The sequence below is a fragment of the Oncorhynchus mykiss genome, chromosome 23, assembly GCF_013265735.2.
Source record: "Oncorhynchus mykiss isolate Arlee chromosome 23, USDA_OmykA_1.1, whole genome shotgun sequence".
Classification (NCBI taxonomy): Eukaryota; Metazoa; Chordata; class Actinopteri; order Salmoniformes; family Salmonidae; genus Oncorhynchus; species Oncorhynchus mykiss.
Window position 1 is genome coordinate 11024346 of NC_048587.1, and position 54485 is coordinate 11078830.

The 54485-nt window shown below is 41.7% G+C and overlaps 1 protein-coding gene across 1 annotated transcript; it reads left to right on the forward strand.

Moving 5' to 3' along the window:
- The first annotated feature begins 6416 nt into the window (after nt 1-6416).
- Nucleotides 6417-40007, forward strand: LOC110502248 (peroxisome proliferator-activated receptor gamma coactivator-related protein 1). Its single transcript, XM_021580135.2, has 14 exons — nt 6417-6551; nt 12406-12543; nt 12746-12898; nt 16542-16622; nt 16866-18948; nt 19097-19150; nt 24038-24098; nt 24368-24435; nt 24752-25469; nt 29845-30039; nt 30825-30903; nt 31192-31313; nt 34082-34233; nt 39268-40007. Exons 1-14 carry the CDS (start codon nt 6471-6473, stop codon nt 39369-39371), a joined length of 4089 nt encoding a protein of 1362 aa, XP_021435810.2. The 5' UTR covers nt 6417-6470; the 3' UTR covers nt 39372-40007.
- Nucleotides 40008-54485: the final 14478 nt, after the last annotated feature.

The window sequence follows — 54485 nt, forward strand, 5'->3', positions numbered from 1 at the left end:
AAGATTCTCTGTAATTAGTATTACGTGATTAGACTGATTAATCATGTAACCATAATTAACTAGGAAGTCAGGGCACCAAGGAAAATATTCAGATTACAAAGTTATAATTTCCCAATATAACCTTTCAGATATTTTCATATCTGATCAATAGTCTTCTGATTAATTAATTATTTATTTTTACCTCACGTTAGTCTCATTCCAAACGTCGTAAATTGTTGGTTATCTGCACTAACCCACTCTTCACTATGGGTCATCCATACATCAATTGTCTTAAATAATTTATTTATTAATAACTAAGTAATTCACAGAAATGCATAAACAAAGTAAATATGGTTACAAGAAATGATAGGAGAATGTGCCCTAGTGGGCTAAACCGGCATCGCGGCTTGGTGGACACAATGGGGAGTGGGGGTCAGCTGAGAAGTCACTACAGAGTTGATAATTATAACAATTGAAATGATAATCCTTTGCACATGAACGCTCACTCATTCGGGAACAATTGCATTCAATATATATATATTTACGCTCAGTATGTCATCTTGATCGCTGGTGAAAAGTTTGTTTCTTTTGTAGAATTGAATCTCTCTCTCTCTCTGTTGTGGTTAGAGTGGATTGTTGAGTGACATTCCTTCATTCGTAATAGAATGGATGTTTCGGCGGTTGTCGTTCTTCGCGTTCAATGATACCGAATTCCTAGCTGCAGACTAGTAATTAATATCAAAGACTTGTTCTTATTCTGTTGGTATCGATAGTCTAAGAGTTTAACCACATGTATGGTTAAAAGATTCAGCAATGGTCTACAACCTTTGTACTCCCGTGATTGAGAGAAACATGGTCTACTTGAGAATTTCTCCAAGTTGGGTTTTATTCGGAATTGCAGAAAAGGGGCTGTCCCAGGATGCCTGACCCTAACTGGGCTCATAGGCGGTCCTCTGATTTAGTTCAACTCAAAAGGGAATAGGAATTTCCTTCATTAAACAGTCCAAAATCACATTACACAATTTTACAACCAGTATCAAACTCACTCATTCATTGTATACAACAATTAGATGTAAACCTCATATCTGAGGCTATTATACAAACAGCGTTATGGTAATGTGGCCACACCGTCTCCCATGAGCTTCCCCAAAATGTAACAAATGGACCAGTTCGTAGCTGGATTCTTCAACGATCTTTTATACCTTGTCCAGAACATGAAATTTGTTCGGACCTCAAGTTCTGTGAGGTGGAAGAAATTCCTTTGTTCTCTATGAAAATTCACTCTGTCTCTATACTGTGTGCATGAGGAGATCCTCTCCTCAAGAATTTACGACCTCTCTCTGACCACAGCCAACTAGTTGATGGAGGCAGGGAGAAGGGGATGGGGCTTGCTGTACCCAAAGAGGGCAACGTCATGACAGAAGTTGGGAACAAATATACACAGGCAGTTAGAAAAGCTAAGGCTAGCTTTTTCAAGCAGAAATTTGCATCCTGTAGCACAAACTCAAAAAAAGTTCTGGGACACTGTAAAGTCCATGAAGAATAAGAGCACCTCCTCCCAGCTGCCCACTGCATTGAGGCTAGGAAACACTGTTACCACCGATAAATCCACAATAATTAAGAACTTCAATAAGCATTTTTCTACGGCTGGCCATGCTTTCCACCTGGCTACCCCTACCCCGGGTCAACAGCCGGAAAGCTGCCGCGGTCATCCCCCTCTTCAAAGGGGGAGACACTCTAGACCCAAACTGCTACAGACCTATATCTATTCTACCCTGACTTTCTATGGTCTTTGAAAGCCAAGTTAACAAACAGATTACCGACCATTTTGAATCTCACAGTACCTTCTCCGCTATGCAATCTGGTTTCAGAGCTGGTCATGGGTGCACCTCAGCCACGCTCAAGGTCCTAAACGATATCATAACCACCATCGATAAGAGACATTACTGTGCAGCCCTATTCATCGACCTGGCTAAGGCTTTCGACTCTGTCAATCACAACATTCTTATTGGCAGACTCAACAGAATTGGTTTCTCAAATGATTGCCTCACCTGGTTCACCAACTACCTCTCCAATAGAGTTGAGTCTGTCAAATCGGAGGGCCTGTTGTCCGGACCACTGGCAGTCTCTATGAGGGTGCCACAGGGTTCAATTCTCGGGCCGACTCTCTTCTCTGTATACTTCAATGATGTTGCTCTCACTGCTGGTGATTCTTTGATCCACCTCTACGCAGACAACACCATTCTGTATACCTCTGGCCCTTCTTTGTACACTGTGTTAACAACCCTCCAGACGAGTTTCAATGCCATACAACTCTCCTTCCGTGGCCTCCAACTGCTCTTAAATGCAAGTAAAACTAAATGCATGCTCTTCAACCGATCGTAGCTCGCACCTGCCCGCCCGTCCAGCATCACTTCTCTGAACGGTTCTGACTTAGAAAATGTGGACAACTACAAATACCTAGGTGTCTGTTTAGACTGTAAACTCTCCTTCCAAACTCAGGTTAAACATCTCCAATCCAAAATTAAATCTAGAATCGGCTTCCTATTTCGCAACAAAACATCCTTCACTCATGCTGCCAAACATACCCTCGTAAAACTGACCCTCCTACTGATCCTCGACTTCGGCGATGTCATTTACAAAATAGCCCATCCAGCCCATCTGTAAATAGCCCATCCAACTACCTCATCTCCATACTGTATTTATTTATTTATCTTGCTCCTTTGCACCCCAGAATCTCTACTTGCACATTCATCTTCTGCACAAATTACCATTCCAGTGTTTAATTGCTTTATTGTAATTACTTCACCACCATTTCCTATTTATTGCCTTACCTCTCTTATCCTACCTCATTTGCACATGCTGTATATAGATTTTTCTACTGTATTATTGATTGAATGTTTGTTTATTCCATGTGTAACTCTGTATGTGTCGAACTGCTTTGCTTAATCTTGGCCAGGTCGCAGTTGCAAATGAGAACTTGTTCTCAACTAGCCTACCTGGTTAAATATATGTTTTAATAAACTACAAAGACTTTAGATGCATGGTTTCCAGTTTCTTAACAATCAAACCATTTTGAATGACTACAATCAAGACAGGCCTTTAAAATACAATGATGATATATGTTACCTCATCCCTGGCCATTTGTTACTCTTTTTTTATCCAGACACTTCAATCTGTCACATGCACCATAATATATTCTGACATGTCAGAAAATATTAAAGGACTTTGTGGCTGGGAACAACGAACTTGGACCGGAGGCTGTTCGAGCACAATTTAGGACAATGGGAATCCGGGTGCAGAGACGCAGAGTGAGGGACAGCATGCTTCGTGTTAACCCAAGTGCGGCTGCCCTCAGCCATGTCGCAGAGGCTGCATAGAAGGTCATACCGTACATTGTAACATTGTACATTGTCACGTCTCAAATTGTTCATCAACTGACAGTTCAGTTTAGCAAGCAATGGCCCTTGATACCATATGTCACTCATGGATAATAATTGTTTTATTGTGGTTCTGCTACTTCTGTGATTGATAGAATATCTGCATCATGAAATGAACAAACATGCTTACATTGAGGACATACGGAGGTAAAAACAGTTGTAGAAAAGTATTTGTGCCTAAGTGTGAACAACAGGAAAGTCTGTCCTTTTGACTCAAGATAAACATGGTTATTTTTCCAATTGAAGTAGATATTGTAATCACACATCTACCGCTGCAGGAAACAGTCTTGCACAAACCCTTGTTGTAGCCTTTATAGGGCTAAAATAAGTACTTATAGTTGTGATCCGCGGTTAACATTGTTCCACATTTTGGATGTTCATTTAAAATTCGGTCTGCTGCTTTGTTATATACTGCAGGAACCTTTTGCAGCATCTAAGTGGTAAAGGAGGATGGTGATGTTTGTATATTTAATGTGTCTTCAGGTTTTGTATCAACCAGTGCTGTATTTTCTGATTTAGGTGGAGGATAGTCATACATGGTGGCATTGATGGGTACAGCCACCTCGTTGTGTTTCTCCGTGCTTCCAGCAACAAACACAGCAGTATTGTAATGGATTGCTTCATGAATGCTGTCTCTAGATATGGCATTCCCTCCAGAGTTAGGAGGACCATGGAGGTCATTAACAAGCAGACAACACTGTCTGCTTGTTCATGAACATTTTCAGAGGCTCTGGGAGAGGCAGTGCTCTGAGAGGAAGGAGCATGCACAATCAGCAGATTGAGAGACTATGGGGTGACCTGTGGTTTGGTATGACCAATGTGTACCATGGCCTGTTCAAATTCTTTAAGTGCGAGTGCATTGTGGATTTGGACAATGAAATGCACATCTGGGCTCTGTATTACGTGTGCCTGCCGAGAATCAATAGAGACTTAACAGAATTCTGCAACCAGTGGAACCATCATGGTTTAAGGACTGAGATGCACCAGTCCCCTCTGCAAATTGTTATTAGGGGTTGCCTTGCACAGCAAAGACTACCAAACATTGCAATGCATGACCTGTTTGCTGCCATACCCTCAGCAGTTGAAGGTTGGCAGATTGTTCATTAACAATCTACCAACACCAACAGGAGCTTCCGGGACAGGAGACGGCGGTGCTTCCGGGACAGGAGATGGTGGTGCTTCCGGGGCAGGAGACCGTTCTACAGCAGAAGAGTCTGTTGTAGCCTGGCCAGAGAGGGTGATTTTACCTGAAAACCCATTTGTTTAGGACAATGCTCACATGCAACTACTTGTGGAGCAAATTAATTTCCTCCAGAGGCTCTAGAGCAGGCCTAGGTATGAACATTCTTCAAGTCATATCTTTCCTTGATTCCTCAAATGTTCAATAACTGTTGCGCATGTAAGATTTATTTTGCCTCTTGCTAATGCATACAAAATGCATGTTGAAAATGTCAACGTTGTTTTCTTATTCCATAACTTTTTTAATGTTTTAATTCAGTCTATGCTCAGTGAAGAAAATGAGTTAGTAACAGTAAAGTGAGCAGTGAAGTCCTATCTAGTATAAAGTACACCCATTCATTAAGCTAACATTGTATGACGGTCATTAATAATCACATTTTCATGAATAGCTGTCTAATGCGGTCTGTATTATCTACGTAACTGAAGCTTTTTATTATTTCACTGAGTATCTGTGTATTCTACAGTCAAGTCAGATTGACATCTAGTGGACAAATTAATACCTAAACGTTTATTTTGTTTTTACCTTAATATACAGATCCCTTCTATCCCACCCCCGCTCGAATCCCGTTAACGGAATTGATTTGACAACACCCAGTGAAATAGCAGCGAGCCAAATTCAAAAACAGAAATACTCATAATAGTAATTCATAAATCGTACATGTGTTATACATGGGTTTAAAGATGAACTTCTTGTTAATCCAGTCAGTGTCAGATTTCAAAAAGGCTTTACGGCGAAAGCAAACCATGCTATTATCTGAGGACAGCACCCCAGCAAACATACACATGAATATCACAATTCAACCCGCCAGGCACAACACAAAAGTCAGAAATAACATTTCATGCATGCCTTACCTTTGAAGATCTTCTTCTGTTGGCACTCCAATATGTCCATTAAACATCACAAATCGTCCTTTTGTTCGATAAATTCTGTCGTTATATATATATATATATATCAAAAATGTACATTTATTTGGCACGTATGATTCAGAAAATACACTGGTTCCAACTCGCGCAACATGACTACACATTATCTAATTAGTTACCTGTAAACTTGATCCAAACATTTCAAACAACTTTCCTAATCCAACTTCAGATATTTTTAAACGTAAATAAGTGCGCAGAAGGGCATGAGACAAAGGAATGCGTAGTATTGGGGAAAGTTGTGGAATGTGTTAATTGTAGGGGTGCCCATGGAGCTGGGGATCAGACATGTTCCGTGCGAGAGAGGCAGGTTGAGGTTTCCAGGGTTAGAGTAGTGCAGAAGTTGTCATATGTTGAGGCAGTGAAGAAAGTAGAGGAAGATGGGTTAAGGGGGAGGAGTGGTGAGAGTAGTAGAGATATACCAGTACAGAGGGATGGGCCAAAAAGTGATATAAATTTCAGTAAGATTGGATTTTTAGCATTTATAGCAATGGTTATCAACTGTACTGCAGAGATGGAACGGAAGTCGCAGAAAATTGATGTGGTGGCTGCTGCAGAGAGGTATTTGGGTATGTGAGACTTGACATCAGAAGAGTTACAGGGTGTGTTAAGTGGTGATATTCCATCCTTTCAGGTTGATGTCATGAGGTAGGAATACATACATTGAATTAGTGGAGTAGGGTGGTGTTAATTTTATTTTATAAAATTTGGAAATTAGTGAGTGTAGTGTTAGATGGTAGGGTATTTAAGTACATTTGTATTTTTCAAGAAAAGTGCAAGGGAGTTGTACTCCAGTCTAGTAGGTGGCGGTAATGCAACAAATTGGATGCCAACCACCGTTAAACCTCATAGAAGAATAATTTTCACAGCGCGAGAGTGTTGTAAACTAAAATGGCGGCGCGGTGGGGAGCAGGCGATGAGATTTTAGCTGCCTGCAACATGGAATTTTTCTCTACAAATACACTAGACGAGGTAAAGTACAGTGATACCGTTGTATATTTGGTATCATCCGTGTATCTGTGCTGTATGGGAATGTCTCGTGTGCTGGGAATGATGCGCTGGAAAAGTGACACGTGGATACTGCCACTGTCCAGAACAATCATGGCATGGTTGATTATTAGCAGCCGGGTGGAGAATACCGATTACATCTAATCCCTTGATAAGTAGATCGATATTTGTGTTTTCATGGGTGTTTGTTTTAACTGCTATAGTGACTTGGTAGCATCCAAACCGTATGTGAAGTTGCCGGCTGCATAACTAATGCATTGCTTGCCCGGTTGTGTAGTTAGCTAACAGTTAGACAACGTGCTTTTTGGCTTTAAATGTGTTGAACTCAGTCTTTTGGATTTCATTGTTTACTAACTGCCTCGGTCAAACGAAAATGGATTATTTATATAGTGTAGTTATCCAATGGCCGTTCTTTAATGTACAAATATAGCAAACGTAAAACCACTTGGACGAGTAACGTTCGCTAGCTACTTTAACGTTAGCTTTAAGTTGGGAGATGTCCAGTTTGTTCGTCCGAGATGAGGCCATTGACAGCTAGTTGGAAGTCTGTAAAAAATCGTGAAAGTCAATGTCTTGCAATGACATGATTGAACCAAATGTGCTGATTTTAATGAACCTTTAATATCTATCTATATGCCTCGTTAAAGGATGTTTCTTTAGCCTGTGCCTCTTCAAATTCAGTCTCGAGTCGGAGCCATTTACACGTGGTTCTAAATGCATGCCGTCGTAAAACGCTAAATTAGACTGCGTTCTCGTTATTAGAAGTATTGTTAATAGCTAGTTACAATATGTAATGTACAAAATTGTCACTACCGGTTACGTTATTTTACAGTTGGCTGCAGGTAACTCGAGCTTGATGTGTTGAAATGAACGAAATCCCTAGCTAACTTACACTGAGTTGAAAACATGCAGGAATTTTTGTTTAAATAAATATATGTTGGCACCACCTTGGGTGATTGGCAACACATCTCTTCTTGCCTGAAGTTGTATATGATTATAATCGTTTGTAAAACAAAAACATTCCTCTGCCATGCTTATTTATGAGAAACACGTGGTGGGAAATGCATCACATGTTGACGGATTCAAACAGCTATACATTTACTCATTCAACTCAGAAACCAGCATACCAGTCATTGTGTACGTTTCAGACCACAAAAATATATTTGCGGTATTATGAGCACAAGTGTGTTTACAATACTGCCTGTCTAGATTCCACGAGGTACCTTGCTTCTGCGATAGCGGAGCCCGGTTTGTTGCAGTGCAAAACGTGATGATTAGGAAGGAGATATCTTGGGGCAAGGTGCGTGGTAGCAACATTTCCTTCTGGGCAGGGTCCAGTTCAATGGTGCACATAATGACACGTGGGTTACATATATGTTGGGTACTTGTGTAACGGATGTGAAGTTTCTAGCTAGTTAGCGGTGGTGCGCGCTAAATAGCGTTTCAATCGGTGACGTCACTTGCTCTGAGATCTTGAAGTAGTAGTTCGCGGCTTTTGTGGACCGATGGGTAACGATGCTTCGAGGGGTGACTGTTGATGTGTGCAGAGGGTCCCTGGTTCGCGCCCGGGTATGGGCGAAGGGACGGTCTAAAGTTATACTGTTACACTGGAAACTGTGTTTAGACCATGAGTTTGTTGGTGACACTAACATCGGCGGAAGTTTCAAGTTTCTTGGTGTCCAAAGGGCTATACTAAGCCTACTGTTAATTAATGATATTTATTATGCCACTCTAATTTGTTACCCGACCTGCTAACACTGACTGTTTACCCGTAGCTTCTTTGCTGGTTAGATGGCAGGCTAGCAAGATACATTAATCTGGACTACTTCGATTGTCTTAGAAATGTCGATTAACTACTTCCAGCCTTTGCTTATCCCTGAACGATCTATGTATAAGTTCATTGTTTATCTTGCCCATATGTCATTTCAACAAGTTTGTTGTCACGAGTCAGAATGCGCATCGGCTGGTCATCTCACCCCGCTTGTTAGATATTATGCACTTGGATAGCTTGCTAGGCTATCAAACGTCCTTGCCATTTGATTTATCGTAGTAGCAGACTAACAGGAGGCAACAGCAATCTAACTGATCAGACTGGAACATGAGAGGAAAAGTGATCGGGTGGAATTATGACGCGACAGGAGTGGATGGAGTAATACAGCTTTCCTCCATCCAAATCAGAGCAGCAGGATCAACGTACAGCGAGCGCACTTATCTTTACAGGCGGGCAAGCTATCTATTTAATTTATTTAGATCCAGTAGCACATCGCACTTGATTGAAAGATGTGTGCGGGCACCTGAGAATTATATTTTTTCCGATCGTGGATAATTACGATTAACATCAGTACTTTTTGTATCAGGAATATTGGCCATACCGGTTATGAAACTCGTTGTCCTCGGCGCGCGCACACAGATGTGGAATTAACCTGGCCTCTTCAGAAGGTTGCAGGAAATACGAAACACTGATCCATTCTATTAATGTCTTATGATCAACTTGGGTTAATTATTTGTCAATACATTAAGTTGATTCCCTACGAAGTTAGCATATGATTGTCTGGATTCCCCGGCCGTGTTCTCCGCATTTTATAGCCGCCCCCTCGCACACCATCTGGATTTCGCTGTCATTATTTTGTATACCTTTACTTCACGTTCTGTGGGCAGTTGGTAATTTGCGTTCGAATGCTCCCCTCATGGCTCATTTTCATATTTGTTGAGGGGTGTAGTGTGTTTGTCCTGGCCTGCACCCATCGATTTGATTTGATTCGGCCTAATTTTTGTCAATTTTGCTGCGGAAATTCTAAGGGGTCGACAAGCAGTCACATTTTTGCCATATGGTAAAAAAAAAAAAAAACGTGACCAATTGAAAATACTGTGCAAGTAACTTACATTTTTCATTAAGAGCTTAACCTGTTAGAGCTCTAGGGGCGCTATTTCATTTTTGGATAAAAAACGTTCCCGTTTTAAGCGCAATATTTTGTCACGAAAAGATGCTCGACTATGCATATTCTTGACAGTTTTGGAAAGAAAACACTCTGAAGTTTCAGAATCTGCAAAGATTTTGTCTGTAAGTGCCCCAGAACTCATTCTACAAGCGAAACCAAGATGATGCATCACCCAGGAATTAGCAGAATTTCTGAAGCTCTGTTTTCCATTCTCTCCTTATATGGCTGTGATTGCGCAACGAATGAGCCTACACGTTCTGTCGTTCGCCCAAGGTCTTAGCAGCATTGTGACGTATTTGTAGGCATATCATTGGAAGATTGACCATAAGAGACTACATTTTCCAAGTGTCCGCCTGGTGTCCTGCGTCGAATTCGGTGCGCAATTGCCAGCTGCTTCTACTTTACCATTTGATTCAGGGGAGAAAGCATGTGTCCAAGAACGATGTATCAATGAAGAGATATGTGAAAAACACCTTGATGATTGATTCTAAACAACGTTTGCCATGTTTTCAGTCGATATTATGGAGTTAATTTGGAAAAAAGTTCGCGTTTTGAGGACTGAATTTTCAGATTTTTTTTGGTAGCCAAATGTGATGTATAAAACGGAGCTATTTCTAATACACAAGGAATCTTTTTGGAAAAACTGAGCATCTGCTATCTAACTGAGAGTATCCTCATTGAAAACATCAGAAGTTCTTCAAAGGTAAATGATTTTATTTGAAGGCTTTTATGTTTTTGTTAATGTTGCGTGCTGGATGCTAATGCTAACGCTAAATGCTAACGCGAAATGCTAACGCAAGCTAGCTACTTTTACACAAATGATTGTTTTCCTATGGTTGAGAAGCATATTTTGAAAATCTGAGATGACAGTGTTGTTTACAAAAGGCTAAGCTTGAGAGATGGCATATTTATTTCATTTCATTTGCGATTTTCATAAATAGTTAACGTTGTGTTATGCTAATGAGCTTGCTGATAGATTTACACAATCCTGGATACAGGGGTTTTTTCATAGCTAAACGTGACGCAGAAAACGGAGCGATTTGTCCTAAACAAATAATCTATCACGAAAAACTGAACATTTGCTATCTGAGAGTCTCCTCATTGAAAACATCTGAAGTTCTTCAAAGGTAAATGATTTTATTTGAATGCTTTTCTGTTTTTTTGTGTAAATGTTGCCAGCTGAATGCTAATGCTAAATGCTACGTTAGCCATCAATACTGTTACACAAATGCTTGTTTTGCAATGGTTGAGAAGCATATTTTGAAAATCTGAGATGACAGTGTTGTTAACAAAAGGCTAAGCTTGAGAGCTAGCATATTTATTTCATTTCATTTGCGATTTTCATGAATAGTTAAGGTTGCGTTATGGTAATGAGCTTGAGTCTGTATTCACGATCCCGGATCCAGGATGGGGAGATCAGAAAGGTTGATGAAAACAGGCTTGCTATTGTTGTACAGTCAAACGGCTATAGCCCATTATTGAACATGCAACTGCTCTGATGATGTAGCTTTTTGCAGGAAAACACTTCTAAACAGCGCATCTAATGCCAGCGGTACATACATGTGACCGATATGAAGACCTCCTTTAAACATTTAGAGGGGGGAGTCTTGGTAGAAACAACAAGGATGTGTTGCTAATATGACAAGGATTGTGCCTTTGGGCTTCTGGACAAAGACAGTTTATGAAAACCAATGCAACAGGAGAGAAATGCTGGTTATTCCTCGAGTCAATTTCCACTGCCCCACATAATTTTAATTACTATAATAAAAAAAATCCTAATTTAAAAAAAGTTGTTTTCATTATTTTGTTTTATACATTGGTTGGGTCTGTCTGTCAATATTGGCCTTCTGCAGTGAAATGTGGCAGAGCAACAGCGGTCTTTCAGACCATGAGACATCCCTAAAATCTGTCTTCTCATGAAAATATCTAGCGTCTGAACTGTTTGTCCTACAAACTATTATGAAGGTGAGATTCACAAACATGTACAGTAACAGTCAAAAGTTTGGACGTTTACTCAGTCCAGGTTTTTTTATATATATTTCAATTTTTACTAGATTCTACATTGTAGAATAATAAAGACATCAACACTATGAAATAACACGTGGAATCATGTAGTAACCCAAAAAGGGTTAAACAAATCAATATATTTTAGATTTTTCAAAGTAGCCACCATTTGCCTTGACAGCTTTGCACACGCTTGGCATTCTCTCAACCAGCTTCACCTGGAATGCTTTTCCAACTGCCTTGAAGAAGTTCCCACATATGCTGAGCACTTGTTGGCTGCTTTTCCTTCACTCTGCGTTTCTATGGTCTAATGGCAGTAACAGTAAGGCCCCTATTTTAATGTCTCATCAAATAATTATTTTACCATTACACTCCATTATCAGCTTTTTGAGGAGCTGCTTTCACACTGTCTGACAGGTGATGGGCCATTTTCTTCTGCAAACTAGGCTCTGTATGCTATGCATGTGTGACAACTAACGAAAATACATGGGTCAATTTAAAGTCCACAAAATGATGCAAATTGACCTGTAGACTGATAAGAATGACCGGTAAAATGTATTTTCGGCAGCTAACCAATTTTAAAGGTTACCAGCTAACATCCCTATTTCAGCCCTAACGGACTTCATCATCTGCTAGTGTGTAGGTAGGCCCTCTCTCCATGTGTAGGTTTGAGAGGAATGGAGCATGCTTAAAGTAAAAACTGTGAAAAATAAATACCACCCAGCCTGTCAAATGGCAAGATGAAGCTATCAATAACTACTGGATATACTTCAAATATGACTTAGACACGACTTGCTTAGGTGCTTGGGGGGCGATTTTTGGATCGTTTGACTGTCTCCGGGCTTACTGACCCAATCACCCCCTCCCCCCATCAGGTGGTGGATCTCCATGGGGGCCTGTCCAGTGAAAGCCTGGCCAGACTGGAGCTGGATACAGGAGAGGCCCTGGAGGCCCTCCACTGCTGTTTGGACCCCTCCATTCTGTCCATCTTTGAGGACACACCCTCAGGAGAGGTAAGGCCCCAAGGACAAAGGTCAAACCACGCCCTGTTTCCAATATAGTACACTACTTTACTTCAGACCAGAGACACATTTATGTAGTAATTTTACTTTTTTGGTAATTGTACAATAGTTCTAACTTTTAACAAACTTGTCTACTACTTAGCTGAATTGTGTGAATTTTTTTTCTTTCTGTTAATTAATTTTTCTCTCACAGAATAAATTTGGACTTGATGAGGTGAACCAGGCTACGCTTCTCACAGCTTTGACTGAAATCCTGGATAACGTGGACAATGAGAACATATCACACTTTGACACACTGTCAGACTCAGACCTACTGTCTGGCCAGAAACGTCGGGAACGCTCTCCGGTGAGTCCTAATGCACACCATACACATAGGAACTGTGACCGTAATCCCTCTTTGACATACTGCCCGAATCTGAACTATTATCAGTTTAGGGAACACACCCGTGAGTTCCCAGCTGGTCCTGGCCAATGTGCAAGCACAGCTTGCACTAGGCTTGGGCAGTGTACTGGGGTATATGGAAATGGCCCCATTGTGGTTTTTCAATACCGTTGAAACTATTTCTTTGAACTTTTTCTATATTTTAATATTTGTAGCTACTTAATCTTTCTAGCGTAAGCGTTCCGCTAGCGGAACCCCTCGACAACATTCCGCTGAAAAGGCAGCGCGGGAAATTAAAAAATATTTTGGGGAAATATGTTAATGTGTGAAAGTTGCAAGTTCAATACAGAAAATGAAAGATAAACATCTTGTTAATCTACCCATAGTGTCCGATTTAAAAAAAAAAAAAAAAAAAAAAAAAAAAAAAAATATATGCTTCACAGCGAAAGCACAACATATGTTAGGTCATAGCCAAGTCAAAAAAACACACAGCTGTTTTTCCAGCCAAAGATAGGAGTCACAAAAAGCAGAAATATAGATAAAATTAATCACTAACCTTTGATGATCTTCATCAAATTACACTCATAGGACATCATGTCACCCAATACATGTATGTTTTGTTCGATAATGTGCACATTTATAACCAAATATCTCAGTTTACATTGGCGCGTTACGTGCAGTAACGTTTTGATTCCAAAACATCCAGTGATTTTGCAGAAATACTCATAAAAATTGATAAAAGATACTAGTGTTATTCACAGAATTAGAGATGGACTTCTCCTTAATGCAACCGCTGTGTCAGATTTTTTAAACTTTATGGAAAAGGCATGATCTGAGAACGGCGCTAAGAGCCCAATCCAGCCAGAGAAATATCTGCCATTTTGCAGTCAACAGAAGGTAGAAATAACACTAAATATTCACTTACCTTTGATCTTCATCAGAAGACACTCCCAGGAATTCCAGTTCGACAATAAATGACTGATTTGTTCCATAAAGTTCCATCATTTATGTCCAAATAGCCACTTGTTGTTAGCGTGTTCAGCCCAGTAATCCATCTTCATGAGGCGTGAGCATTTCGTCCTGACAAAAACTCTAAGTTCCGTTACAGGTCGTAGAAACAAGTCAAACGATGTATTGAATCAATCTTTAGGATGTTTTTAACATAAAACATCAATGTCCCAACCGGAGAATTCCTATGAAGAAAAGCACTGGAACGAGAGGTTATTCTGTCGGGAGCCTGAGACACTCTGCCAGACCACTGAATCAAACAGGCCTCATGAGCCCCTCCTTTATAGTAGAATCCTCATTCACGTTTCTAAAGACGGTTGACATCTAGTGGAAGCCGTAGGAAGTGCAACTTTATCCATTGCCCACTGTGTATTGAAAAACTACAAACCTCCTATATCCCACTTCCTGGTTGGATTTTTCTCAGGTTTTCACCTGCCATATGAGTTCTGTTATTCTCACAGACATCATTCAAACAGTTTTAGAAACGTCAGTGTTTTCTATCCAATACTACTACTAATATGCATATATTCGCATCTGGGACAGAGTAGGAGGCAGTTACCTCTGGGCACGCTATTCATCCAAAAGTGAAAATGCTGCCCCCTATCCCAAAAAGGTTTTAACTTCTTGACGCTACCATCCCTTAAGCGGGATAATTGTCATCAGCAACCGCTGAATAGCATAGCGCCTCAGTCAAATAATATTACTAAAAATATTCATGAAATCACAAGTGCAATATTGCAAAACACAGTTTAGCCTTTTGTTAATCCACCTGTCGTCTCAGATTCTGAAATGATGCTTTACAGCGAAAGCAATCCAAGCAGTTGCAAGTTTATCGATCGCACAACAAAACATTAAGTACACTTAGCATCAGGTAACTTGGTCACAAATCAGAAAAGCAATCAAATTAATAGTTTACCTTTGATCTTCAGATGTTTTCACTCACGAGACTCCCAGTTACACAACAAATGTTCCTTTTGTTCCATTAAGATTATTTTTATACCCAAAATATCTCTGTTTGTTTGTCGCATTGTGTTCAGAAATCCACAGGAAAAAGTGGCAACGACAACGCAGACAAATTCCAAATAGTTTCCATAATGTCCACAGAAACATGTCAAATTTTTTTTTGAATCAATCCTCAGGTTGTTTTTAAAATATATAATTGATAATATACCAACCGCAAATGTCTTTCACAGTAGGAGAGGGAAAAGCAATACCTATCCAAACTATGTTGCGCGAGCAAAACTCATGTGACCACTTGACGCGATGTTATCGTTCTGGCTCATTTTTCTAAATAAAAGCCTGAAACTATGTCTGAAGACTGACACCTTGAGGAAGCGATAGGAAATAGGATTATGGTTGATATCCCTTTAAATGGAGCAATGGGAGGCTATGGAACATGGAGTTTTCAAAATAGAAGCCACTTCCTGTTTTGATTTTCCTCTGGGTTTCGCCTCTAATATCAGTTCTGTTATACACACAGACAATATTTTGACAGTTTTTTAAAACTTTTGTGTTTTCTATCCTAATCTGTAAATTTTTTGCATATTCTAGCATCTGGTCCTGAGAAATAAGCCGTTTACTTTGGGAACGTTATTTTTCCAAACATAAAAATAGTGCCCCCTGGCTTCAAAACGTTAAGTAAATACCTGCAGTCAACTTGTGCAATATGTTAGAAGATAACGCAGACTGTGATCTTCATTTAACCTGTCACATTATGAAGCTTTCCAATCTTCCCCTGTAACAGCTGAGACAGTACATGTGTTTTACACGCTTCAGCACTAGGCAGTCCCGTTCTGTGAGCTCGTGTGGCCTACCACTTTTCTGCGGAACCGTTGTTGCTCTTAGTTGTTCCACTTCACAATAACATTTACAGTTGACCAGGGCAGAAATTTGACTAAATTACTTGTTGGGAAGGTGGCATGGTACGGGGTTCAACGTTACTGAGCTCTAAAGTACGGCTGTTCTACTGCCAATGCTTGTCTATGGAGATTGCATGGCTTTTTGCACCAGTCGGCAACGGGTGTGGCTGAAATAGCTGAATCCACTAATTTGATGGCGTGTCCACATACTTTTGTGCATACATAGTGTATTTCTTATGCTTTTATCTTATTTTCCTGCGTGGAAAAATACGTTTAACTTGCTAGTTACCTAAGTGGCTGAATTAATAAGGTGACTGGGCATCATATTGTGTTGGCTTTCTGCCATGTTTGAGAAGTCAAAGCCCATTGGATGAGTTATCTGTACAGCTGCCACTGCTGTTTTTTAAAATTTATTTCTTTGCATTTTTTCTCCTGACATCTTTGCTGCAGTTCTCTTTTTCAAAACAAGATAATTAGCTCACTGAGGACTAGCATTTCTTTAGGATTTATAATTTGGATATGCCATGTAGTAGTGCATATGTCTTAGTCACTTGGTTGCAGAAGGTTGAATGGACACTGAGTATAATCTAGTGGAGGATAAGATTTAAGAAGCAAGGCTGTCTAAACTAATAGGCAACTGGAATTAATGACACCGGTTTATGCTTAAACTGTGCTGTGTTGATTCACTGTTGAGGTTGTCCTATGTGTGATTGTAATGTTTGTTTCTTCTCATATTGCAGCTGAGGAGAATGCTGTGCTTGTCCTGCTCGCCTCCAGAGAGAGAGACACTCTGCAACACACGACAGTTCTCCACAGGAAAGGTAGTTCATCTGCTTTCATTACCTCCCAGTTGTAAATGCATTAGACTGTATCACTTTAGTTATTTTGGTATTTTCATATTGACACATGCATAGGAAGTTCATGCAAATCATAATTATTGCTAGACATAACAAATAGTGTAGCTAGTGAGAAAGTCTGCATATACAGGTGGTCCAGGCATTTTAAACCTCCAAGCTGAACGGAGAAAGCCCCAGACGTTGACCTGATGTTTCCCCTCTATCTAGAGTCTCCCCAGGACACAGAAGTCTGTCCAGAGGAGTGACGGAGAGGAGGAAGAGGATGGAGAGCAAGAGTTCCTGAACTGGGATGGCCTGAACCTGCCTCTCCCACTGGCTCTGGAGCAGCACATGGAGGAAGAAGGCGAGGATGGAGTAAGCATGTCAGTGAGTCTAGGAGAGCTGGTCAGACATATGCACCCTTGCTGCATGGCCATGTGCATGGAGAATGGAGAAGGGGAAGAACAGATGCTGGCAGTGAAAAGGATACTGCTGGAGGTGGTGGACCAGGGAGCACATCGAGAATCTATATTTGCCCTCCCAGATATGGGCCTCTCCCTCTGTCATCCCTCTTTCTCCCTGTCTGGAGTAGAAGACTCGTCTGAAGCGGAGCAGAGGGTTCCAGATGAAGTTTTGGAGGCCGCCATTTTGGAGACGCCAGAGTCTGCGAATGATGATGTCGTAGTTGAGGATGACCCAGCAGAGGTGGCTGGCCCTTCTGACCCCGCAGTGACCCTGAGGTCAGAGGCAAGGGGTGAGAAGGTCATCAACAGGAAACCAAAGGAGGAGACTGCAGAGAGATGTCCGTCTCGTAGGAAAAGGAAACGGAAAAACAAAATGGAGAATTCACCTCCTGAAGTAACACCTGAACCTGACCAGGCAGAGGGGAGGGTCCTGAGGAGAGTATCCCAGGAATCCTCACCCCTCGAGCCTGTCAAGGAGACAACCAAACCAAAGAAAAAGGACAAGAACATGTCATTAACTTCCGCCATTTCTACGGCCGCCCCCGAGGCCCCAAAACACAAGACGAGTGTGACACATGCCGCTGAAACACAACGGCAGAGCCATGTGGAAGTCACCACCCTAGTACTGCCCACACAACCCAGCATTAAGGTCATCCCCGCCTCTGACCTGTTGCCAATGACTATGACCCCCGAGAAGGTCTCCCAACCAACCACAGCCTGCAGGAAGCCTCAATGCCCCCCAGCTTCTACAGCTAACCCAACTGCCCACCAGATGATGGAAGCCCCCCAGGCAATGACAATTAAAGCTCCCAGTGCCAACCCTGTATCAGTGGCCCCTCAGCCAATGATGCAGCTCAACGTTGCCCCCCTAGTGGCCCCCCAGGCGATCCCACAGCCCATTGAGGCCCCTCAGGCTATTGAACCCAAACCCAAGCCCCTGTCCCTCCAGCAGTACCGGCTGCTGCGCCAGCAGAAGAAACTTGCCCCCCTAGAGAGACTGGTGGACCAGAGCGTCAAGTGGCCCATCCTCCTTGAGGCCCCTACAGAGCTGCCCCCCATCCCCTGCCTCCCCACCCCCTCCTCCAGAGGCCCCCACCCCTCCCTGGGGAAGAATGATATGGAGGAAGTGAAAGCAGCCTGGCAGCCCATAGGGCCAGGAGCACCTCCTACACCTGAAGCCCTGCTGGTGCATCCTACTTACATGCAGTCCCCCAAATCATATTCCTCTAGCAAAGTTGCTAGTGCAAACGCGGCCCTTACCACCCCTCCCCAGCAAGCGGCTGTTCCTACTCCACAGTCATCTAAAGCTAGCCAACTCCAGCCCCTAATCTCTGCTATGCCTGCATCCAGTACTGTGAAGGTGATACCACCCCAGACCCTTTCTGTGAAGTGTTGTATACCCCAGGCCCCCCAGCTTGCACTCTCAAACCCCCTGCTCCAGTCTCAGTTACCATACTTGAAGCCCGTGGCCCTTATTAAAGGAGCCTATTCTAAAACCACTACAGCTGCTCACAGGTCCACCTTAATTGCTCCTATACCCCAAAAACACACCCTCGACGCTACTACTGTACCCAAGAGAACTTTAAACCCCAATGCTGCTGCTGTTTGTGTACAGAAACCTACCCCTGTTGCTCCTCTGAAGGTGGCTACTAATCTCCAGAAGGGAGTAGTTGCTCTGCCCCAGCCTAGGGTGCCTGAGCTACCTATCATCACTCCTGTGTCTACCCCAGCCAAGCCCTCCAACGCCCAGGCCTTCAAACCTCCAGTGAGGTGTTCTCCAGCCCAGGAAGCCCCCAAAGCCAAGAGTCCTACTCAGGAGCTGATGGAGGCCTTCACCATTGAAATCGGTGAGAGGATATACTGAATTTACTATTGAGCCTCTGGTTGCTTGGATGCCACATCCGTAGAGCAATTACAAGCATGTAAAGTGTTTTCCCCTGGCTGTAGTTGTTGTGGTTTATTGGTATGGTAGTGAGTGGTTGTTCTCTCTCACAGGTATTGAAGCTGCAGACCTCACCAGCCTGCTGGAGCAGTTTGAAGAGACACAAGGTGAGTGATATGGACTCGGAGCTATTGACACGAGTTCTCTCTGGCTGTAGGGGAAACCGTAAAAAAAAAATTAAGTAGTTTGCCATTTCTTTGCCATTTCCATTTCAAATGTGACAAAGTACCGAAAAATAGCATTTCTGTTAGAAAACAGCCAGGAATTCTGTGCCGATTTTTATTTTTGATATTTTTTTATAGAATAATGACAATTACAACAATACTGAATGAACACTTATTTTAACTTAATACATCAATAAAATCAATTTAGCTTCAAATAAATAATGAAACACGTTCAATGTGGTTTAAATAATGCAAAAACAAAGTTTTGGAGAAAGTAAAAGTGCAATATGTGCTATGTAAGAAAGCAAACGTTTCACTTCCTTGCTCAGAACATGAGAACATATGAAAGCTGGTGGTTCCATTTAACATGAGTCTTCAATATTCCCAGGTAAGAAGTTTTAGGTTGTAGTTATTATAGGAATTATAGGACTATTTGGATGTTCTTATAGGCACTTTAGTATTGCCAGTGTAACAGTATAGCTTCCGTCCCTCTCCTCGCTCCTCCCTGGGCTTGAACCAGCAACACAACGACAACAGCCACCATCGAAGCAGCGTTACCCATGCAGAGCAAGGGAAACAACCACCCCAAGGCTCAGAGCGAGTGAAGTTTAAAATGCAATTAGCGCGCGCTAACTAGCTAGCTATTTCACCTCGGTTACACCAGCCCCATCTCGGGAGTTGATAGACTTGAAGTCATAAACAGCTTGACGCACAACAAAGAGCTGCTGGCAAAACGCACGAAAGTGCTGTTTGAATGAATGTTTACGCGCCTGCTTCTGCCTACCACTGCTCAGTCAGATACTTAGATACTAGTATGCCTGTATGCTCAGTCACATTATATGCAACGCAGGACATGCTAGATAATATCTAGTAATATCATCAACCATGTGTAGTTAACTAGTGATTATGATTGATTGTTTTTTATAAGATAAGTTTAATGCTAGCTAGCAACTTACCTTGGCTTACTGCATTCGCGTAACAGGCAGTGTGGAGTGTAACGAGAGGCAGGTTATTGCATTGGACTAGTAAACTGTAAGGTTGGAAGGTTGGATCCCCCGAGCTGACAAGGTGAAAATCTGTCTTTCTGCCCCTGAACGAGGCAGTTAACCCACCGTTCCTAGGCCGTCATTGAAAATAAGAATGTGTTCTTAACTGACTTGCCTAGTTAAATAAAGGTATACATTTTTTTTTTTATCAGCAAATCGGCGCCCAAAAATACCAATTTCCGATTTTTATGAGAACGTGAAATCGGCCCTAATTAATCGACCATTCCGATTAACCGGTCGACCTCTAGTCTCCAGGATCACTTTCACTGGATTGTGTGATAGAAAAGCGGGGTGAAGGGTTGCAGAGCAGGGCTACCTCTGGCCTTAATTGACTGATGAGATGGTTGGAGGAATTTAGTGCCAAGACTCTTATGGTCCTTAAGAATTTAACCCAAGCATTTGGCTTTGCAGGTCGATCTGGAACGTGCTCACTTAGGTGTTTTGGTGCAGGTTAGGAGCTTGAGAAGCAGCGCTAGACGTTGTCTTTATTATTCATGGGTTATCTAGAGGGGCGTTCATACTTTGGTTTTGAGAACCACATTTTCCTTTGGTTAGTGAGGATGCTGGTTAAGTCTTGTCATGTAGAAACATCCCATTATCAACTGTTCACATGTAAGGAGCATTCTCAGTAGGTTATCAGTATGTCCTTCCTGGAGGCCTTTCTGTGTTTTAGCCTAGTTTTTCCATTCCAACACACTAAGACAAATGAACTCATTGTTGGTTACTTCATATACTGTTTTATGGTGGTGTATATTCTACACATGAACATGGTGGTGACATGATCTAATCTAGCTACGTGCCACCTCTGGCATTTTAGAAAGCATTGGTTTTCAGGTCCAAACATTGAGGTGTCAGTTGGAAACATGGGATATGGCTGTTTCAGGAGATGGATTTTGAGAACACTATGCTTTTTAGTAACCTGTTCCCATGTAATTATCCCCAAGGAGGAAATTGGGTTAACATTTTCTACCATTACTACTTTAATGTGTGAAGGTGCTGCGTAGTGAAATCAAATTGTATTCGTCAACAACAGGTTGTAGAATAACAGTGAAATGCTTCTTTACGGGCCCTTCCCAACAATGCAGAGAATGAAAATAAAGAAATAATAGGGAAATTATAACGCATAATAATAATAATAATAATAATAATAATAATAATAATAATAATAATAATAATAATAATAATAATGAGTAAAAATAACTTGGCTATATACACAGAGTACCAGTACCGAGTCAATGTTCAGGGCTACAAGGTAATTTTGGTAGATACAGTTGATGTCGGAAGTTTACATACTTTCGCCAAATACATTTACTCAGTTTTTCACAATTCCTGACGATTAATCCCAGTAAAGATTCCCTGTCTTAGGTCAGTTAGGATCACCACTTTATTTTAAGAATGTGGAATGTCAGAATAATAGTAGAGGATTATTTATATCAGCTTTTATTTCTGTCATCACATTCCCAGTGGGTCAGAAGTTTACATGCACTCAATTAATACTTCAAACCAAAGTTTATTTGTCACGTGCGCTGAATACAACAGGTGAAATGCTTACTTACAGGCTCTAACCAATAGTGCAAAAAAGGTGTTAGGTAAATAATAGGTAGGTAAAGAAATTAAACAACAGTAAAAAGACAGGCTATATACTGTAGCGAGGCTACATATATGATGAACAGAGAGTAGCAGTAGCGTAAAGGAGTGGGTGGCAGGACGCAATGCAGATAGCCCGCTTAGCCAATGTGCAGGAGCACTGGTTGGTCGGCCCAATTGAGGTAGTATGTACATGAATGTATAGTTAGTGGCTATGCAAATATGATTAACAGAGAGTAGCAGCAGCTTAAAAGGAGGGGTTGGGGGGGGCACACTGCAAATAGTCCGGGTAACCATTTGATTACCTGTTCAGGAGTCATATGGCTTGGGGGTAAAAGCTGTTGAAGCCTTTTTGTCCTAGACTTGGCACTCCGGTTCCGCTTGCCGTGCGGTAGTAGAGAGAACAGTCTATGGCTGGGGTATTTGACCATTTTTAGGGCCCTCCTCTGATACTGCCTGGTGTAGAGGTCCTGGATGGCAGGCAGCTTATCCCCAGTGATGTACTGGGCCGTACGCACTACCCTCTGTAGTGCCTTGAGATCAGATCCCAAGCAGTTGCCGCACCAAGTGGTGATGCAGTCAGGATGCTCTCAATTGTGCAGCTGTAGGACTTTTTGAGGATCTGAGGGCCCATGCCAAGTCTTTTTAGCCTCTTGAGTGGATGAGGCATTGTCATTGCCACGATTGATTCGTGATGTCGACACTGAGGTACTTGAAGATCTCGACCTGCTCCACTACAGACCTGTAATGTGAATGGTGGCGTCCTCGGCCCCTCAATTCTTGGAGTCCACGATCAGCTCATTTTATCTTTCTGGCGTTAAGGGGGAGGTTGTTGTCTTGAGACCACACTGCCAGGTCTCTGACCAACTCCCTATTGGCTGTCTCATCGTTGTCGGTGATCAGGCCTTCCACCGTTGTGTCTTCAGCAAAGACATTGCGCTGCAATGCAGTCGTTGGTGAACTGGAAGTACAGGAGAGGACTAAGCATGCACCCCTGAAAGGCCCCTGTGTTGAGGGTCAGTGTGGCAGATCTGTTGTTGCCTACCCTCACCACCTGATGGTGGCCCGTCAGGAAGTCCAGTATCCAGTTACAGAGGGAGGTGTCCCAGGTTCCTTAGCTTAGTGATGAGCTTGAAGGACACTGGTGTTTAACGCTGAGCTGTAGTCAATGAACAGTTTCTCACTTAGGTGTTCCTCTTGTCCAGGTGGTAGTGCAATTAAGATTGCGTCATCTGTGGATCTGTTGGGGCAGTATACAAATTGGAGTGGATACAGGGTGTCTGGGATGATGGTGTTGTGAGTCATGACCAGACTTTTGAAGCATTTTATGGCTACAGGTAGTCATTTAGACAGGTTACCTTGGTGTTCTTTGGCACATGGACTATGGTGGTCTGCTTGAAACAGGGAGCATTTAAAAATGTCAGTGAAGACAATTGCAAACTGGTCAGCTCATGGTAATCCATCTGGCCCTGTGAATGTTAACCAGTTTGCCTTGCTCGCATAGGCTATGGCGAGCGTGTTCACACAGGTGTCTGGAACAGCTGGTGATTTCATGTATGTTTGTCCTGTATTGAGGCTTTGCCTGTTTGATGGCTTGTCATGGCGGGATTTCTTATAAGCGTCTGGATTAGTGTCCTGCTCCTTGAAAGCGGCAGCTCTAGCCTTTAGCATAGTCCAAATGTTGCCTGTAATCCATTGCTTCTGGTACGTACGTTCACTCTGTGGTCGATGCACTTATTAATGAAGACAGATCTGCTAAACACCTCAATGCAATTGGATGAATCCCGGAACATATTCCAGTCTGTGCTAGCAAAACAGTCCTGTTGCTTAGTCAGGGCAGCTGGTATGTGGTCATGTCGGCTGAGCTGCTGGAGTTCTGCCCTGTCCACAATTCCATTTAACTCGCACACCGCTGCCTTTCTCTGGCTGGAAGTACAGGCCCCCAGCTAGAACAAGGAGCCAGGTGTGTTTGTGTCGGCCCCTACATTGGCGCGTGTGTAATGACTCCACAACTGACTAGTCCAGGCCTAGCAAATTGGCTGAAACCTCCATGTAGATGTCCAGAAATCTAAATTATATAATGGAAACAAGTCCGTATGAATGTTTTGTTGGTGGAGAATGGTTGCTGTGCTCCCCTACCCCCTTCATCCTTTTACTCATCCAGCTTTTACTCATGCTTTCTCTTCCCCCCCTCCAGCAAAAGAGGAGCAGTGTGTTCCGGAGGTCTCTGGTAGAGCAGCCGCTGTAGGAAACTCTAGGTGAGTTACCCTACAGCCCCATGCTGCTTTGGGTCGGTATGTGTGTGTGAATGGAGGGCCTTCGCCAAGACCTACCGCAAACCGAAGACCTTGACTTCTGACCCCACAATGGGCCAAGCGCTCAACCATTTTCTATTTGTTTCTGTTCAGCAGTTCGAAAATGTTCTACTGTCTTCGTCTGTGTGGTTTTTCTGGACTAAGCCATAGGCTCCCTCTTAGAATGTACATGTTCAATAAAGCACTGTGTTGAAGGTTTGTTTCTATCACAGTTTGGCGCCGCCATGTGATAGGACCCCTGTGGAGAGAGTCCGAGCGCACGACCTGACAGGCACTGCAGGTACGAACTGTTGTACACACACTGGTCACCCTGTTAGCTGCTAATGGTAATTTTATAGTGCAAATGCTAATCACAAAACAATCACCCTGTACATTGCTAATAATACACTGCTAACATACTAAAAAACAAGGAAGAAGTTTACACCACTAACCTATATCGCACTGTCACTCAATGGAGTAAATGAAAAGTTACCTGCTTCTCTTGGTAAAATGATTTATATCCATTTGTCTTATGAAATCTACCTTCAAATGGCTGCCAGAGGTATTCTTCTTCAGATGGAACAGTAGCTGACTACTTTGTTCCCATCTCTTACCAGGTCTGACTCCTCCAGCTACCCCTCCTCACCAGATGTGGATGCCCCTGGTCCCAGTTGCCCTCCTTGGTAAGAGTCGAGCCACTGAGGCCCCCAAATCATCGCCCTCCAAGGCAATCCAGATTGACGCACGGCCCCTGCCCTCCAACAAGCTTCAGAGCAAGCCCCCCAGCCCCCCTATAACTCCCACCCCCAATCCAGTGTCTCTCACCCTGGCCTTCTCAGACCACGACTACTCCCTCCTTCAGAAGGAACCCACGGCTATTGCAAGAGAGCCAGGCAGGCGCTGGAATGTCAAACAGCAAGCAGCCATCACCATCGAGCCACTTGGCAGCAACACTAGCTGGGTACCGCAGAGTATCCCTGCCCCCTCCCTCCAAACCCTCACAACTGCCCTCGGTACGAAGAACCATCAGGCCCCCCTAGGTCCCCAGCCCCTGGATGTAAAGACTGACAGGACTAGCTCTGTGCTGGAGACCCCTGATGCCTCTCCCACCAGGCTGATGGACCAGGCTGGTCCCCTGGAGAGGAGTCCCAAGGCAGGGAGGTCTTACCGGGGCTACAATAATACCTTCTCCCCCAGGCCTAGCCCAAGCCCCAGGGAAGGAAAGCGAGGAAGGAGGAGGAAAAGGAGAATCCACCGTTCCTCCAGCCCCGACTCTACTGACTCTGAGTCGGACTCCTCTTCTCAGTCTAGATCTCGCTCTCTACTCAGGAAGAGGTGAGATGCTCATCTCCTCTTTTATTTCTGTCTTTATAGCTATTTGTCCCACCTGTCACTGGGCAAGGCGGTGTCCTCTAATGGCACAGAGTCTTATATCTGGCAGGGGAAAAGAGAATGTCATTATTCATCCCAGTCATCTCTATTCAGTGAGGAAAAAGGCTGGTTCATGGGCACAGATTAGAGGTCGACTGATCATGAATTTTTAACGCCGATACCGATTATTGGTGGACGAAGAAAGCCGATACCGATTTAATCGGGCGTTTTTCAAAAATATATCTTTCTGTAATAATGACAATTACAAATCAAATCAAATTTATTTATATAGCCCTTCGTACATCAGCTGATATCTCAAAGTGCTGTACAGAAACCCAGCCTAAAACCCCAAACAGCAAGCAATGCAGGTGTAGAACAATACTGAATGAACAATGAACCCTTTTATTTTAACTTAATATAATACATAAATAACATCTATTTAGTCTCAAATAAATAATGAAACATGTTCAATTTGGTTTAAATAATGCAAAAACAGTGTTGGAGAAGGAAGTGCAATATATGCCATGTACATTTAAAAAAAAAAAAAAATGTTTAAAAGCTAACGTTTAAGTTCCTTGCTCAGAACATATGAATGCTGGTGGTTCAATATTCCCAGTTAAGAAGTTTTTGGTTGTAATTACTATAGGAATTATGACGTGTCGAATATTTCTCTAAACCATTTTTACACTGCTCAAAAAAATAAAGGAACACTTAAACAACACAATTTAACTCCAAGTCAATCACACTTCTGTGAAATCAAACTGTCCACTTAGGTTGCAACACTGATTGACAATACATTTCACATGCTGTTGTGCAAATGGAATAGACAACAGGTGGAAATTATAGGCAATTAGCAAGACACCCACAATAAAGAGTGGTTCTGCAGGTGGTGACCACAGACCACTTCTCAGTTCTTATGCTTCCTGGCTGATGTTTTGGTCACTTTTGAATGCTGGCGGTGCTTTCACTCTAGTGGTAGCATGAGACGGAGTCTACAACCCACACAAGTGGCTCAGGTAGTGCAGCTCATCCAGGATGGCACATCAATGCGAGCTGTGGCAAGAAGGTTTGCTGTGTCTGTCAGCGTAGTGTCCAGAGCACGGAGGCACTACCAGGAGACAGGCCAGTACATCAGGAGACACATCAGGAGACGTGGAGGACAACAACCCAGCAGCAGGACCGCTACCTCCGCCTTTGTGCAAGGAGGAGCACTGCCAGAGCCCTGCAAAATAACCTCCAGCAGGCCACAAATGTGCATGTGTCTGCTCAAACGGTCAGAAACAGACTCCATGAGGGTGGTATGAGGGCCCGACGTCCACAGGTGGGGGTTGTGCTTACAGCCCAACACCGTGCAGGACGTTTGGCATTTGCCAGAGATCACCAAGATTGGCAAATTCGCCACTGGCGCCCTGTGCTCTTCACAGATGAAAGCAGGTTCACACTGAGCACATGTGACAGAGTCTGGAGACGCCGTGGAGAACGTTCTGCTGCCTGCAACATCCTCCAGCATGACCGGTTTGGCGGTGGGTCAGTCATGGTGTGGGGTGGCATTTCTTTGAGGGGCCGCACAGCCCTCCATGTGCTCGCCAGAGGTAGCCTGACTGCCATTAGGTGCCGAGATGAGATCCTCAGACCCCTTGTGAGACCATATGCTGGTGCGGTTGGCCCTGGGTTCCTCCTAATGCAAGACAATGCTAGACCTTATGTGGCTGGAGTGTGTCAGCAGTTCCTGCAAGAGGAAGGCAATGATGCTATGGACTGGCCCGCCCTTTCCCCAGACCTGAATCCAATTGAGCACATCTGGGACATGTCTCGCTCCATCCACCAATGCCACGTTGCACCACAGACTGTCCAGGAGTTGGCGGATGCTTTAGTCCAGGTCTGGGAGGAGATCCCTCAGGAGACCATCTGCCACCTCATCAGGAGAATGTCCAGGTGTTGTAAGGAGGTCATACAGGCACGTGGAGGCCACACACACTACTGAGCCTCATTTTGACTTGTTTTAAGGACATTACATCAAAGTTGGATCAGCCTGTAGTGTGGTTTTCCACTTTCATTTTGAGTGTGACTCCAAATCCAGACCTCCATGGGTTGATAAATTTGATTTCCATTGATAATTTGTGTGATTTTGTTGTCAGCACATTCAACTATGTAAAGAAAAAAGTATTTAATAAGAATATTTCATTCAAATCTAGGATGTTATTTTAGTGTTCCCTTTTATTTTTTTGAGCAGTGTATTTTATATACCTTTGACTATTGGATGTTCTAATAGGCACTTTAGTATTGCCAGCCTAATCTCGGGAGTTGATAGGCTTGAAGTCATAAACAGCACTGTGCTTCAAGGTTTGCTAAGTGCTGCTCGAATGAATGAATGCTTACGAGCCTGCTGCTGCCTACCACCGCTCAGACTGCTCTATCAAATATCAAATCATAAACTTAATCATAATAAACACACAGAAATACGAGCCTTTGGTCATTAATATGATCAAATCCGGAAAATATCATTTTGAAAACAAAACGATTATTCTTTCAGTGAAATACGGAACCGTTCCGTATTTTGAAGAACGGGTGGCAACCCTAAGTCTAAATATTGCTGTTACATTGCACAACCTTCAATGTTATGTAAAATTCTACCAAATTAATATGGTCTTTGTTAGGAAGAAACACAGTTCGCAATGAGCCAGGCAGCCCAAACTGCTGCATAAACCCTGACTCTGCTTGCACTGAACGCAAGAGAAGTGACACAATTTCACTAGTTAATATTGCCTGCTAACATGAACTCCTTAACTAAATATGCAGGTTTAAAAATATATAACTTCTTTGTATTGATTTTTAAGAAAGGCATTGATGTTTACGGTTAGGTACATATGTGCAGCAAACATGCTTTTTTCACAAAGGTGCTTCTGTTAAATCATCACCCGTTTGGCAAAGTTGAAGTAGGCTGTGATTTGATGATAAATTAATTATTATATGCAATGCAGGACAAGCTAGTTAACTGCAGATGGTTGATATTACTAGGTTATCTGGTGATTATGTGAAGATTGTTTTTTATAAGGTAAGTTTAATGTTAGCTAGCAAATGACCATGGCTCATTGCAGCCACATGGTCCTTTTGACGCTGGACTCACGTGATAGGTGGTCAGCCTGCCACGCAGTTTCCTCATGGATTGTAATGTAATCTGTGTCCAAAAAGGCCGATTACCAATTGTTATGAAAACTTTAAATTGGCCCTAATTAATCGCCATGGCGACTAATCGGTCGACCTCTAGCACAGATGAATTTGTATCTGTTTTGAACAAATACAGTATCAGTCAAAAGGATTTTTCTTTATTTTTTACTATTTTCTACATTGTAGAATAATAGTGAAGACATCAAAACTATGAAATAACACATATGGAATAATGTAGTAACCAAAAACAAAAGTGTTTTAAAAATCTAAATATATTTGAGATTCTTCAAAGTAGCCACCCTTTGCCTTGATGACAGCTTTACAAACTCTTGGTATACTCTCAACCAGCTCAATGAGGTAGTCACCTGGAATGCATTTCAATTAACAGGTGTGCCTTGTTAAGTTCATTTATGGTATTTATTTCCTCAATGCGTTTGAGCCAATCAGTTCTGTTGACAAGATAGGGGTGGTATACAGAAGATAGCCCAATTTGGTATAAGACCAAGTCCATATTATGACAAGAACAGCTCAAATAAGCAAAGAGAAATGACAGTCCATCATTACTTTAAGACAAGGTCAGTCAATTGTCTTCAAGTGCAGTTGCAAAAACCATCAAGTGCTATGATGGAACTGGCTCTCATGAGGACCGCCACAGAAAAAGGAAGACCCAAAGTCCTCTGCAGCAGAGTTAACAAGTTAATTAGTTACCAGCCTCAAATAGCAGCCCAGATAAATGCTTGAGTTCAAGTAACAGACACATCTCAACATCAACAGAGGAGACTGTGGGAACTAGGCATTCATGGTCGAATTGCTGCAAAGAAACCACTACTAAAGAACACAAATAAGAAGAGGAGACTTGCTTGGGGCAAGAAACACAATCAATGGACATTAGACTGGTGGAAATCGGTCCTTTTGGTCTGAGTCCAAATTTGAGATTTTTGGTTACAACCACTGTCTTTCATTTGTTTAACACTTTTTTTTGGGGGGTTACTACATGATTCCATTCTGTTCCCCCCCCCCCCCCCCCCCCCCCCTCCATCTGCTACCAATGTAGCAATCAAAAAGGTGATGTCATTGGCTTAAACCAATATGACTAATGGCGATATCCAGTCCATCCTAATATGACATTACTGACAGATTCCCTTCTCCTTCCCGTTCATCTCTCCTCCAGGTACAGGCCCCGTCACTCTGATAGCAGCTTCAGTGCCTCATCTGGCTCCTCTTCTCGTTCCTCCTCTCCTTCCCTGGACTGCTTTCCAAGGCGGCGGCGATATTCCTACTCCTCTTCCCGATCAAGATCATGGAGTAGGTCCCGTTCCCGCTCTCCCCACAGACGGGCGTGGAGTAGATGCAGCAGACAACGCAGGTAATTTAAGCACTTTCCTCATAAACAACCATGAGTTTCATTTTTTTCTATGGTATTGGTCAGTTCAAATTAACAAAAAATGCATGCAGTGCAGTCAGATCAGTGTATGTTTTCCTGACTACTTGGGATAGGATAACATAATTTACAGTGCATTCGTAAAGTATTCAGCCCCCTTGACTTTTTCCACATTTTGTTACGTTACAGCCTTATTCTAAAATGTATTAAATTGTTTTTTCCCATACCCCATAATGACAAAGCAAAAACTGTTTTTTTAGAAATGTTTGCAAAATTATAAAAAATGAAATATAAAATGTACGTAAGTATTAAGACCTCTTTACTCATTGTTTTGTTGAAGCACCTTTGGCAGCGATTACAGCCTTGAGTCTTCTTGGGTATGAAGCTACAAGCTTGGCACACCTGTATTTGGGGAGTTTCTCCCATTCTTCTTTGCAGATCCTCAAGGTCTGTCAGGTTGGATGGGGAGCGTCACTGCACAGCTATTTTCAGGTCTCTCCAGAGATGTTTGATTGGGTTCAAGTCCTGACTCTGGCTGGTCAACTCAAAGACATTCAGAGACTTGTCCCAAAGCCACTCCTGCATTGTGTTGGCTATGTGTTTAGGGTCATTGACCTGTTGGAAGGTGAACCTTCGTCCCCGTCTGAAGTCCTGAGCACTCTGGAGCATGTTTTCATGCTTTAGAATACACTGTACTTAGCTTCATGGATACAGATTTTTTTTCAATTGTATAACATTGACCACGTCTCCTATTCCATTTCTTTCCACAGCCCGTTTTTCAGACCAGGCTACTGGCCTGAATCTAGAGAAAACAGTGAGGTGGTGAAGAGACTCAAAGATAAAGCCATTGTGAGTACATACTTTTCTATTAAAGTGAAGTTGGCCAGTGATGATACGATGATAAGTCGGAACAGGACAGTCTGTCTCTGGGGGTCACTGGGTCAAGGTCACGTTCTGTCTCTGGGTTCAGTTCCCCAGAGCAGCGTCTCCTTTTCAGTTGAAGACATAGGCATTTGTCTGAGAAGGGCCCCTTCTCAGACATTGAAGTCAATAGTGCCTTGTCTGATACCGTGTGTGTGTGTGCATGGTACAGAGAAATAATTGTCAACTGACTAATGCCGTGCTCTCTCCCCTCAGGAGGAGCGTAGGGTTGTTTACGTAGGGCGAATCCGAGAGACAATGACTCATAAAGAGCTGAAGGAACGCTTCTCTCTGTACGGAGAGATTGAGGAGTGCACTTTACATTTCAGAGGCCATGGGTAAGTACTCTGAAACACCAGTCATGTTTTGTTTCAATAACGAGTAATGCCTGGAACGACACAATATGGATAACATTTTTAAACTAAAAACTAGTTCTATTGAACAGGTCTGAATCCTACCTAGGGTTGTTTACGGTGATCATTTTACCTCCACACCGGCAGTCACGAGTCATGATTGCAGTCAAATTCCACGTGACCGTTGAGTCATGGTAACGAGGCTTCTCCAACCAAAACTGCGCTCTGATGGCAAACTTGCTAACGGCAAGTCGCTAATGGCCTGGTACTCAATGCTCTATTGTCCCTCTAATCACGCTGACATCAATGTAAATGCAATCGAAAATCAAACATTTCATGAGAGCCCTGGCATTGAGATTGAGTGGAATAGGATCACTTGTTGTGTAGCGAGAGCCAGCTCCTCATAGCTGGTTGATGCATGCAATTAAATAAGTGGTCCTAAAAGCCCACCTTGTGCAACATTTCTATAGGCTATGCAATTGTGTAAGAACAGTTTTGATGGCCTCCATCAGCTTTCTATAGACTAGGCCTACTATTTTATTTCTCAATTTTCCTAATGTTGATAATATTAAGCACAACTGGAGTAGCCTACCTAGCTGGAATGAAAATTAACCGCGGGAAAACGTCCTCCATTCGCTATTCAAGTGTGTACGGATGTCTTTGTTATGCCCCTGTTCCGACAGGTGCATAATGGCCCATTTTCTAAATCAAATGTGATTTCACACATAATATTTAGTACATGTAAAGACAAGACTAAATTGAATAGTCTGGAGAGCCCATAGCCTACAGAGCCTAGTGAAATGTGTTCTTATAAGGCTAGTCATTGCGCAATTGCATATGAAGTGTTTTGACTGCTGTTATGAGGGTCCCAGCTTTCTCGTCCTGCTATATTTATTGATAAATACCTTAAATTAAGCACATTCATTCACTTTACAACTGGTAAAGCCTACCTGGCATATTAAAAACATAATCGCACATATTCGCTACTTGAGTGCAGGCAACAGATTACTTTTTTTTGTGGCCCATTCTAAATAAGAAATAATTGCACCTGTGGCGATCAGTGCCGTTTTAAGAGGACGATTTGTTTCTCATGAGTATGGCCTTATTTCTATTAACAACCTATTGGGTGACTGTTACTCAAATTCCATTCACCCAGTTCAATGTAACAGCGATATGTTTAGAGTACTCAAATTTTCCCTATATCCATCAGGTTGCTACAACAAATTTGATGTGACAGACAGTAACACATGGACAGACGGTGTCATTCAATACCGCCTTGCACACTCTTGCCTGCATCTAGCTGATATAGGCTGTATTCATTAGTCCAACAGTTGCAAATGAGCGTTTCTGTTGGACAAATTCAGGTGTTTATCCCTGTTCCGTTTAAGTAACATTTAACAGAATCAGTGGAATGAATACAACCCTGATCACGTGAAAGCACAGTGATATTTTATAGCAGTAGTATTCCTTCTCACATTTATGCGCTTTACCTCTTCCCTTTGCTTGTGGACTTCAATACACAACCCATCAGCTGTGTGTCACAAGCCAAACCGCTACACACAGCCTACATCATTGTCACCATATTTGCTAAAGTAACCTCATAGTCAGCATAGCTAATAGAACTAATGCGTTACTAAACCCGCTACAACCATGCAGAAACGTTAGTAAGCAGTTACACCAGCTGGCCGCAGTGGCAATACATTTGTAAAACCAAAAGCTTACCTTGATTTGGAAGAGTTCCAGTGTTGCGTTGGATAGTCATAGCCAGCTAGCTAACATAACATCCCTCTGTTTCAGCAGGGTGTTTGAGTAGGTGACAATAGCTAGCTAAGTGAAACTGGGGAGGGGACACTTTCTCACTAATCCATTTTTGAAGAAATGTATTTGTTCAAACTGTTCAACTATCATCTTTCTCTCAACTACTCACTACATTTTAATGCACCGTAGTTCTAGCTAGCTATAGCTTATGCTTTATATACTAGATTCATTCTCTGATTCTTTGATTGGGTGGACAACATGTCAGTTCATGCTGCAAGAGCTCTGATAGGTTGGAGGACCTCTCTGGAAGCTGTCATAATTACTATGTAATTCTATGGTCAGCTATCCTAACACAAGGATGGCTCAGAATATGCTATTCTGTTTTGTAAAATGTGCTACATTTTCTTTGTTTTTTTAGACCCGCCTAAAATGGATCTATTGTGATGGTCTAGGCTATATTGAATGGTTTTATTTATTTTTTGAAGTGTAGATGTTTCAAAGGTTTGCATTAGTTGCTTGTTGACTAAGTGTGGAACCCCGAAGATGCTAAACGTGTTTGTTAATTAACGGTAAATGACTGTAAGACCAGCAGATACTTGCATGATGGTTATGACAAAATTTGATGACCGACACATCCATGGTCTTACCACTTCCGTCACTAAACATTTGTGCTTGCTGAACACATCTTGAAGACTAATTTTCTTCCCAGACCCAGAACACCTACCCTTGCTTGACCCTTTCCGTGGTCTCTCAGGCCAAACTACAGCTGCTACAGCAACAACCAGGCTAAACCACCAGTGGCTCTTTTAAGAACTCACACCTCAACACGATCTAGTAGTGTTCATGTCACCAAGCAGCAGAAAACCAACCAACAGGGAGGGACTACCCAACATTGTCCACTAATTAATGCAAATGTTTGTCTTTTGAATTTTAAAATGTCTTCCAACCCTCTGTCTCCTGCATGTTTAATATTTGCTATTCAATCTCTGTGACAGGGATAACTATGGGTTTGTGACCTACTACGATACGAAGGATGCATTCACGGCCATCGAGAACGGCAGCAAGCTCCGTAAGCCTGACGAACTCCCCTTTGACCTTTGCTTCGGAGGAAGGAGACAGTTCTGCAAGACGAGCTATGCTGATCTAGGTAAAACATGGCTTATAGAAATAATTTGTGTGAATATGATGAATGCCATTTTTTTGGTTGTCAACTCTGGTACTAGTTGTCAGTAGTTACGATAAAATTATCATATTGTACTGTCACCTTTCTTGGTATACACCTACATCTGATTGCAGTGATGCAAGGAGAGCTAGCAAAGATTATGTTCCCTCAAAAATCCTGCAGGTGATGCTAATTAGGGTTGGACAGTATCCAGATTTCCATACCTACTGTTCCTGTACGATACCAGGGTATACGGTATTACCGGAAATGCACACAAGGGGTGCTATTTCTTAACCAAAAAATGCAATCAAATGCAATCAAATGCTAACAAAGTACTAGCAAATTCCCATTGGATGCTTGCTAAATGCTAACAAGCTCAAGCGAATTCCATGGACAGACAACCATGCTCCTAGTTGTGTAACTATCTCAAAGGGGTACTCACATTTTGATGCTCTGCTCGAACCAAGATGCTTGATCTTGCAAGCTATATAAGTGGCTAGCTGGCACATTAACAAACCAAATGCATAGTTGCACTTATTTACAAGCTTCCTCAGACCACTCAGCTGCGTCATTTAGGTCTTGTTTTGTTTTGTTCATTACTTTATACATGTTTCTGCTAAACATAAAAACATATTGATTCTGTCTAACGCATTACTTTATTTTTGTATTTTTTTAACCTTTATTAACCTTTAACTAGGCAAGTCAGTTAAGAACAAATTCTTATTTTCAATGATGGCCTAGGAGCAGTGGGTTAACTGCCTGTTCAGGGGCAGAACGACAGATTTGTACCTAGTCAGCTCGGGGGTTTGAACTTGTAACCTTCCGGTTACTAGTCCAACTCTCTAACCACTAGGCTACCCTGCCCCACTTCACAACAAAGTTGCCAATGTCTTTGTAGTTGTTACGAACAAGGAGGGATGGGGGTTTGAAATAATGTCACTATTCGAATAGTATGATTCATTCTTGTCGGATATCTGGATATTCGAAATATAGGGCATTCAAAGTATGTAAACCACTTTACTTTTTACACATTTTGTTGCTACAGCCTAAATGTAAATATTAATTCAATTGAGATTTTGTGTCACTGGCCAACACACAATACCCCATAATGTCAAAGTGGAATTATATTTTCAGAAATGTTTTAATGTTTATCAATTTAAAGCTGACATCTTGAGTCAAGTATTCAACCTCTTATGGCAAGCCTAAATAAGTTCAGGAGTAAATATTTGCTTACGTTACATGGACTCACTCTTTGTTCAATATTTGTGTTTATTATGATTTGTAAGTTGCCTCAGTCGAGCAGTGAATTTCAGACCCAACGACATAGACCGGGGAGGTTTTCCAATGCCTCGCAAAGAAGAGCACCTATTTGTAGATGGGTAAAATGAAGACATTTAATATCCATTTGAGCATTGGGAAGATATTAATTACACTTTGGATTTTTTTTACTTTCTAAGATTTATTTTTAAATTACGTCCAACGCAAGAATGGGGAATAAGTCAAAGGGTATGAATACTTTCTGAAGGAACTTAACAAGTTTAACTTGAGCACTGCTGCGCTGTATTGCTACAGATGGGCCGGTTTGTAACATACAGTTGAAGTCGGAAGTTTACATATACACTCGGTTGGTGAAATTAAAACTAATTTTTAAACCACTCCGCAAATTTCTTGGTAACTTGTTATGGCTGAAATCCCACTAACGGGATAAGTGTCATCAACAACCGCTGAATAGCATGGCGCTACATTCAATAAATATTACTAAAAATATTCATATTCATGAAATCACAAGTGCAATATAGGAAAACACAGTTTAGCCTTTTGTTAATCCACCTGTCGTGTCAGATTTTGAAATTATGCTTTGCTTTCGCTGTAATCTAAGCGTTTGTAAGTTTATCGATCGCACGACAAAACATTAAGTACACTTAGCATCAGGTAGCTTGGTCACAAATCAGAAAAGCAATCAAATTAATTGTTTACCTTTGATCTTCTGATTTTTTTCACTCACGAGACTCCCAGTTAACCAACAAATGTTCCTTTTGTTCCATAAAGATTATTTTTATATCCAAAATACCTCCGTTTGTTTGGTGCGTTATGTTCAGAAATCCACTGGAAAGAGCGGTCACGACAACGCAGACAAATTCCAAATAGTTTCCATAATGTCCACAGAAACATGTCAAACGTTTTTTATAATCAATCCTCAGGTTGTTTTAAATATATATAATCGATAATATATCAACTGCAAATGTCTTTCACAGTAGGAGAGGGAAAAGCAATACCTATCCAAACTCTGTTGCGTGAGCAAAACCCATGTGACCACTTGGCGTGATGTTATCGTTCTGGCTCATTTTTCAAAATAAAGCCTGAAACTATGTCTGAAGACTGACACCTTGAGGAAGCGATAGGAAAAAGAATCTGGTTCATATCCCTTTAAATCCAGCAAAGGGAGGCTATGGAACATGGAGTTTTCAAAATAGAAGCCACTTCCTGTTTTGATTTTCCTCAGGGTTTCACCTCTAATATCAGTTATGTTATACTCACAATATTTTGACAGTTTTTGAAACTTTAGAGTTTTCTATCCAATACTAATAATAATATGCATATATTAGCGACTGAGGAGCTGTCCGTTTACAATGGGTAACTTTACATCCAAGCTACTCAATACTGCCCCTGCAGCCATAAAAAGTTAACAAACTATAGTTTTGACAAGTCAGTTAGGACATCTACTTTGTGCATCACACAAGTAATTTTTCCAACAATTGTTTACGGACAGATTATTTCACTTATAATGCATTGTATCACAATTCCTGCGGGTCAGAAGTTTACATACACTAAGTTGACTGCCTTTACACAGCTTGGAAAATTCCAGAAAATGTCATGTCTTTAGAAGCTTCTGATAGGCTAATTGACATAATTTGAGTCAATTGAAGGTGTACATGTGGATGTATTTCAAGGCCTACCTTCAAACTCAGTGTCTCTTTGCTTGACATGGGAAAATCAAAAGAAATCAGAGAAGACCTCAGAAAATAATTGTAGACCTCCACCAGTCTGGTTCATCCTTGGGAGCAATTTCCAAACGCCTGAAGGTACCACGTTCATCTGTACAAACAATAGTACGCAAGTATAAACAACATGGGACCACGCAGCCATCATACCGCTCAGGAAGGAGAAGCGTTCTGTCTCCCAGAGATGAATGTATTTTGTTGTGAAAAGTGCAAATCAATCCCAGAACAACAGCAAAGGACCTTGTGAAGATGCTGGAGGAAACGGGTACAAAATTATCTATATCCACAGTAAAACGAGTCCTATATCGACAGCAAGGAAGAAGCCACTGCTCCAAAACCGCCATAAAAAAAGACTGTTAAACAAGTTAAACAATTTAAAGGCAATGCTACCAAATACTAATTGTGTATGTAAACTTCTGACCCACTGGGAATGTGATGAAATAAATAAAAACTGAAATATATATCTCTGCTATTATTCTGACATTTCACTTTCTTAAAATAGTGGAATTCCCTAAGACAGGGAATTTTTACTAGGATTAAATGTCAGGAATTGTGATTTGGCTAAGTTGTATGTAAACTTCCGACTTCAATTGTATTTTATTTTTTGTAAAAAAAAAATGTTGCTTTTTTTTACCTTTTATTTAACTAGGCAAGTCAGTTAAGAACAAATTCTTATTTTCAATGACTGCCTAGGAACAGTGGGTTAACTGCCTGTTCAGGGGCAAAACGACCTTGTCAGCTCGGGGGTTTGAACTTACAACCTTTTACTAGTCCAACGCTCTAACCACTAGGCTACCCTGCCGCCCCATGAGATGGGAGTGATCAGATGTCAGATGAGAAAGATGTCGAGGCAACTCGGTTACAGCAAAGACTAGCTAACTTGTAGCGGCCACAATGTTATCACATAACAGTTACTGTCTTTAATGGAGTAGCCGAGACAAGCTGGCTTGCAAGCTAAGCTGGGTAGCTGTAGCTAGCTGGGCTAGTTGAGGCCACATGCTCCCCAAACCCTTTCAGATAAAACTGCATCCCACCTATTGGTTGGTCGTTTTTGCCCATTCATGTATGCAACAATGTGCATACTTTATTTGTATAGTCTTTTCAGTGTTAAAATAGGGCTTTAATTTCTCACAAGTATTCGAATACTAATGTCTGTTCGGATATTAAAATAACAATGCACATCCCTACAAACTAGCAAAGAATAAAAAGATGTTTCAAATTAAAACTGAAATGACTGCATTAAAAGATAAATAGCCTACATTATTGGCCTATATAATTAAATAATAATGAAATGTAATTTTCATTCAGTTAGCCTACAATTCTTTCAAATGGATCTCGTCTAATTTTTGCCCCAGTATGTTGCATGATGTGTAACATTGCCACAATGAGGTGCCTATTATAGGCTAAGCATTAGTATTAGATGACTCAATATTTGCAGCCATAGTTGATATCTTTCTAGGAGCTGATCTGTCGTCAGTGTTGTAGAATAATTATGTTAAGGTAAGATTTGAATGGAGAAAGCTGATCCGAGAGCAGCGCTGCCTGTCGATCCTATCCGTATCGACGTGCGCCTCAGCGACACACTTGGCGAGCGCTCTTTCTACGTGGTGTTTTGAGAAACGCATGTTACGTCTGCGGTCGTTTGTAGGAAAGCTGCATCATTAAAACACCTGTAAGCCCAAGTTCCCCCGCTATCAGGAAATTGGGCCCAGAGCTGGAGAAAATGTATTTGGCACATTTTAGGTAGTTAAGATATTTAGCTGGGTAACATTAGTTGTGGGACTTTCAAGTGTAACTTTATCACTTCTTGCGCTGCTCAACAGTAGATCGTCATGTCAAGAAACTTAGATCGCGCCGTGTGCTCTTTGTTAACAAACATGCCATGTGACTTTCTCAATTGAATACTGACTTAAAATTAAAAAAAATGACAAATTATGGCATTAAATCAAAGTGGGTATTTCAAAATACTCCGGTATACCGCCTAATACTAATCTTCTTTCCCTCTTCACACCTCCAGATTCTAACCGCGAGTATGACCCGTCGGCCCCCGTGACTGGCAAGTTTGATGCCCTTGACTTTGACACTTTACTGAAGCAGGCCCAGAAGAGTCTGAAGAGGTAACAGAGGTCAGCCCACTGGGGGTGCCACACTAAGACTTACCTCAGAGCCGTTGGCAGGCTCCTCCCACTATCATTGTTGGCTTCGCCTTGACTGAGGGGTGGACCACAACGCACGGTCGATACATTAGCCAGCTAACATTAATTTACATGCAGAGAGTGCTCTTTTCTGGTTCATACAAGACAGTTTTACAGCTGCAATCAGAAATTATAGAGTAATAGAACCTTTACATCTTGGTTTAAGGCATTGTACGAAGCTAATAAGGCATAGTTCTATTCAAGAATCAAATGTAATCAATGTCATTGATTGAAGCAATATATCAGAATCATTATTTGGAAACTGTTGAATTGAGGAAGTCTGCCTTTTTAATATGGGTTGTTTAAGTGTGAAATCATTCATGCCATGTTCATTTCAAGCCTGTCTATCTTTGAACTCTGAAATGCTATTTCTGAATGTTTCGACATGTTAGCTGTATAACACATTTTCCTGCTTTGTGATATACAGTGCATTCGGAAAGTATTCAGACCCTTTGACTTTTTCCACATTTTGTTACCTTACAACCTTATTCTAAAATGGGTTAATAAAATGTCCCCCCCTCATCAATCTACACACAATACCCCATAATGACAAAGCAAAAACCGGTTTGAAATTTTTGCAAATGTATTAAAAATAAACGGAAGTATTCAGACCTTTTACTCAGTACTTTGTTTAAGCACATTTGGCAGTGATTACAGCCTCGAGTCTAATTGGGTATGCCTCTGTAAGCTTGGCACACCTGTATTTAGGGAGTTTCTCCCATTCTTCTCTGCAGATCCGGGCTCTGGCTGGGCAACTCAGGGACATTCAGAGACTTGTCCTGAAGCCACTCCTTCATTGTGTGCTTAGGGTCGTTGTCCTTTTGGAAGGTGAGCCTTAGACTGGGACGAAGGTCCTGAGCTCCATGGAGCAGATTTTCATCAAGGATTTCTGTACTTTGTTCCATTCATCTTTCCCTCAATCCTGACTAGTCTCCCAGTCCAAAACATCCTCACAGCATGATGCTGCCACCATTCTTCACCTTAGGGATGGTGCCAGGTTTCCTCCAGACATGACGCTTGTCATTCTGGCCAAAGATCTTAGTTTCATCAGACCAGAGAATCTTGTTTCTCATGGTCTGAGGGTCCCGTAGGTGCCTTTTTGCAAACGCCAAGCGGGCTGTCGTGCCTTTTACTTAGGAGTGGCTTCCGTCTGGCCACTTTACCATAAAGGCCTGATTGGTGAAGTGCTGCGAAAATGGTTGTCCATCTGGAAGGTTTTGCTATCCACAGAGGAACACTTGAGCTCTGGTTCTTGGTCTCCTCCCTGGCCATAGCCCTTACGCCCCGATTGCTCAGTTTGGCCGGGTGACCAGCTCTAGAAATAGTCTTGGTGGTTCCAAACTTCTTCCATTTAACAATGATGGTGGCCACTGTGTTCTTGGGGGCCTTGAATAGTGCAGACTTTTTTTGGTACACTTCCCCAGATCTGTGCCCCAGCTCTACGGACAATTCCTTCGACCTCATGGCTTGGTTTTTGCTCTGACATGCACGGTCAACTGCGGGACCTTATATAGGTGTGTGTGTGTGCGCGCCTTTCCAAATCCTGTCCAATCAATTTAATTTACCACATGTGGACTCCAATCCCAGTTGTAGAAACAGCTCAAGGAATTTCAATGAAAACAGGATGCACCTGAGCTCAATTGAGTCTCATAGCAAAGGGTCTGAATACTTATGTAATTAAGGTATCTGTTAATACTTTGGCAAAAATGTCTAAACCTGTTTTGCTTTGTCATTATGGGGTGTTGATTTGATGAGAAAATAATTTAAACATTTTGGTGGTTTTAAGTGGTCTGAATACTTTCCGAATGCACTGTAGCTACCAGTCTTTGTTTTGGTTGTTTCTTTTGTTTTTGCAAGCTTACACCTTCTATTGAAGTGAAGATTTGTATGAAAAGATTAAAAGCAATAAAAAAAAAAAAGAAATAAAGGAAATGAGAAACTATGATTAACACTAGATCTGTCCTTTTTTAGATAACTACCAAATATTTTTGTCACAATAATTGATATCAAACACTGTTTTAAGGTCTACAGTAGCATCAACAGCACTCAGAAGGGTAGCGCCATGATGGAGCCGAAGGCCAGCTAGTTTCTGTCCTCAGCATATGTTTACTTGGATACAAAACCTAGGAGGCTAATGGTTCTCGCCCCCTTCCATAGACTTAGAGTAATTATGACAACTTCCGGAGGACATCCTCCAACCAATCAGAGCTCTTGCAGCATGATCTGACACCCAATAAAAGTATCAAAGAATGTATCTATACTGAATAAAAATATAAATGCAAATATGTCAAAGATGTTATAGTTCATAAGGAAATCAGTCAATTGAAATCAATTCATTAGGCCCTAATCTATGGATTTTACCTGACTGGGAATACAGATATGAGTCTGTTGGTCACAGATACCTATATATTTTTTTGAAGGTAAGTGTGGATCAGAAACCAAGTCAGTATCTGGTGTGACCACCATTTGCCTCATGCAGCGCGATTATGGTGTCAATTTCACGCAATATGTATTTAATTCAAAATAAAATAAATAGTGAACATGAAAAATAAAGTTGAGAATGTAACATTCTCAAGGACAGGTGAAGTAATGAATGTTGATATCAAAAACCAAACAATTGAAAGCAAAATGTATTTAATTGTAAACGAATAAGACCTCAAAAGAAAAACGTCTAAGCAAGTCATTTTAAAGCTAGAGCAAAATGATAAAAAAATATATTTGAAAATAAATGCAAAAATTGTATTTGGTTAAACTTTCCCAGCGACCAATCCTATTGAATACATTTTGCCTACGTTCTTGCCTGCATGTACTACCGTTTGGTTACGCTACTCATATCTTTTGGTTACGCTACTCATATCTTTTGGTTACGCTACTCATATCTTTTGCTTTCGATGTCTGTTTCTTTGCTTTCACTGCCAGTCTTTTCGAATGCGAGTTTTGGTATTATTTTTCCGTGAAGGGCGAGGTTTAGAGGGAGGCATAGACAATGAGTCTTCATTGGTCCGCTAGTTTTGGAGAGACGGTTCGTCTTAACCCAATCAATGAACATGATTGTACATTATAATCAAGAATTATTCAGACCCCCTTTTCCACATTTTGTTAGGTTAAAGCCTTATTGATCAAACATTTATTAGATCATGTAGATTGAGAGAAATAAACCCCCCTACCCCATAACCACAGAGCAAAAACAGGTTTTTATATATGTTTGCTAATTTATACAAATAAAAAAGCACTTACAAAAGTATTCAGCCCCTTTACTTTGTACTTTGTTGAAGCACCTTTTGCAGCGATTACAGCATTGAGTCTTGGGTATGACGCTACAAGCTTTGCACACCTGTATTTGGGGAATTCTCCCATTTTTTATTTTTTGCAGATCCTCTCAAGCTCTGTCAGGTTGGATGGGGAGCGTTGCTGCACAGCTATTTTCAGGGTCTCTCCAGAGATGTACGATCGGGTTCAAGTCTGAGCTCTGGCTGGGCTACTCAAGGACATTGAGACTTGTCCCGAAGCCACTCCTGCGTTGTCTTGGCTGGGTGCTTAGGGTCGTTGTCCTGTTGGAAGGTACACTTTTCGCCCCAGTCTGAGGTCCTGAGCGATCTGGAGCAGGTTTTCATCAAGAATATCTCTGTACTTTGCTCCGTTCATCTTTCCCTCGATCCTGACTAGTCTCCCAGTCCCTGCCGCTGAATAACATCCCCACAACATGATGCTGCCACCACCATGCTTCACAGTAGGGATGGTGCCAGGTTGTATCCAAATGTGATGCTTGGCATACAGGCTAAAGAGTTCAATCTTGGTTTCATTAGACCAGATAATCTTGTTTCTCATGGTCTGTGAGTCCTTTAGGCAAATTCCAAGTAGTCTGTCATGTGCCTTTTACTGAGGGGCTTCCGTCTGGCCACTCTATCATAAAGCAATGATTGGTGGAGTGCTCCACAGAGGAACTCTGGAGCTCTGTCAGAGTGACCATCGGGTTCTTGGTCACCTCCCTGACCAAGGCCCTCCTCTCCTGATTGCTCAATTTGCCCACGTGGCCAGCTCTAGGAAGAGTCTTGGTGGTTACAAACTTTTTACATTAAACAATGATGGAGGCCCCTGTGTCCTTGGGGACCTTCAATGTTGCAGACATTTTTTGGTACCCTTCCCCAGATCTGTGCCTCAACACAATCCTGTCTCTGAGCTCTACGGACAATTCCTTCGACCTCGTGGCTTGGTTTTTGTCTAACATGCACTGTCAACTGTGGGATCTTATATAGAGAGGTGTGTGCCTTTCCAAATCATGTCCAATTTACCACAGGTAAAACCACATCCAATCAAGGATGCTCAATGGAAACAGGATGCACCTGAGCTCAATTTTGAGTCCCATAGTGAAGGGTCTGAATACTTAAAGGTATGTCGTGACCTTCATTAATGTGATGACTTATTTATTCAATCCACTGTTTAATTGTTACCTGATTAAATTACTGTAACTAACTCATTAGGAATTTGAGGCACAACGGAAGTTGTTTAACGAGATACCATCTCCCGATTTAAACTCTAGAAGAGATAACAATATATTGATAAATCACTTATTAATCATTACCTCATATCAGTTCTCATTCTGAACAGTCATGACCTTGCATCCGCAAGAACCCAAACTTTTGCTGATTATTCAGTACTACACATTGGTTTCATAATTTATTTACTAACTAACTAATAACACAGAATACACGTACACACTTTCATGACACAAGTCCCTAGTGGACTGACAAGATATGACTGCTTGTTACACATATGGAGAGGGTTGGGGAAAGATAGTGAAAGGGGACCTTTATCGTGGATACATTCTAGGACTGTCCTCACATTAAGCACATACCTTGCACATGAACTTCTGCCCGTTTGGGGATAAGAAATTAATTTACGTGTTGAATGTTCCCCTTTCTCTGTCAGAACGAAGCCCTCTCGGAAAGTTGTTTCGGTGAGCCTTTCCTGTGGGCCACTTGTACATGCTCTGATTGTCCACCAGAAGTCACAATGTCCTTCTTAGTTGTCCCATCTCCAATTGTGATGAGCGTAGTAGTATAGTCGTTTAAATTAGCTGTCTTACATTAGATATTGAGAAAAGCTAATCAGCTGTACCAGGGATTGTCTGAGGTGAGATTCTCACCTATTTTCATCCTCGGGTAGATAGTCAAAGTTCCACACCACTTTACACCTTGCAGCTGCAGATTGACAGTGTTTCTGGTATGGTAGGTGAGGTTATTTTCTTCAACTCGTGTTGCTCCACACTTTACTGGTCTTGTGTGAATTTCCTTACCAAGGCTTTTGCCCTCTGGGTAAAAAGGGGCGTTCCATCATGCTGACACAATCTCTGATCTCACTCGGGGCATGGCTAGTCACTGTGCATAGTTTATATGAAAAACAATTGTCATTAGACACTAAAATCATATTCCTATCTTAACAAAAAATAGTTTCATCCATTTTCATATTACATAGACAACGTATTGGAAGGAAACTTGACATAAAATGGGTACACTTTGAGTTACAGTATTTTCTTGATACCATTCTTACTGACATCACAAAATAATAAACTGTGACATGATTATTCCCTAATGACCATTCTTAACATTCTCATCTTAGAAATATTGTTGCAATATTCACTTTTTGGGTGTTACAGTTTTGGCGGCAAAAGTATTCTGGGGGACAAAGGCATTACTTTCATTGATAATGAAAAGCAGGAGGGAGATTCCCCTCCGTAATTTGAGAGGGGTCTGGTCATCGTCTGCCATTTGCCAAGCTGATCTGAGGCCTTGGATCCTCACCCAGGAGAGTTATTTCTGTTTTTCAGCAACAGGGACTGGGAGACTAGTCAGGGTTGAGGGAAAAATTAACAGAGCAAAGTACAGAGAGATCCTTGATGAAAACTTGTTCCAGAGTGCTCAGGACCTCAGACTGGGGCGATGGTTCACCTTCCAACAGGACAACGACCCTAAGCACCCAGCCAAGCAGGAGTGGCTTCGGGACAAGTCTCTGAATGTCCTTGAGTGGCCCAAACATGTCTAGAGACACCTGAAAATAGCTGTGCAGCGATGCTCCCCATCCAACCTGACAGAGCTTGGGAGGATCTGTGAAGAAGACTGGGAGAAACTCCCCAAATACAGGTGTGCCAAGCTTGTAGCTTCATACCCAAGAAGAACCGAGGCTGTAATCGCTGCCAAAGGTGCTTCAACAAAGTATTGAGTAAAGAGTCTGAATACTTATGGAAATGTGATTATTCAGTGTTTTTTATTTGACAAAATTTCTAAAAACCTGTTTTGCTTTGTCATTATGGGGTATTGTGTGTAGATTGATGAGGAAAAGGCTGTAGCTAGTGATGCACCGATATGACAATTTTGGCCGATATCCAATATTTTCCTTGCCCCAAAAAATAATACCGATAACCTTCTAAGCATTCTAGTACAGTTAAATAGTTAACACACACACATGGACGCAGCGGTCTAAGGCATTGCATCTCAGTGCAGGAGGTGTCACTACAGTCCCTGGTTCGAATCCAGGCTATATCACATCCGGCCGTGATTGGAAGTCCCACATTGGGCGGCGCACAATTGGCCCAATGTTGACCGGGGTAGGCAGTCATTGTAAATAACAATTTGTTCTTAACTGACTTCCCTAGTTAAATAAAGGTTACACACACACCACACTGAACAAAAAGTTATTTTGTTGGCATTTACGTATGTCCCCATTACCAGTAAAACAATCTAAACCTATTTCTTTCACTTACTTGCTGTGCTGTTTTGTTCATTTGTTCAGTCGTTTCATTCTCAAACAGGATTTCTATGGAACACCGTTTGGGTCTTTGACGTGTCAAATAACCTTATTGACAAATCAGGACCTGAATATGACTGCACGTCACATAATAATTTAACGCTTTCATACATTTTTTTACATAGTTATTAAACATTGATTACACTCACTCGTATTTCATATGTCACAGCGATTCATCAATACATATGCTGTGATGCTGGTAAAGTTGTCTCGCGCACCTACAGTGCTGGTCATAAAAAAAGCTAGCTAGCTCATGGATGCAAACAATGTTCTTCCCCAAAAACATAGCAAAACGACAATCTGTTTCAGTAGCTATAGTTAGCGAGCTAACTAAACTCAGCAAAAAGAAACGTCCTTTTTCAAAACCCTGTCTTTCAAAGATAATTCGTAAAAATCCAAATAACTTCACAGATCTTCATTGTAAAGGGTTTAAACACTGTTTCCCAAGCTTGTTCAATTAATCATAAAAATGTTATGAACCTGTGGAACGGACATTAAGACACTAACAGCTTACAGACGGTAGGCAATTAAGGTCACAGTTATGAAAACTTAGGACACTAAAGAGGCCTTTCTACTGACTCTGGAAAAACACCAAAAGAAAGATGCCCAGGGTCCCTGCTCAGTTGTTGAATCTGATGTTAATACAAATATTTACACATGTTAAGTTTGCTGTAAATAAATGCAGTTGACAGTGAGAGGACGTTTATTTTTTTTGCTGGGTTTTTTATAGCTAGGTGTCATCTAAAATAACCCAAATTTTATAAAACCGTTCTTATTTGATTAATGGTGATCGGACCCATCTATGTGAAGCTAGCCACAATAAGGATTAGCCACAATAGTGGACTTTGCGGTTAGCCATCAAAATAAAAGTATGGCATAGTTCTACTATTTGTATTCATTTGCATCACTGTCAATTTCATACTTTTATTTTGAAAGCAACCCGCAAATTCCACTATTGTGCCTAATCCTTATCGTGTCTAGCTTCACAACACATAACCCAGTCCGGTCGAGCCTTACTAGCCAGATGAAGCTAGCTGGCTGCTTATAACATTAGCTTTGGGAAACAGAGTTAAGTAGCTGGCTAGCTATTTATTTTCATGAACTTAAAATCTATTTCAATAGTCGAACAAGTGGCAACCTAGCTAATACTTACAAGGATTCCTAAATCATTGCTAAGAATAATGATAATGATTGCAGTTTCTACTAGAAACAGGCTTTCAGGCTGGCTAAAGCTAGCTACCCCAGAAGTTGCGGTCGAACAAATGATGCTTTATTACCAACGCAGTATTGTAAACACATTCGTGGCCGGTGATTGCTGACTTTTTTGTACAATGTTGTGGAATAATCAGAATTTGTTGGTAACATAGGTAAGATGTTTTATATTCATCATATGTTTGTAAGTTACTTCTCATCAGAATGGTATTTTTGTATAATACTGTGGCGAGGTTGCAGGTATCTGTTCTATGTCAAGACTAAGTTGCATGGGCCGCAGAGAGGGGAGAGGTCAAAGTGTCATCATGTGTAAACATGTCTTTTGCTCCACTGTGTCTGTGCCAGTCACTCCCTACTTTTCCCATTGGGGAAAGGAGGATGGCAGTGTCTGGAATCATTCTATCCTCTCCGTGAGCTTGTCCAGGATTGGTTGTATTTAGAGTTGGTTGTATCTAAATGACAATTTGATATATGCCTGTTGATATGGAGGATTGGTTTATGGTTCTAGGGTTTGAGTAAGGAGACAAAGCTGAACGATTTATTATGTCTATGCTGTCTGACTATGTGTGTTCTTTGCTATTAAAGGATCGCAGTTGCAATGCAGAGGGGGCTCTCAGAGAATTCATTGAGAGACACTGAATTTATCTGAGAGTCACAGGATTGTGATAGAGCTGATATAATTAAAGATGGACTTTGATAACTAACTCTGACTTGTGTGTGGTTTGCTCCCATGATTTGGTAAATAGAGGAAATTTCCACGACAACAGCTTTGACAGTGTTACTGTATATTTTTTGACACGCAAAGACCCAAATGGCATTCCATAATATGTATGTCGTGAAGCTAATAGCAGGGACGCTATTACTGTGTTACTCCGGTAGGACAACATCGGAAAAATAGCGCACTTGGTAGTGTTAACCGGTACTCGACCAGTCGGCGAAAGCCAACATCACCCACACGACAGAGAACAGTTAATTGTCAAGGGCAATGAATTCCGTCATGTACCTTCATTATATAGGTATGCACGTCAGCTTTGACATCGGTTTTGCACATTGGGCGTTAAACTAGACATTGGCCGATACGGATGTTGGCATTTTTCGCTAATATCGGCTGATTCCGATATGTTCACCGATTTATCGCGCATCCCTAGCTGTAACCTAACAAAATGTGGAAAAAGGTTAGGGGTCTGAATACTTTCCGAATGCACTGTATCTAACGAGATTACAATGAACGAAAATATACACTTAATCCAGTATAAATTAATGTATATAATTTATTATACAAGAAACAACATTCACAAATTCTACAGCACAATGGCAGAGTCATGTCTGAAGTGTAAAACTAATAATGACTCAATAATCCAAGCCTAGGGCTATTACGGTGACCATATTACTGCCACACCGGTCACTGCCACACCAGTGGTTACGAGTCATGACCATAGTCAAATCCAACGTGACCATTCAGAAAATGGAAACTAGGCTTCTCCAACTCTGATGCTGCTGATGGTCATTAGTAGTCTACCAAACTTGCTAACTACCTGCTACTCAGCACTCTATTTTCCCTCTAATCACTCTGACATCAATGCAAATGTAATTGAGAATCGAATCAAACACTTCATGAGAGCCCATGAGCTCAACATTTCTATAGGCTATACAATTGCGAGAGGAAACACGAGTTTTGAGGAGAATCCCATCAGCTTTTTATAGGCTAGGCCTAGTATACTGTATATGTATTATTTATTTGTCAACTTTACTAATATTAAGCACATTGCTTCACTGGGGCAGCAGTGTAGCCTAGAGCATTGGACAGACAACCGAAAGGTTGCAAGTTCAAATCCCCAAGCTGAAAGGTACAAATCTGTCGTTCTGCCCCTGAACAAGGCAGTTAACCCACTAGGCTGTCATTGAAAATAAGAATTTGTTCTTAATTGACTTGCCTAGTTAAATAGTAAAGGTAAAATAGCCTACCTGGCTGGCATGAAAATTAACCAAGGGAAAAGTGTCCTCCATTCGGTATTTAAGTGCATAGATGACATGTCATTTTTCCCCTGCTCCGAGACAGGTGCATGATAATGGTCCAATCATTTTTAATATATGTAAAGACGAGATTAAATAAAGAATAGTCTGATAGGCGACAATATTAGCACATCACTTGTGTATGATATATTATCACTTGTGAATGATGGCCACCTTTTTTTGCTACTTTTTCAAATCGTAGTCGCACACCTCCTGTTCCCTAGCCCATAGGCCTCTAAGGTTTGTATCACAACTAAAGTGGCCAAATAACTAAATTAATAACATTTATCTGCTTTACAACGGGTGTAGAGCCTAACTGGCATACATACGCAGCCGTGAGTTTCAAGTTTTAGGAAGATAATTTTCACCATAAAAATGCACCTTTATAATAAAGCATTACATGCATAATCGCATTTGCGGTAGCTTTTAAGAATGGTGTTTTCCCACTAATTGATTGCATTCTGAAACATTCATGCTTATAGCCTACTGCTGTGAGAGAGAATACAGTAGACGGCACATGTCAAACGTGTGATTTATGACCCTATGTCATGGGTCACATGTGTATGCCCATATATGGGGATCCTGTCAGGACATCCTGGCGGGAAGTTATCACGTGCTCTAGGGAGTGCCCATATATGGGCATCCTGTCATTCCTGTTCTCACGCTTTAGAGTGAGTGTTAATTTATGTATATATTTCATCTGTTCCTTTAAAGCTGTCATGATGTTTGATGTGTAGTGACCTCGTTGAACTGAGGGATGTGTTTGAACATTTCAAAGAGTATGGCCCCCACCTTGTTTTAGTGACCTTAGGGCTGTTGTCTATGAAACAGGAATGTCTGGGGGTATTGGGGGGGCAGACGCATTATAAATAAGCCCCAGAACACCACAAGCGCCCATGATAAACCACTAAAGAAACATGTTTTTTGTGATCAGCGACACATGTGAAGACCGTAACAACGGAAGCAGGACCTTGGTTGAAACATAGAGAAAGGTCTGAGTATAAAGCATCAATATACAATGCGCCAAAAAAGCGGTTTCTAAATATGTATAGAACCCAAATACCGCCCGCAACGGTGCTGAAAGGTCAAGTGATGATGTCTAATAGACAGCAATGGGGTTATCTGTTTGAATACCCAGCCTGTAGAGTGAAACTCTATACCGTAGCCAAAGGAGAAGAATATACAGACCAGACTTTAGGAGGCTTGAAGACTGGCAGGTTTTTCGCAAGGTGGCTTGTTCACGGGCTACGAGACCCGTTGGGAAGGTGCCCCTGACTCCTCAGGAAGAATATTTCATAGGGTAAAATACAAAGAAAGAATGGACTTCCATGTGGGTGCGTGGAGTTCTATATCAGCAACGAGGAAATCCGCAACGCCAACAACAGGGATGGTGGCCTGACTGGGGATTGTAGGTTGCGAATGCTTATTCCATTTAAAAGTTGGGATCTAATGGAATTGAAAATGTGAGTTGGTGGATGCTCTTTTTGTACAGAGCCAACCATGGCAGAGCATTGTTCGGCTAAGGAAGTGCATGATTAAAAGGAACCCCAAGAAGGCTCATCCTCAGAAGGTTCAGCCCCCGAAGAACTAAGTACGCGGCTGCTACGTTAACCACGCCCTGATACCAAAGGACTGGTTCAACTATAAAAGTAGTGCCCATAAAGCCTCCAGTTCTTCATTTCAGCATATACCATGGATATTCATATACCAGGACTCCAATACGTCATGGGTACCAGACCCTAAGGACTCTATGCGTCACAGCCCTCCATTCTACTCCCCTCAGGCAAGACCCCCAACACCACCTAGATGTACACCGCCTGAGGATGTGTTTGATGGGGTGGTCAGTACTATTTTTGTGGACGCCATCAAGGCCTCTGTAGCCGCACTTTTAGACGTGGTAGTTGAAGAGTATATAAGAGAAAATTGCATCGGTTGTGAGCTCAATCACCCCAGCCAACGACGACATCCATGTTTATACGACCCCCCACGGTACTACTTCTTCAACCATTTTGAGGAGCTGGTGAAAAGACTGTGGTCCAGGCGGTTTATACCTTCGACGGTCAGAGCCCTGGAGTCTATGGGTCTTGTGCCGTCTATTCCCAGAGTTTACGGGGTAACCGAGGCTTTCCTACATGAACTGAAGGAGGCTATCTACATCCACGAGAAACTCAAAGAAATCCGGCACACCCTGGTGGACGACAACAAATACAAGGAAGCTTTGGTGGCTGGTGTGGTGACTTTCTGGCTCAATAAACTGCAAGAGACCGAGTAACAATACATATTTTTTATTTAGATGTAAAGCAATGGGTAACTATATGCATACGATGTTAGAGAGAATAAAATAAAAAAATATTTTGAGAGAACTTACAAATGTTATGCAGCAAATTATTGGAAATAAAGTGAACAATGTTTAGTTTTACACAACCCACAACACATGGGCTAATGTAGAGCGTGTGCTAAAAATGGAGCAAATGATGAATCATGTACGACATACGGGCGAGAGTCTACAATGGACACAACTGATATCCCGTCTTGTGGATGATTCTGAAGAACTAGAAACAACCTTGTCTAAGATTTTACTTTATTTGTTTGAAACACCATTAAATTGTAACGTATCATATTTGTTAGTTAATATACTTATATAATATTTAAAAAGGCAGGCCTGCCCCTAAAAAGCAGAGGTTAACCGTTAAAATAAACTCAGTATGTCAAAGACGTGGTAAAGTGAGGAGGTCTGGACCAAAAACGTCAAAAAGAATACTCAGAAGTATTTTCTAAAAGAACAAGCAACATGGCTCTTTTACACCGCATGTCCTCTGAAGCTATAAAGACAGAGCTCGATCTTTTCACGGCCCCCTTAACCCAATTTTCAATAGATAGGTCCTGTTATGTGGAGATAGCCCCACTCTCTGCCATTACAGACAATGGTCATTTAGAATTTTTCATACCAGGCCACGGTGACAACTACCTGAACCTCAACAACACCTTATTGCATTTACGTCTCAAAGTGACCAAAAGAGATGGTACTAATATTGCAAATAATGCCAAAGTGAGTCTTATTAATTACCCCTTGGCGACCATCTTCTCCCAAGTGGATGTGACTTTGGGTGAACGCCTAATCAGTCAAAGCAGTGCCACCTACCCTTTGAGGGCCATCCTGGAATGTTTACTAAACTACTCCGAAGACCACTCTCAAGACACAATTCAGTGCCGGGCTGTTTAGCAAGGATACTGCAGGAGTCTCTATGGAATCTATAGACCCTTCCACCGGTGCAAACAAAGGACTGGCTGCACGTGCTCGCCACTCTCCACCATAATTTGCAAATAACTTCATTAAAAATCCTACAATGTGATTTTCTGGATTTTTTTTCTTCTCATTTTGTCTGTCATAGTTGAAGTGTACCTATGATGAAAATTACAGGCCTCTCTCATCTTTTTAAGTGGGAGAACTTGCACAATTGGTGGCTGACTAAATACTTTTTTGCCCCACTGTATGTAGGCATCTTAATGCACTGAAAGATCTCTCACAGCTGCTTTACAAGGATGGTTAGCGTGGCCTGTATGATTGCTTTCAGTGATGGGAACATATCAGGGTCTAACAGTTTAAACACACAGGACATGTCAGAAGTGGCATTTTTCTTTTTTGAGAGGTAATGTTTAGCAAGAATTACTACTTCTGGCTTGAGAGAAATATGACATGTTTGTCTTGTGTGGACCTCTCTATGCTCTCTCCGTACCTCCTGCTACTCTTTCTCACTCCCCTCTCTTCTTTGCTGTCTGAAGTTCTGCTTTCCTGGAGCTCCTATATTATTACAGAGACGGCATAGTCTCAGAGCTTTCTCAGTGAATATTCTGATCAGACAAACACATACACAAGCAATATACAGTTGAAGTCAGAAGTTTACATACATTTAAGTTGGAGTCATTAAAACTTGTTTTTCAACCACTCCACAAATGTCTTGTTAACAAACTATAGTTTTGGCAAGTCGGTTAGAACATCTACTTTGTGCATGACACAAAGTAATTTTTCCAACAATTGTTTACAGACAGATTATTTCACTTATAATAAATTGTATCACAATTCCAGTGGGCCATACACTAAGTTAACTGTGCCATTAAACAGCTTGGAAAATTCCAGAAAATTATGTCATGGCTTTAGAAGCTTCTGATAGGCTAATTGGCATCATTTGAGTCAATTGGAGGTGTACCTGTGGATGTATTTCAAGGCCTACCTTCAAACTCATTGCCTCTGCTTGACATCATGGGAAAATCAAAAGAAATCAGCCAAGAACTCAGAAAAAAATTGTAGACCTCCACAAGTCTGGTTCATCCTTGGGAGCAATTTCCAAACGCTTGAAGGTACCACGTTCATCTGTACAAACAATAGTACGCAAGTATAAACACCATGGGACCACGCAGCCGTCATACCGCTCAGGAAGGAGAAGCGTTCTGTCCCCTAGAGATTAACATACTTTGGTGTGAAAAGTGCAAATCAATCCCAGAACAACAGCAAAGGACCTTGTGAAGATTCTGGAGGAAACAGGTACAAAAGTATCTATATCCACAGTAAAACGAGACCTATATCGACATAACCTGAAAGGCCGCTCAGCAAGGAAGAAGCCACTGCTCCAAAACGGCCATAAAAAAACTGTGGTTTGCAACTGCACATGGGGACAAAGACTGTACTTTTTGGAGAAATGTCCTCTGGTGTGATGAAACATAATATATAACTGTTTGGCCATAATGACCATCGTTATGTTTGGAGGAAAATGGGGGAGGCTTGCAAGCCGAAGAACACCATCCCAACCGTGAAGCACGGGGGTGGCAGCATCATGTTGTGGGGGTGCTTTGCTGCAGGAGGGACTGGTGCACTTCACAAAATAGATGGCATCATGAGGGGGGAAAATGATGTGGATATATTGAAGCAACACCTCAAGACATCAGTCAGGAAGTTAAAGCGTGGTTGCAAATGGGTCTTCCAAATGGACAATGACCCCAAGCATACTTCCAA

What these genes read in the sequence shown, in the direction of transcription:
- LOC110502248 (XM_021580135.2), top strand. Translation starts at nt 6,471, where the DNA reads ATGGCGGCGCGGTGGGGAGCAGGCGATGAGATTTTAGCTGCCTGCAAC. An exon ending in GACAGTTCTCCACAGGAAAG is followed by an intron (nt 16,623 to 16,865) that starts GTAGTTCATCTG and finishes CCCTCTATCTAG; the next exon opens with AGTCTCCCCAGGACACAGAA. An exon ending in CGCTCTCTACTCAGGAAGAG is followed by an intron (nt 25,470 to 29,844) that starts GTGAGATGCTCA and finishes TCTCTCCTCCAG; the next exon opens with GTACAGGCCCCGTCACTCTG.